Source organism: Delphinus delphis, chromosome 18, assembly GCF_949987515.2.
Source record: "Delphinus delphis chromosome 18, mDelDel1.2, whole genome shotgun sequence".
Taxonomy (NCBI): domain Eukaryota; kingdom Metazoa; phylum Chordata; class Mammalia; order Artiodactyla; family Delphinidae; genus Delphinus; species Delphinus delphis.
Window position 1 is genome coordinate 12,093,854 of NC_082700.1, and position 72,089 is coordinate 12,165,942.

General features: G+C 37.6%; 1 protein-coding gene across 7 annotated transcripts; it reads right to left on the reverse strand.

Annotated features, from left to right (window-relative positions):
- Positions 1-1,354: 1,354 nt before the first annotated feature.
- SPART (spartin) lies at positions 1,355-42,579 on the reverse strand. Of its 7 annotated transcripts, none has more exons than XM_059996040.1 (10): positions 42,073-42,224; positions 37,273-37,513; positions 31,103-31,914; positions 27,204-27,401; positions 24,824-24,979; positions 22,242-22,365; positions 17,644-17,838; positions 16,455-16,613; positions 16,287-16,377; positions 1,355-3,000 (listed from the first exon to the last, which is right to left on the reverse strand). In XM_059996040.1, the coding sequence occupies exons 3-10, from the start codon at positions 31,910-31,912 to the stop codon at positions 2,727-2,729; spliced, it is 2,007 nt and encodes a 668-aa protein (XP_059852023.1). In that variant the 5' UTR covers positions 31,913-31,914; positions 37,273-37,513; positions 42,073-42,224; the 3' UTR covers positions 1,355-2,726. The 7 variants fall into 7 exon arrangements, with proteins under 7 accessions (XP_059852023.1, XP_059852026.1, XP_059852022.1 ...); XM_059996043.1 differs by lacking the exon at positions 42,073-42,224 and adding an exon at positions 39,216-39,341; XM_059996039.1 differs by lacking the exons at positions 37,273-37,513; positions 42,073-42,224 and adding an exon at positions 42,429-42,579.
- Positions 42,580-72,089: the final 29,510 nt, after the last annotated feature.

The following is a 72,089-nucleotide window of genomic DNA, read 5'->3' on the forward strand; positions in this document are numbered from 1 at the left end:
TAGGTAGTGATGATCTATTTTGCTAATCTAGGGCTGATGATCTATTTTGCTAATATCTCAAGAAATTTTCTACCAATTATTAAGCCAATAGAATTATAACAAAAAATTAATTTGTTAAGCAGCTGGAATCAGAGGAAATAAGACCATTTGTCTTTCCCCATCTACCTCTGTTTAAGAAAGACAAGATGCCCGGCCTAACAGGCCCTCCTTTTTGAAGCATGTGTGTGACCTCTTCTTTCATACTGTTCCCTTACATCTTGGGAAGGTTACTTCACCTCTCTATACCTCAGTGTCCTATTCTGTAAAATGAAGACTGTAATGATATAACCTCATAAGAATATTGTGAGGTTAAAATGAGTTAGTCTGTGTGACAGTACTTAGAACATTTTAACACTACCTAAACATTAGCTATCATTATTTTTATACCTAGTAGGTTCCTAGAGGCAATGCCAGAAAACGACCCAGTACAGCATGGGGGAATGACAGTCTGTAGAGGCAAAGTGAGGAAAAACCCTGGTAGCAGTAGATACTGAGAACTGTTTGTCAGACACTAGACCTGTTGCATCTCAAAAAGCCAAGAAAACCTAGGAGAAAGACCTCTAGAAAATAAAAACCAGGCTAAGAAGCTGTGATGGTTAATTTTATTGTCAGCTTAACTGGGCAACGGGGTGTCCAGACATTTGGCCAAATATCATTCGGGGTGTGTCTGTGAGGGTGTTTCTGGGTGAGATTAACATTTCAATCGGTAGACTGGGTAAAGTAGATTGCCCTCCTTAAAAGATGGGTGGACATCACCCAATCAGCTGAAGACCTGAATAGAACAAAAGGGCTGAATAAGAGGGAACTCTTCCCGTTTGACTGCTTTCATTGGTATATTGGTCTTTTCTGGCCTTCAGACTCAGGCTGAAACATAAGCACTTTGGGCCTCAGGCCTGCCTACCAGCTTTCAGACTGGAATAGACATCATTGGTGCTCCTGATTCTCAGGCTTTCAGACCTGGCCTGATACAGCACATCAACTCTCCTGGGTACCCAGCTCACTGACTGCAGATCTGCGGCTTCGCAGCCTCCATAGTTGCACGAGCCAATTCCTTATAATACATATTGGTTCTGTTTCTCTGGAGAACTGGAATATAGAAGCTATACTTACCAAAATTTTGTCTAGCTGTTGATCTGAAAAAGCAACCCACAAACAAGTGAACAGAGTAGAATGAAGTGAAATGGACAACTAGGTTCCCGTTGACAAGTCCAATTTTGCTGACCTCTGCTCTAAGGTAATTTTTTAAACTTTAGGCTCCACTATGTGTCATTCCGTTTCTTAAACTTAAATAAGGCAGAGACCGACTGGAAGCTATTTACCAATTCAATTTTATTTCCATTTTAACTAGTACATTATCCTTGGCCCTAGGGAAAGGCTCCACCAATTCTGTGTCCCTGAAATACAAACCCATGAATACATTTGAGGCCAAGTAAATCAGTTTATTCACAAAGTGCATTCTTTATATAGTTTCAAATAAAGCCTAATAAACTAAATAGCAGTTGGAGTTTCAGAAATATTAAAATGGACTATACTAAGAAAACCAATACCAATCTTTTAAAATCATTAAATAAAAATAAAATGCCACTAGCTATTTTACTTACATATTTGTAGCTTATAGGTCTGTGAATATCCTCTCTTCTGCCAAAGTGGACACTGTTATGCCTAGCCACCATGGATTAAAGCCTAAAGTCTTCACATTCTTTACCTTAATTATGAGTAAAACCTTTCTAATAATTTAATTTATTGGCTTTTTAATATATAAAATTCCAATGACTGAATCCCAAAATAAAAATTATTTATCATACATAAACTCAACTGTTTATATTTTAGTTTTTACTAAATGTCAGCCTTTTGGCAAAACTTACAGAAGTAGACACGGTAAAGTGATTACATTTTTGTCCAATTAAGCTGATAATAATCACTTTGAATTTTGATACAATACCAACCATACCCCCAAATTTCCCAGGCTCCTAACAGATCAATAACAGGCTAAATCTAGAAGACTTAAAAATCTATTTGTATTCATTTAAAATCAAAAAGACCATTCCATTTCCTAACAAAGAGATAAGCTACCAAATGATTTTATAGAACCTCATTTTATTTTTCATGATTAGTCTACTCCTTGTTTTGAAAAAGTCTTTTAAATGTTATACAAGAATTCTTTTCATTTAGGGTTACAGTTTTTGTTTAGCTTACAGACTGAAAATTCTCAAAAGCACCTAAAAAAAAATCCACAATTAGTGCAAAAAGAGGAAACAATGTTTAAAGCATTCATTCCCAGTACAAACATAACTAAGGTTACTAAATGCCAAATTTTAGGTAAATATATAATTTCCTACTTTGCTTTCTGAAAGACAGCAAATACAAAAATAGTTTAACGTTAGGTTTAATGAGATTTATAGCACATCTATTATTAGTCTTATTTTAACTGCAAAAATATTTTAGCCACATTTAGAAAAAAATCAACTCACAGAGAATGTAACTGTATTTCTAAAGGCCAGATGCAAGAATACTGATTCTTTTCCTTAGAAGTAGAATACATGACATAAAGCTTATGAAATAGTCACTTTGTAGGAATGAATACATTTTAAAAATCCTGGTTAATCTGCAGGGAATTCCACATTTGCCATTTAACAAAATTGCATCCATCTGTAAGGCTTTGGTATAGACAATTCATAGCACTTCCATCATTTATCTTTCTTCTTTGCCCCATCCTTCTCTAGTGCCTCTCTCTGTTCATCTTTCGCCTCTTTCATGTTTACACTTGCTCCTCCTCCTTGATTTTCCCCCTTAGAATTATCAACAATTTTATAGTCCTCAAGCAGCGTGTGTCCTGTTTGTTTTGCAGTTTTCTTCACCATTGCTTTGATGCCAACGTTGTCAATATTATAGGCAGTTACACCAACATTGATGGCAGAATCTACTGCATTGTGTGTAGCTTCTCCTGCGGTATGCCCGTATCTTTAAAAGAAAGATTAGAGAAAATACAATGAAATTACAAATATAAATTAAGATCTTCTGAATTAGTATTAAATAGGTCACATGATTAGCATGTTATCCAAAAGCAAAATCAGAAGTTAGGTTTCAATTTAATTAATAACTTAAAACACAGTAAAGAATAAAATCACACTGTGCCAAGGCTGTTATTTTCTCCTTTAGCAAAAACACTGTGAAAATAAACTGAGGCTGAGATTAATGTAATAAAGACTGTTTATGCTGAAGAATAAAATGTAAATTATAATAAAGGTTGTTAATCAGTCAATATTTCCTTTTTTATCTTCTTCTGGAAATATAAGAGAATTCTAACTGAAACAACTATAGGTCACTATAAATGGTTTTGAGTTCTACCTTAACTAGACTTTGGTTAAGTCTTTCAAACTACTGGAATCTGAGTTTGTCTCTAAGCAGAGATTCTACAACACTCTTCCTCACTCCACTCCACCCCACTGCAGACTCACTGGCCTTCCTGCTGTTCTTTGAACCCACCAAGCACACACGCGCTGCCCTATGACTTTCGTACTGGCTGGTATCTGCCTAGACTACTCTCACCCCAGGTATGCATGTGGCTAACTGCCTCACCTTCTTCAAGTCAGCTATTATCCTCTCAGTATTTAACCTATTTTAATTGCCTTATCTCACATGTCCTACCCCACTGCCAATCAATCCCCCCCTTAAACTTCTCTTTCTTCTATAACTTAGTCTGCTACATACTATAGAACTTTTTTACACCCATTGTTTTTGTTTTGCTTATTGTTCGTCTCACTAGAATATTTTTTGTTTGGCTTGTTTGTCTCACTAGAATATAAACCCCATTAGAGAAAGATCTCTTTACTTTGTTTATTAATGTATCTTAAGTACTTAGAACAGTGCCTGACATCTAATATTTGTTGACTGAATTAAATGAGGAAGTCCTGCCCTATCCATCTAAGAGTTTCTTGAGTTCATATGTATAGCAAAGGGCTTGGGAAATTACAAAGCATTACACAAAAGTAGCTATTCCTGACCATAATCAATACCGCTGATGGTGTTTAATACCATTTCCATAAGAAAATAATACAACTTGAGGTCTTAAGCAAGGACACTAAAACTTATCCTACTTCTTGTTTTACTCTTTACCTTTTTTTTAAGTACCAGGCTTTTAAAGCTTTTCTTGTCCATACACTTCCCCAAGTAGAGGATTGCTTAAACAATATACAAGAACAAAGAGGCAAAATTTTACAATTTTCTCCAGGACACACTGAAGTTTCCTAGATGCATTGAGACCCAATATCTGGACATTTTTTCTAACACCGGATCTGTCCTCTGAATTAACAAGTACTCTATTACTATTAGCCTGGCCTAAAACAGTGGCTTGTGAGCCTATTGGCTTATTCATGCTTGTCTTTTTTTTCAACTTCAGTGTAGAAATATGAAATAATCTTATTATGCTTCTGAATGATATCTCGTTCTGTCCTTTGCCTAATGTTAATCAGAGCCAGGGCACAGCAGAGCCTACAATCTGTCAAACCTTATGTCTATACCACTCTTGATTGGGGCTATTTCAACAGTTACCCAACAGAAAAGCTTCTGACTGCTTTCTGCCTGTCCCGGTTGCTTTGCAACCCCTCAGCACTCCATAGGATTGCTGATGTTGCAGAAGACATTGGGCCTTCTCAGTCAACCAAGTCAACCAAGCCCCAGACACAAAAGCTATTGTCAGGTGGAATGCTCAGGCTCAATTAGGAGAAAGGGGTGGCAGCAGTTTCAGCAATGGAAGTGTGCCCGTAACTCCTGGTTGAGCAGGTTTCTCTCAGGGCTTCTCTCTCCAGGCCTGTGTTAGCTACAATGAAGTGACAACGATAACTTAAGAATGTGGCCGTATTAGTGTTTTCGAGCACAGGAAATCCTCCAGACTCATAAACTTCCACTTCTGAGTATTTCGCATGTTCCCTATTCTACTGATGCAGTTTGATACCTCAAATTGCACTTATGATATTTCTATATGCAATACAATTCTAAAGACTACATTTAAAAAAAAATAATATACTGAAAAAGAAGTCTGTGTTGGTCCCCTGATGATTTTTCTTGTTCTTCCATGCTGTCTCCACTTTAGCAGCAACTCCTGTTAATCTGGAGGGAAGTACCAAACTGGGAGCCAGAAAACTAGATTCTAATACCGACCATGCCAACAACCAGCTGCAGGACCCTGGTGAAGTCTCAGCCTCTTTGCATCTCATCAATTTCCTCTCCTTTATCTTATAAAATGAGATGTATATGTTAAAGCACTTTGAAAATTCCATAGTACTAAACATACAGTTATCTTCAAAGACCCTATACAATAGTTTTTCAGCAGTTGTGTTTATTTTTTAAGTACATCCTCACTTATTACCTCTGCTTCCCAATATGCCCTAAAACCAGGATTCCTGGCAGGCACCTACTCTCTTCTCTTGCTTGATAAATAACTGTTCAGTTCTTTTCTTTATTCAGATTCAAACTACACAGTTAAAGACTCCTAGAAAGCCTATCTCTAGCAAACATTTAAAAAAATAAAGCTTAATTTTTATTCTTACTTTTTAAAAAGTTAACTATAATTAGAGTTTATTAAATTACATTTTATATACTGAGTAACACTACCAATTTAAGAATAAAAATGAATATAAAGAATGCTCTAAATAAGTCAATGGGATTCAATTTTCAATTTGAATAAGACTTTTCTGAAATTTCTCCAGTGCATTCAGTAATGTATAGCAAAACAGCATACTGGCAGTGATTCCAGATTTCACTAATTATAGCAAAATTTCAGTCACAACTTTCTAATAAATCTGCCTAAAATTCAATTTACATGCAACCTTCATAACTATTCTTAGAAATATTAACCTTAAATATTTAAAATAGACATAGCTTCTTATTAGTCTATCCATCAAAGGCAGATGGGTTATGAAGGACCTTGTAGGTGAAGCTAAGGAGTTTAAACTTTATCTTGAAATCAATGGGAATGGCATGACCAAATTTATGTTTTAGAAAGATCTAATACAGGTTACACTGTGAACTGTAAGGGTTTAAGACTGAGGAACAAGTTAGGAAACAAGTTGTGAGCTGGATGAAACATGAAGAAAATCTATTCTAAGGTAGTGCTGATGAAGCTGAAGCAAAAGGGATGAATATATAAAACAACAAGACTCAGGGACTGAATGGCTGTAGTGGTATGTAGTTGGGATGTATGAGCCTGAAGATTAAAAGTTAAGAGGAAACATAGATTTGAGAGTTGCTGAAATACAGGTGGTAATTGTAGCCACAGATACAGATGATATACACAAAGAGCAGAAAAGGGAGTATAGAGTAACTCCTTAGACAGAACCAATATTTAATGAATGGGTGTGGAAGACAACCACGCTAAGAAGTATCTAATAAGACAAAACTGAAAGATGAGAAATGACAATACTGTTAGGAGATTTGTAGACAGCTGACCCACCAATCTCACTAAGCATTAGATCTTGGAGAAAGATCAGTCAGGAGGAAAGGCTACAGTAAGCATGTGAATAGATTTTATCCACAAAAAATTGTGGAAAATATCTAAGATGTAAAGAAGACATGTCTTTCAAATCTGCAGGTAACACAAAATGGAAGGCTAATATGACATACATCAAAATCTGAAGCGAAAATTATAGATTTAATGATGGGTCAAAATCAACAAAGTGCAATTAAGCAAGAATAAATGTAAACTTTTTATTTAGGTACAAATATCAATTGTCCAAAAATAAGACAAAGGTCCAGATTTTAAATAAAAGGTTCATTTTTAAAAAACCCAAGTTTGGACAGAGGTCCTGAACCAATATGGCGGAGTAGAAGGACATGCTCTCACTCCCTCTTGTGAGAACACCAGAATTACAACTAGCTGCTGGACAATCATCAACAGGAAGACACTGGAACTCACCAAAAAAGATACCTCACATCCAAAGACAAAGGAGAAGCCACAATGAGACAGTAGGAGAGGTGCAATCACAGTAAAATCAAATCCCGTAACTGCTGGGTGGGTGACTCACAGACTGGAGAACAATTATACCACAGAAGTCCACCCACTGGAGTGAAGGTTCTGAGCCCCACGTCAGGCTTCCCAACCTGGAGGTGCAGCAACGGGAGGAGAAATTTCTAGAGAATCAGACTTCGAAGGCTAGTGGGATTTGATTAAAGGACTTCGACCGGACTGGGGGAAACAGAGACTCCACCCTTGGAGGGCACACACAAAGTAGTGTGCGTGTCGGGACACAGGGGAAGGAGCAGTGACCTCAGGGGAGACTGAACCAGACCTACCTGCTAGTATTGGAGGGTCTCCTGCAGAGGCGGGGGCTGGCTCTGTTTCACTGTGGGGACAAGGACACTGGCAGCAGAAGTTATGGGAAGTACTCCTTGGTGTGAGCCCTCCCAGAGTCCTCCATTAGCCGCACCAAAGAATGGGCAGGTTCCAGTGCTGGGTCCCAGCAGGCCAAAAAACCAACAGGGAGGGAACCCAGCCCCACACATCAGCAGACAAGCAGATTAAAGTTTTACTGAGCTCTGCCCACCAGAAAAACAGTCAGCTCTACCCACCACCAGTCTCTCCCATCAGGAAACTTGCACAAGTCCCTTAGATAGCCTCATCCACCAGAGGGCAGACAGGAGAAACCAAAAGAACTACAATCCTGCAGCCTGTGGAACAAAAACCACATTCACAGAAAGATAGACAAGATGAAAAGGCAGAGGGCTATGTACCAGATGAAGGAACAAGATAAAACCCCAGAAAAAAAACTAAATGAAGTGGAGATAGGCAACCTTCCAAAAAAAGAATTCAGAACATTGATAGTGAAGATGATCCAGGACCTCGGAAAAAGAATGGAGGCAAAGATTGAGAAGATGTAAGAAATGTTTAACAAAGACCTAGAAGAATTAAAGAACAAACAAACAGAGATGAACAATACAGTAACTGAAACGAAAACTAGACTAGAAGGAATCAATAGCAGAATAACTGAGGCAGAAGAACGGATAAGTGACCTGGAAGACAGAATGGTGGAATTCACTGCTGCGAAACAGAATAAAGAAAAAAGAAAGAAAAGAAATGAAGACAGCCTAAGAGACCTCTGGGACAACATTAAACACAACAACATTCGCATTATAGGGGTCCCAGAAGGAGAAGAGAGAAAGGACCCAAGAAAATATTTGAAGAGATTATAGTCGAAAACTTCCCTAACATGGGAAAGGAAATAGCCACCCAAGTCCAGGAAACACAGAGTCCCATACAGGATAAACCCAAGGAGAAAATGCCGAGACACATACCAATCAAACCGGCAAAAATTAAAGACAAAGAAAAATTATTGAAAGCAGCAAGGGAAAAATGACAAATAATATACAAAGGAACTCCCATAAGGTTAACAGCTGATTTCTCAGCAGAAACTCTACAAGCCAGAAGGGAGTGGCATGATATACTTAAAGTGATGAAAGGGAAGAACCTACAACCAAGCTTACTCTACACAGCAAGGATCTCATTCAGATTTGATGGAGAAATTGAAAGCTTTACAGAAAAGAAAAGCTAAGAGGATTCAGCACCACCAAACCAGCTCTACAACAAATGCTAAAGGAACTTCTCTAAGTGGGAAACACAAGAGAAGAAAAGGACCTATAAAAACAAACCCAAAACAATTAAGAAAATGGTCATAGGAACATACATATCGATATTACCTAAACATGAATGGATTAAATGCTCCAACCAAAAGACACAGGCTTGCTGAATGGATACAAAAACAAGACCCAGGGGAAGCTTCCCTGGTGGCGCAGTGGTTGAGAGTCCGCCTGCCAATGCAGGGGACACGGGTTTGTGCCCCGGTCCGGGAAGATCCCACATGCCATGGAGCGGCTAGGCCCATGAGCCACGGCCGCTGAGCCTGTGCGTCCGGAGCCTGTGCTCCACAATGGGAGAGGCCACAACAGTGAGAGGCCCATGTACCTCAAAAAAGACAAAAATAAAAAAAACGAAGACCTATATACATGCTGTCTACAAGAGACCCACTTCAGACCTAGAGACACATACAGACTGAAAGTGAGGGGATAGAAAAAGATATTCCATGCAAATGGAAATCAAAAGAAAGCTGGAGTAGCAATACTCATATCAGATGAAATAGACTTTAAAATAAAGAATGTTACAAGAGACAAGGAGGGACACTACATAATGATCAAGGGATCGATCCAAGAAGAAGATATAACAATTATAAATAGATATGCACCCAACATAGGAGCACCTCAATACATAAGGCAACTGCTAACAGCTATAAAAGAGGCAATCGACAGTGACACAATAATAGTGGGGGACTTTAACACCTCAGTTTCACCAATGGACAGATAATCCAAAATGAAAATAAATAAGGAAACAGAAGCTTTAAATGACACAACAGACCAGATAGATTTAATTAGTATTTCTAGGACATTCCATCCAAAAACAGCAGATTACACTTTCTTCTCAAGGGCGCACAGTGAATATTCTCCAGGATAGATCACACCTTGGGTCACAAATCAAGCCTCAGTAAATTTAAGAAAACTGAAATTATATCAAGCATCTTTTCTGACCACAACGCTATGAGATTAGAAATGAATTACAGGGGAAAAAAACATAAAAAACACAAACACATGAAGGCTAAACAATACATTGCTAAATAACCAAGAGATCATAGAAGAAATCAAAGAGTAAATCAAAAAATACCTAGAGACAAATGACAATGAAAACATGATGATCCAAAACCTACCGGATGCAGCAAAAGCAGTTCTAAGAGAGAAGTTTATAGCTATACAAGCCTACCTCAAGAAACAAGAAAAATCTCAAATAAACCACCGAAAGGAACTAGAGGAGGAAGAACAAACAAAACCCAAAGATAAAAGAAGGAAAGAAATCATAAAGATCAGAGCAGAAATAAATGAAATAGAAACAAAGAAAACAATAGCAAAGATCAGTAACACTAAAAGCTGGTTCTTTGAGAAGATAAACAAAATTGACAAACCATTAGCCAGACTCATCAAGAAAAAGAGGGAGAGGACTCAAATCAATAAAATTAGAAATGAAAAAGGAGAAGACACAACAGACACTGCAGAAATACAAAGCATCCTAAGAGACTACTACAAGGAACTCTATGCCAATAAAATGAACAACCTGGAAGAAATGGACAAATTCTTAGAAAGGTATAACCTTCTAAGACTGAACCAGGAAGAAACAGAAAATATGAACAGACCAATCACAAGTAATGAAATAGAAACTGTGATTAAAAATCTTCCAACAAACAAAAGTCCAGGACCAGATGGCTTCACAGGTGAATTCTATCAAACATTCAGAGAAGAGCTAACAACCATCGTTCTCAAACACTTCCAAAAAATTGCAGAGGAAGGAACACTCCCTAACTCATTCTATGAGGCCACCATCACCCTGATACCAAAACCAGACAAAGATACTACAAAAAAAGAAAATTACAGACCAATATCACTGATGAATATAGATGCAAAAATCCTCAACAAAATACTAGCAAACAGAATCCAACAACATATTAAAAGGATCATACACCATGATCAAGCGGGATTTATCCCAGGGATGCAAGGATTCTTCAATATATGCAAATCAATCAATGTGATAAACCATATTAACAAATTGAAGAATAAAAACCACATGATCACCTCAACAGATGCAGAAAAAACTTTTGACAAAATTCAACACCCGTTTATGATAAAAACTCTCCAGAAAGTGGGCATAGAGGGAACCTACCTCACCACAATAAAGGCCATATACGACAAACCCACAGCAAACATCATTCTCAATGGTAAAAAACTGAAAGCATTTCTTCTAAGATCAGGAACAAGACAAGGATGCCCACTCTCACCACTCTTATTCAACATAGTTTTGGAAGTTTTAGCCACAGCAATCAGAGAAGAAAAGGAAATAAAAGGAATCCAAATTGGAAAAGAAGAAGTAAAACTGTCACTGTTTGCAGATGACATGATACTATACATAGAGAATCCTAAAGATGCCACCAGAAAACTACTAGAGCTAATCAATGAATCTGGTAAAGTTGCAGGATACAAAATTAATGCACAGAAATCTCTTGCATTCCTATACACTAATGATGAAAAATCTGAAAGAGAAATTAAGGAAACACTCCCATTTACCACTGCAACAAAAAGAATAAAATACCTAGGAATAAACCTACCTAAGGAGACAAAAGACCTGTATGCAGAAAAGTGTAAGACACTGATGAAAGAAATTAAAGATGATAAAAACAGAGGGAGAGATATACCATGTTCTTGGATTGGAAGAATCAATATTGTGAAAATGACTGTACTACCCAAAGCAATCTACAGATTCCATGAAATCCCTATCAAACTATCACTGGCATTTTTCACAAAACTAGAACAAAAAATCTTAAAATTTGTATGGAGACACAAAAGATCCCGAATAGACAAAGCAGTCTTGAGGGAAAAAAACGGAGCTGGAGAAATCAGACTCCCTGACTTCAGACTACACTACAAACCTACAGTAATCAAGACAATATGGTATGGCACAAAACCAGAAATACAGATCAATGGAACAGGATAGAAAGCCCAGAGATAAACTCATGCACCTATGGTCAACTAACCTATGACAAAGGAGGCAAGGATATACAATGGAGAAAAGACAGTCTCTTTACTAAGTAGTGCTGGGAAAACTGGATAGCTACATGTAAAAGAATGAAATAAGAACACTCCCTAACACCATACACAAAAATAAACTCAAAATGGATTAAAGACCTAATAAAGACCAGACACTATAAAACTCTTAGAGGAAAACATAGGAAGAACACTCTTTGACATAAATCACAGCAAGATCTTTTTTGATCCACCTCCTAGAGTAATGGAATAAAAACAAAAATAAACAACTGGGACCTAATGAAACTTCAAAGCCTTTTCACAGCAAAGGAAACCATAAACAACATGAAAAGACAACCCTCAGAATGGGAGAAAATATTTGCAAATGAGTCAACGGACAAAGGATTAATCTCCAAAATATATAAACAGCTCATGCAGCTTAATATCTAAAAACCAAACAACCCAATCCAAAAATGGGCAGAAGACCTAAATAGACATTTCTGCAAAGAAGACATACAGATGGCCAAGAAGCACATGAAAAGCTGCTCAACATCACTAATTATTAGAGAAATGCAAATCAAAACTACAATGAGGTATCACCTCACACAAGTTAGAATGGGCATCATCAGAAAATCTACAAACAACAAATGCTGGAGAGGGTGTGGAGAAAAGGGAACCCTCTTGCACTGTTGGTGGGAATGTAAATTGATACAGCCACTATGGAGAACAGTATGGAGGTTCCTTAAAAAACTAAAAATAGAATTACCACATGACCCAGAAATCCCACTACTGGGAATATACCCAGAGAAAACCATAATTCAAAAAGACACATGCACACCAATGTTCACTGCATCACTATTTACAATAGCCAGGTCATGGAAGCAACCTAAATGTCCATAGACAGATGAATGGATAAAGAAGATGTGGTACATATATACAATGGAATATTACTCAGCCATAAAAAGGAACGAAATTAGGTCATTCTTTGAGACGTGGATGGATCTAGAGACTGTCATACAGAGTGAAGTAAGTCAGAAAAAGAAAAACAAATATTGTATATTAACGCATATATGTGGAACCTAGAAAAATGGTACAGATGAACCGGTTTGCAGGGCAGAAATTGAGACACAGATGTAGAGAACAAACGTATGGACACCAAGGGGGGAAGGCCGCAGCGGGGTGGTGGTGGTGGGGGTGGTGTGATGAATTGGGCGATTGGGATTGACATGTATACACTAATATGTATAAAATGGATAACTAATAAGAACCTGCTGTATAAAAATAAATAAAATAAAAGTGAAAAAAACAAACCCATGTTTGATATGGGCCAATAAAGTAACAGCTACTATAAAGATATACTCTTTGTTTTCTGTGCCACGTTTATCACATGCTAAATATGACCAAAACAAGAGAGGCAACCCTACTGTATTTAATCTGGTCACAAGACCTTTGGAACATTAGATTCAATTCTGGGTTCCATATTTTGAGAACAACACTGATGAAGGAAGGATCTGGAATTCAAACTATATATGGAATTGTTAATCTGGGAGTATTTAGTAAAGAAAAAATAAGTTAAGATATAATGATTGTGTTTAAATATTTGTATAGTTACCATATTGAAAAGAGAAGACTGATCCTATATAACTCCTGAGTAGATGTTATATAGAATTCATTTTGGGTAACATGACATCTGCCAAAGGAGATACCCTCAAATGGATTTGAATTTGCCCCTTCACCCAGTGCAAATTTAAGGGGAATTTTAATTAAAATTCATTAAATAAACCAATAAAATACTATACCTTATAAGAGTAAATTCTTACAGGAAAATATTTTTACTAAGCTTATTCTTCACAAATGTGTTCTAAGATAAAATATTACTGAGGGGAAACGAAAAATGCACCTAACTTACTGAAGTTATATTATTTTCCTCTAAACAATTTAAAGTGGAAAAAAAGGAGCTTAAAGGTGAACTTTAGAAGCTATGTAGAAGAGTGATGAATTATTTAATAGATACTATACTGCAATTAAATATAGCAGGTTTAAAGTTACTTAATTGCTTTTCATTGTTCCTGTAGGTCTTCATGTTCCTAAATCTAAAATAGGACAAAAGTATTAATGTAACCAAAAAAATAAAGTCTTAATAAATATTTCTTATACACTTACCTTAAAAATTTAGGAGAGTAATTAATTATATAGATCTTTAGGTAAATCATTCATAATCAATGAACACAGTCCTGAATCATAATCAAAACCATAAAAGGCATAGAGAATATACTTCTCTAATACAAACTGCCTTTAAATAGCCTAGATTAAAAAAATAATCCTCTGCATTGGCTTATACTACCAGAAATCAGATAAAGAAGTTTATATAATACTGGGTTGGCCAAAAAGTTCGTTTGAGTTTTTCCATAAAATGTTACATGACTACTTGGGGAAATAATTTCTCACAGACAATAAGAATACACATTTTCCAAAAATAATAAGTTTTCTTTACTATACAACCATCAGTTGGATGAGAGCAGAAAAACACAAATGCTCACTCTATCAGATAATTTTCACAGTGTAAATAAATGTAAACTCATAAATGTAAATAAATGTAAATTTATGTAAATTATCGAGAACTAAATTAAATGAAAGAACAACTAGCTTTTCCAATTCTTGAGTGATAAATATCACTGAGTTATTACTGGTTTAATACTTGCAGTTTCTTCCCCTAAAAAGCAATTTCTACTTCTAAGCTAGATTATTCATAAGTGAGAAAACAGTATTACTTGGACAAAACCTGTTATTCCCCACTGTCCCTCCCATCTTTCCAAGTTTTCTAATTAAGTTACTGCTAAGACTAAAGTACCCTTATAACTGGAAATACAAACCTACTTAACTAAATTCTCACCTACTTTTTTTCACTCCATGAATCTTTGGAGGAAAGGATAAAACTAGCAATGTACACCATAACAGAAATAAATTAGCTCAGAACCACTGTTAAAATACCCTATTTATCATATTAAGTTCTCCTCACTAAGGACAGAAATACAAAATCTACACCAAAACCTGTACTTCCTCATTATGTGAATCTCAAACCTTTTAACAGGGCTCCACTTAACTGTACTTAGGTAAGCATTTTTTTTTCATTAAAGTAGGAAATGGGCAAACCCAATAAAGCACTTCCTACTTAATCATATGATTGCCTATTTATCTGTGCTAACATATGATAATCTGAAAATAACCCACTTTTGGTCTAAAAGACACTCTGACTTTCTCCTACTCTTGCAACAAAAGAAGAAACCATTTTCCTAATTATGACTCATCCATCAAAGTAACCTGAAAGGCATAACAAAAAAGAGTGTTAGAGGTCAATGCCACAAGTAGCAGGAAGTGAGCTGGCAGACTTGAGTTTTACATCTCCACCAAAATTTCAGATCTACTCTGCATTTTCTTTTCCAAATCCTTTGGTAAAATCGGCACTCCAAGATGATATGGCTGTGTTGCTTTGATTCTAAGGTATGCATGCCCCAGACTGAGCAGATAAAATCAACTCAGGCTGGAAATTAAGTTAGTATTTCCTAAACCAAAGGTAATTTATTGTGGTGGGAGGGAGTCTAAACACATGCTAGGTAGTGTTAGAAAATAACTCTAGATACTAAACTCGCAGAGATATCCCATTAAGGGCAGTGTTGGCCCAGCACTGTTCTCTGATACTGCATGACAGGGGGACCTGGCTTACATCCCAGCTCTACCACTTACTAGGGGGGTACAATCCTTAACAAGTATTTAAGGCTCAAAAGCATTTGGTTTCTTCATCTGTAAAATGGAGATAATAGTGTTAAAGATTAAATAATACACATGGAAAGCACTGAACACAATGTCTGATATATAAGTATTAACTCAAATGCTGTCAGTGAGTAAATAATTAACACAAATAACCAAGAGTTGAGAACACCATTATTTTTTTTCTTCGAAATAAAATTAAATATTAAGATCTAAACTAATTCAAAACTAAGAAAGCAACTCAGGTCCTTCATACTAAATTTAAGTTTAGCCCTCTAGTACTTATAAAGACAGAATAAAGAGCTAAAATCAGAAAATCCTGTTCTTAAGTCTTATCTTTAATACCACTTATCAGATAAGCTTGAATAAATCATTCATTTCTATGTTTGTCTATTTCTTAATGGTAGGTCTTCTCATACCATCTGTCTATTCCAATACAGATGCACAGTGGTAGATTCATAAGGTGTGAAAATTTAACATTCTTTGTATATAGAAGGGGCTAGTATTAACAAAGTATAACAGTTTAATTATAATTCAAGTTTTCCCCGTCAAAACTATAGGCAAACATCACCCATCAAGAACATGCAGTTAATAAGGCATACAGAAATTCCAGGCATTAAAAAAAAAACTTAAACCTATTCTTTCCATTAATGATGAACAAGTATTTATAATAGTAATATAAAGGCAAAGTCACAGTAATACTATTAATTTGCTAAAACTTAATTTTTCTCCCTACTTAAAAATAGCAAGTGAAAAAAACTGTTTTATCAAATATTTAATAAAAATAACTACACAATCATTTTAACTGTCCTAGAGTTTTACAAATGCTACAAGAGATTTCATCATTAAAATGATAAAATTCAACTTACTTGTATCTGACAGTTTGTACAGTTTCTACTGAAACGTTATTAACAATGCATTTAGCTGCACATTCCAATCCTTGCCAGACAGTTGAAAATCCTGCAAATACATTTAAAAGTAAGTAAAACCAGCCCTCAGCAAAAAGATCTTCCTAAAGTTTTAGACCTTTATGTTACCTTGAACACTGCTTGCTGCTACAACCATAGCACCATCCAGGGTAGACTTCCCATTTTTGTCTTTTTTAAGAGATTCTGGAACAAGTTTGCTTCCATGCTTCTTGACATGTGGAGCTAATTCCTTTCCAACACAATTTGCTACAGTACAAACTCCGTCAACTAATATAACCATAAAAAAAAAAAAAAAAAAAACTTAGCAAAAAATGTATTCTTCCCTTGATTTTACCACTCTCACTTAGCAAAAGTCTTCCATGAGCATCTGAAGTTGTTTTACTGTATAATGTTACCATTCCTATTTAAAAAAGAATGAAAACAGGGCTGGTTACTTTTTAAACAAAGGCTATTGCTTAGTTTAAGGATGTGTTTGCAGAGATTATTGACTCTTAAATATAATGTTCTTTTTGGCAATTTGCTTAGAAGAGAACCATCCACCTTTTCTATCTGCAATGCAAGACTGGTAGGTCCAACTTTCATGTTTTCCAGCTAAGCGTATTCATACTTTTTCTCCCTATCAGCAAATACTCACTGAAATAGTAATAAAGTATTTAAGTCTATGTAAAAGTAAACAAACCAAAAATCTGACTCCAAAGAATACCAAATACCAAAAAGATTATCTTACTAAATTTTATGACAATCCTCTAAGGAGCTATCTGACCATCTTAAAATACCAAACTTTAGAGCTGTGATCCTCAAAGGAGAGGGGTTTAGAGGCATATTACTAGGGAAGGCTGACACCAGAATCACTAAGTCAGCTTTATTCAAGACAGTACATCCCTCACTCTTGACTCTCAACTGCTTATGCAGTGAGTTGTCCTTAAAAGAATGTGTCATATTCAAGGATAGCAAATACATTCCTTTTCAAATGCACACACACTCCCCTCTCCAACACAACAAAACCACCCCTAACCAGTGTTTCTCAGACTTTAATATGCAAATAAGAATCACCTAGAGATCTTATAAAAATGGAGATATTGAATCAGTAGGTGTGTCAAGTGCCTGAAATATTTCTAAGGCTCTCAGGTTGATGTTGCTGGATTACTGATTCTACCCTGAGTAGAAAGGCAAAACTGCTTTGTCCTAATTCTTTACTCTTAAATTTAAAACATCTAAATGAGATTTAGATTAACCTGGACTAAGAGATTATTTTTATTTAACTGAAAAAAAGTAAAGGAATCTAAAGTTACTTTACCCAGGAACTGACTGACTTTCGCTGCTCCTCCGGTAGCCTGTTTTGCTATATAAAGTCCCTTGGTCACAGTTGGACTAACTTCCACTGGTTTTTCTTCTGGTTGAATCCGTTCTCGGAGTTTAGAAGCGCCTTTCTGGATGGCTTTGCCAGTAAACTCAGCACCTTTGACCAAACCCCAACTCACCCAGGAAGCACCTTTTTAAAGGAAATTTTTGAATTGCACAAAATTAGGATTGATTATACCTTTGAGCCCTTTAACAAATAACTGATCAACAGGAAAAAAAAAACCAAGGAGTTCAATATTCAAATCCCAAACATGCCATAAATTTTCAAGCCAACTTTGTACTTGTAGTGTTCTGCCTGTAATACATACCTTTTCTAAGTAAATTTGTCTTTCAATACTTAGGTCATGTATCACTCAACAACAGTTCTGTATTACTCTATGCTGTCACTACAACTTGTAGGCATCTCTATATATTACTTACCACAGTATACTACTGTTAGGGACTAATTTGGGGTCTTGGTGCCATTACGATGGTATTTGGCTAGAAGACCCAGTACCCTTGTTCTTTTTGCCTTAGTCCAGGCACCACTTTTCCCCCACAAAGCCTTGAAGCTGACAGATACACCAACAACCTGTATCTCAAACACCAAGGCAGAACTTTTGCTTGTTTGCTTTGGGCTAAAGACATAAGGCAGGGGGTTCTGCTCCTTCCTCAATCCCAAATCCCTTGATCTCAGCACCTTTTAATTTGCACTTTAAACCGAACGACAAAGACATGAGAACTCCCAAAAAATTCAGGAGAAGAAAAACTCTAAAAGAAAAGAAGATTGAGCTATTTCTAGCTATTTCTCATGAGACTAGGCCCTAGCCTTTTGCTTTGCTCATGCTTCTTGCAGTAAGAATGAAAGAAGCAGAGATTGTCAGAGAGAAAGCAGGGTGACAGAGACTTCTCTAGAGAAAAGAAAAGGCCTTGAGCTAGACAGCATGTGGGAAGAGGAGAAGTGGGAAGGAGATGGGAGAACCAAGAAAACAAACACAAGGGGAACAGTTCTCCGTAAGAGGGGGGAGGAAAGTGTTACCCTCCCCTGGGGAGAGTTACAATTTTAAGTATCTCCTTTTTGGCTATACCCTGAAACAATGAGCTTTTAAAAATACTTAAGTATGTTTTCCAAGATCTGTGCCATGGTTTTTACATAATTACTTCAGCCCATTAGTAAGCAGGCATCCAATGATGTGAAAATCATACCCATTTAAAAATGTGAATGAAAAGTACCAAGTAGTAACTGACTGGAAAAATTGATGTGTTTCTCTTCCTGTTTCAGACAACATGTCCACCTCCGGCTCCAACCCTATCCCCACTGTCCTACCCTTGGCAGAGGATCAGGGCTCAAACCCAGGCAAACAGCTTCCAGCCAGGAGTTCACACAACAATAAAGGGACTGAAGATGTCTAGTCAAGAAAAAAATTATATGTTTTTAGAGTTAACTTATAGATTGAAAAGTATTAGGTGAAAAACAGCTGAACTTGAAGTTAAGGAAAACTAATAAATCATAAAATGACAATGAACAAAGGAGAGCTCAAGTAGACTATAATCCTACAAAGAAACTATATCAAACAAGGGGGATGGAGTCCATCGATGACTTTCAGAAAAATAAGTGGAAGTGAGATAAATGAAAAGTCACAGGACTAATAAAGAGAAAAACTAGATGTTAATTATAAACAAGATATCACCATGGAAGAGATAATTAAAACTGTAGAGGCTGCAATAGAAGATACGGAAATACAGTATTTCATTGGTAGCTATTAAGATCTTTTAAATGGCATGTGTAATGCCAGATATATTCTATCCATGTCTGCATCCTACACACCCAGTTAATGCTGAGAGATAGCAGGCAATGAATGAATGTTGAATAAATGAGAGGTTGGCAGATGACATAAAATGACCTAATTCAAACCTAACCCAATGGGGGCTCTATTCAGTCTACTGCCACCAATCTTCTACCTCCTCCCAAATTAGCTTATTAGACTCTACTCCATCTAAAATGTTTGGCAGCTGCCTTCTTAAAGTGTAATGTAAGTCTAAGCTTCTCACACCAATTTTCTACATGTGTAAATTTTAAGCATTGTTTTTTCACCTCTTACATTCATTAAGTATAAGACTATAGCTTTTACTGATCTTTACTCATCATTGGGCTAAGGTGAATGAGCTCAGTTTAGATCCCTGGTTACTCATCTTTGTACAGAACCTACATGAGTCAGGTAGAAATAGTTTCTTGACAGATCAGATAATTTTTTCTGGAGTAAATTTTGGATATTTCTTACACTTTCTCTGTAACTCGTACCTTAAGTATTCAGTGAGCTAGTTGTTTTTCATGCTACCTATTAAAAAGTATATAAGGAGACAGGTATTCTGATTGGCAGTTAAATAGTTTTAATGTCATTATTAGGGCTATTGCTAAAACTCTAGCCCTGAGGATACAGGATGAAAAGGAAGAGAGTTACAAGCCTGAAGACTAAAGTCCCAAGTAGTAAAGAAGGTCTCTAAGTGTTACTAGAAGGTAGTTTTGGCTCATTTTCAAATGATGCACTGCTAACAGTTCTTTTGAAATCTATGAAGAGATCTCTCCTCAGCATTAGCTGGCTCTCAGGATGATCTACTCCTTCGAATAGAACCAGTGTGTGGAATCTGTATGGTACCTAGGAGTCCTAAGATTTTGTGGCCCATGGTATTTTCCAAAGATGGTCAAAAACAGTATCTCCTGTTCCACATGTTCTTTCAACATGACCTTGACATTCTTCCCATTGAGAAGTGGGGTCTATGTCATATTCCCTTGAATCTGGGCAGGCTTGTTACTTGCTTATAACTAATGATGCTGGAAATTTCCAAGAGTATGTCAGAAATGGTAATGCAGCTTCTGCCTATTTGGTGGACCATTCACACTTGAACCCTGAGCTACTACACAGATGCCAGATGAGCTTAAGGCTACCCTGCTGTGAGGAAGTCAAGAGGCATGGAGAGGTCATGTGTAGGCAGTCCTAGATCTTGAGCTCTCCTAACCCAGATGCCAACTTCAGTGTGACTGAAGGAGCCTTCAAATGATTCCAGCCCCCAGCTACTGAGTCACTAGTTGGCCTTTGAGTCTTCCTAGTTGAGGCCCTGACATTATGAGGCAGATACAAGCCATCCCTGATATGACCTTTTGGAATACCTGGCCCACAGAATTCCTAAGCGTAAACAAATTGTTGTTTCACATCATTAAGTTTGGCATGGTTTGTTACACATGGATACTATACAGTCTTACAGCAGTATAAACTCAAAAACTTAATTACCTTTGAATTTAGTTATCTACATATGTGTGGATAAGGGCTAATTTTCTGAACACTGACCTAATTAACAACTTAGCAGCCTGTAAAGTTAGGGTGCAAGGTAGTAAGAGCGAAGGTTTTTCTTTACAACTTTTGTTTTTTTGATGTGCACTATTTTTAAAGTCTTTATTGAATTTGTTACAATATTGCTTCTGTTTTACATTTTTATTTGTTTGGCCGGGAGCCATGTGGGATCTTTGCTCTCCAACCAGGGATTGAACTTGCACCCCCTGCATTGGAAGGCAAAGTCTTAACCACTGGACCACCAGGGAAGTCCCTTTACAACTTCTTTAAAAATCTCTTTCAAGGATAAATTTTAACTGTTACACATATATTTGAAAATTTGGCTTTATCTTTTCTACTTGTCTCAAGCAGCTCTTTGACATTGGGCAAAATATTTTGTTTGCTCCTAGCTACTTAATCATTTTTCACTTATTTTAGTTTGTTGGTTTTTCATGTTAAAGATTTCCTCTGCTTTAGACACCTCCATTATTTTAATGAGTTTAAACCTATAAACCAGAGATGGAAACCTATATTGATAGTCTATTAAATAACTAGTCAAGATCCCCTTACTGGGTCATGAATTTGACTTACTGAATAATAATGACTGGCAATGTTTTTTAAAAAACAAAATATAAGGTCTCAATCTGAGAGCTACTGCAGTTAAACTGTTAACCAATTAAAGTATAAACACATGTGTCAGTAATGATTATTTTGTTTTTAAAATAAATGATCTGAAGCCCTTTCTATCCATAATTAAACAGTAGGGTCTACTTCCCAAACAGCTTGGCTATAATTCTCAGGTCTCCTCATGCCTGTATTGCCATAAAGTTAGGCGAGTGCTACTTTGCTTCCAAAGATGGATGAATGTCATTTTTTTTGGTGGAGAAGGAGGAAGGAGAGGGGAGAAAAAAAGATTAAGGGGGAATTTCAAAGGGGAAAAGAAAATAACTAATTTTATGTTCAGAGCTATTCTGAAAGTTTGGAGATTCTTGAAGCTTTCCATTACCAATTTTCCCAAGAGTAAAACAGAGAATAATATATCAAGAAGAACTTACACCAATATGACAATATGTGATATTCAAAGAGACTAGTTCCTTCTATTTTTAAATATTTATAAACTGACCATTTAAAACCAAAACATAAAATAGTATCTTTCCAAGTATTCTCTAATGGGATTCAAAGGTTTCACATTATGCAGGCAAAAAAGTTAACATTACTATAATACCTGACAAAATGTTTTGAGCCACTTTCTCACTCCATTCAGGTAATTCCTTTGCTTTTTCTTCTGAAACTGGCTCATAAGGTACAATGTGACTCAGATTAACTTCTTCACTTGAAGTACCTTTGGTCTAAACAGTAAAAATATTTCAAAATGTGAAATAAATACTAAGAGGAGGAAAAATCATAAGCATTTTGTAATAAAATATTAAGCCAACAAATACTAATTAATGAAAATATTTCCAGGCAACCTAGTTATAAGTACATTTTATTACATAAAGTGCAATACCATAACCACCGTGAAGGTGAAAACTGTTCTGGTCTTATGTTAGGTACCATTGGTAAGATTTAAATACCAACATACCTCCAATACAGCATTTATCAAATTATATTTAAATTGATTAATTTTTTTCTTTCTTTGACCACTCTGAGTTCCTTCATAGAGCTATCACCCCCTAGATATCGGTATGTATGCATACAGTACTCAGTAAGGTTAAAAGATTTCTGTTAAATGACTCAGTCAGTAAGGAAGAATGTATCCAAATAAACTGGTTTTGACAGAAATCAAGTAAAAGTAAATAAAAGTATATAAACACAGAATCTACCATTCCATTTGAATGGAAATGGGAAACAGAAATACTTGTACTTTGCTAATTTAACAGCTAGGGCCAACATTCAAAATCTCAAAGCTAAATTTGTTTTCATTCTAAAAACTCAGGAGTAGGCTAACTCAGACCTCATTATAATTTGCAACTTCTATCTTTGACAATGTGCCAATGTCCCTAATATATAAAGAGCTCCTAGAAATTGTGAAGAAAAGGACTAACAACCCAGTAATAAAAATGGACAAAGAACATAACTAGACATCACACAGAAAACAAAATTCAAGTTACCCTTATGCATTTGCTCAACTCACTCATAATAAAATCGACGCAAATTAATATATTCCAATATATTTCTCTCATCATCGGATTGCCAAAAAATAGACCACCCACTCTGTTGAGCAGGCTGTGGGGAGACAGGTATGCTCCAACAGCTACTGGTGCAGTGCTGAATAGTATACTCCTTAGGGAGGGCAATGTAGCAAAATCTATCAGAATTACAAATGCATTTACCTGTTGACACAGTAACCCCATCTCTAAGAATTTATTTGATGAATTACCTGCAGATGTATGAATCAATGGCTCTACAAAGTCATTCATTGAAGCACTGCTTGTAATACCAAACAATCACACCAAACACCCCTCAATAAGAGACTGATTAAAGAAACTATGATATATTCATACAATGAAATATAAGGTAAAAAAGACTGAGGAAGTTCTCTATTTACCCCAGACTTTATTATCAAAAATATATATATATAGGACACTCTATATGATGTTCCCTTATGTATAAGAAAGGGAGAGAAATAATTACAGATTTTGTTTGCTTTTATTTGCCTCAAAAAACCCAGGAAAGAAACACAAGATCCTAATAAAAGTAATTACCGACAGTGGCAGGAGGAATGGTGTAGACAGGGACAAAGGTGGGAGTAAAGGTTTCCAAAAGTATATATATATTTTAATATAATTGGATTTTTTTTAAACCAAGGAATTAAATTTTTAAAAATGAAGTTCTAACTTCCATTTTGGACTCCCAATGTCCTCATAAAGCTGGTCTAAGATGCTCAACATAACCCACAGTGACGGTTGGCAAGTAAAAGTAGAATATTCATGTGATATTCATTAATTCCAAAGACAATTACTGAGCACTTATAATATGGAATACAACAAAGAACAGTACGAAACTGTTTACAATTCAATACTCACACAGCGTTACTTTCTTTCACCATAGGTTTGCTTATTTCACCTTCGGGACTCATCTTAGCCATAGTGCCTTCCAGGAGGAGCCTCCTTAACTGCTTCCCACACCACTCATCTACGTGGAAGGTATAACCTAGCGTTCTAGACAACTTATGTACTTTCATCTAATGATCACATTGGGTAGAAATTATCTCTTTGCTAATCTGTACTCCCCACTAGATGGGAAGTATTTTGAGATAAGAAATTAAAAATTTTTCCCACTATGCTCATCTTTCTAGTACTCAATAAATATTTCCTAAACTCTAATCCAAATTTACCATTTGGAACATATCACAAAATCTAAGAAATGAAAGGAGAAACTACTAAGTGTATTTTTTTAAAAGCCCATTTTCTCTGTTCTGTTGACTATTAATGAAGAAATAAGGAACTGAATACAAATGGTAGTGTAAGGAAAAGCATACCTAGCCCCAAGATCTTGGTGTATATAGGAAGGTGGAGAATAACACAAAACAAAAAAGCATACACATCATTAACGTAATTATAAAAATCTTTCAAATAGTTGCAAAAAACTATCCCCCCAAACATAGATTACCTTTTAAAACAGTTTAAATAACAAAGGGAAATATTAAAGCTGATTATAATTATTTTACCAGTGATAACTTTGTGAATCTGCAAGTTGCTCTGCTTCAGTAAATGGGGATCTTATAAATAATTTAAACTGGTGAAAGGTACCATTAGAATAGAACACACACTCATACCTTGTTGATCTTTCACTTACTCTACTAACCTTTTTCCCCCGTTTTCCCTTATGACGCACATCCTTACTGCCTGGGTCCAACTGTCTCACTTCAGTGCCACTGGCTTCCTTCAATTGGTTAGAGGGGCATCTTGATCTTCCAGGGATTTGGAATTCATTTTCTCCTTCTGCCCGGTCCCAGTTGGCCTAGGGAGTAAAGGCCTAAGCTTAGCTCAAATTCAAATTTCCTCTAAGCTACAGTACACCATGCTCCAATAATATACCTATTCAAATGACAGTGTTTTACAACTACTTTTACTAATTTTTCTCTATACTTTTATCTCATCACCAAACCTCAAACGTTTGAGTTCTTTGGCTCACAGGATATGGCCTAAAGCAAATTTCAAAAAAACAAAGTACAAGAGATAAACTTATAGCAGTAGTTGGTACAAGTGATCGTTAAATCAGATGCAGCTACATTTGAATTTAGTTAAACAATAAATTATAAGTTTTAGAAAACACATACAAGACTAAATGAGTTTAAAGGCAATTAACAATTGGGAGATTGGGATTGACATATATATATTAATATGTATAAAATGGATAACTAATAAGAACCTAATGTATAAAAAAATAAATTAAATTCAAAATTTCAAAAATAAATAAATAAAGGCAATTAACAAACCTCATGTCCAGTTTAACTACTCTGCATTGTTGGAAGGCTGATTTTGTTTTTCCATTTTTGCACTCAACACTAAAGATAATCTGCTTGCGTACACTTTGCTGAATGAATGCTTAAGAGTAAAGGCAAATCAAAAGTATAGCTAGTAACTAGCTTTTGTTTACTGTTGGAGTTCTAGGACAATACAGAAAACTAAAAATAACATTCAACCAAAAAAATAAAACTGAACAGAGGAAGTAAATATATAACCTAAAGGTCAGTTTAATTTATTTCCTAGAGTCCAGTAATACAGGCCAAATGAATGTAGGGGTAAAGGGAGAAACAGCTCCATAAAAGGTCTGGAATACTTAAGGAATGTCACTTCATTCAGCTAGTAAACAGCAAAGCTTATTAGACTTAAATCCATATCCATTTGACCATGTTGCTGCTTTTGTAAACTCCTCTCCTAAGCACATCGAGGCTACACAGACTTCTGAATGGGGGTCATGGGTTTTGTTAACGCAGCTTAAATATCTAGTATTTAAGAACATGTTGATCACCAGGTCATTCTCATATATAGTTCTTACAACGTAATGCTGAGATGACTCTCCGACCTTTCACTTAGCTGGTGATCTGCTCCCACCACCTCTGATCTTAATTTTTTAATACAGGTATGGATTAAAAGTGTATTCTATTTCCTCAGAAAAAAGGAACCAATCTTTCATGACTGAACTCAAAGGAAACTATTTTGTGAAATCCTCCCAGACCTCCTTTCACTTTCATTTCCATCACCTCTCATACTGTACTGTGGTTATTCAACAGACTGTAAGGTGCTCAAGAATAAGAGCTGTTATATATGTATCTTTATAGCCTCCTCTGTTCTTTCTTCCCACCCCATCATTTAACATAGAACCAGGTTAAATAATGAATTCTAAGTATCTGCTGACTGAAAGAGAAAATAAAAGATTACACTACCATGCTGTCAATCTCCTTCAACCTCAGATAACTGTCAGTATTCACAATCAAACATATTTTCCCCCTCTTGTCCTACATTAGGATGGGCAAGAACACTTAAAGAAAATATCTCCATTATACTCTATTTCAACTCCCTATAACAGATCAGCATGTGGGCAGAGGAAATGGGCTAAATAAGGCAAGTTCACAGGATGACCAACCGTATTTTAAATCACATTTTATTTTGCCTTCGTTCATCATGAGAACAAAGACAATTCCCTCAAACAAAACCTGTTCCTCAAGTCATACCCCTAAAATGTCCAATATTACCCAGATACTAATGCTGAAATTACCGTCACTTCACCATTTAGTCCCATTGGCCCACTTTCCCAACTGAGAAGTAAGACAGTGTTCATAACAAAAGCAAATATTCACAGAACATTACTACTTGCTAGCACTGATGTAAGTGCCTTAATGTATTAACTTTTAATCTTCATCACAGCCCAATGAAGTGGATGTTACCATTATCCTGACTTTATGATAAAGAAACTAAACTATAGAGAAGATCAACAGCTTGAGTTAAACAGCTATTAAGCAGAAGAGTTCAAATTCAAACAGAGGCAATCTGACTCCAGAGACCACAATCTTAATCACTATTTACAGCCAATTCCCAACTTGTATTTGTGAATACACAAGCAAATTATATACTCTCAGTTTCCTAACTCTGATCACATTAGAGCTTATTACAGTTTCTTTAAAAGCAGAAGTGCTTATGTTACAGTAGGTTTACATCCTGAAGGTGATCGCACAAGTTACCTGGAGTCGAAGGTCAGACATTTGTCTTAATAGATCCTCAAAGAGTTCTCTATCATCTTCTGGTAATTCAGAAGACAAGACGACCCCCACAAAGCATCCTGATGCTTGTAACATTGTATCAGGAAACATGTAGGCTCCTATAGTACATTTAAGAACTGGAGATCTATCAGGAACTAGAGGATACAACCAGTCACAAACCTGAAAAGGTTAATTTAAAACAAATCAATTAATAGAACTACGTTTTCACCGAGGTTTTAAATATTGTTATACTAGCAAACACACATTTTAAAGTTTGAAATGCATTTTACAAGGCTTTCTAGAACCATTAGCATTGACAAACCCCCAATAAAAATCAGCCATTTGCTAGTCTGATCTCCCTGCAAAACACTCACAGGAACTGTGCTAAAAATGTTATTGCTCCACTAATTATACAGTCTTAAAACTGGTGCCCTTAAACAGCCCACTGTTAACCAATAATGAGTCTAGCTTTAAATAAATGGTCAAAGTAAATTAAGATTTTCTTTATTATTCAAATTAGACATCCCTTTGTGGAAAAAAATAAAATCAAACTGTTTCCAAGTACTCCAAATGTATTTACTGATTTAATCATCTTGGTTAGTGTTGTCATTTTAACTACAAGAAAACTGAGGCACAGAGAGGTTAACTTGCTCAGAGTCAACAACCAAAAAGTGGGGCTAGGGTTTAAGCACATGCTATCTGCCATGGGAGAAACTAAACAATTATTTTAATTAGAAACCCAGCATTCAAAATGTTGAATTTTCTTTTAACTAAACCCAACCTGATCTGACAGAGCAAGAAGATTAAGTTACATTTATGGGTTCACTATCTATTGTGAAGTTAAATCAAAATGGCACAAAGCTGCCCTGCAACGTCATCTGGCGACGTCAGATTATCACAATAAGACTTAATTAAGCTCACCTCCTAGAGATCTAAATTCAGAAGAAACTAAGTTTAAATCAGAATACCCAAATTATTCATTTCCATTATTCTTTGAGTGACCAGAATATAACTTCACCCCTCACCCAGGACACTCTCTTCCTAATATTAAGAAACTTGGGAGAACAATAGATTATCAAAATACTGTGCAATAAACATGAGTCAATGGGATTAAATATTTCATATAAACGATGGAAAATCCCGGTATACTATCATCATCTCTGACCAACAGAATACGAATGTGCAGGGATCAAGCACTCAAGTCTGACTCTTTCCTAGAAAGTGCTTAACAAACATTTTCAAATTCTTTTTTTTTTAATGGATTCTCTCTTTTTTTAGTCATCTCAAAAGCCACTCTACAACTTTTATAAAAGTCAAACTTCAGACAAGTTACAATAAAACTGATTACTGTATTTTCCAAAGTATGATATATAACCATCTGTGGAATACAAAATGACTTCAAGTAATGTACAAACTAAAGTTGAGTAGCAACATATTTTAAAATGTATTAGGGAAAAATACGGTATCTTTCCCTCAATTTCACAGTTGTTATTGTTTAGGAAAAAATTAACAAATGAGACATTTAAATAAAAATATGAATAACAAGTGTTGGATTTAACAAAAAAAAATCATAATGGTTATACTTAAATGACTAAAGATTGGGAAAGGTTTCTTTTACTATGCCATGATTTCTCTAAGATTAACTACAATTCTGGTCACCTTGACTGAAATGGAGTATCCTCTAATCTTCTCAAATAAAACTTTATAGACCTTTCTCAGGGTAGATTATTACAGATTGGTGAGCTCATCCACCATAGGCTGACTTCTCCCAGTTTCACTTTCAGAGGGCAATCTCATGTCCAAGTTCCCTATGAACTGACTATAAATTTAACAGGTTTAAAAAGTATATTAAAACTAAAGTCAAGAGAAAAATAGTTTTTAGAAGCCACAGAATTCTAGTCTGCCTATTTAAAACCAAATTAATTTCTAATTTCCTAAATAAAGCAACAGTGATTTTTTTGCAGCATAAAAAATTACATCTAGGGCTTCCCTGGTGGCGCAGTGGTTGAGAGTCCGCCTGCCGATGCAGGGCACACGGGTTCGTGCCCCGGTCTGGGAAGATCCCATATGCCGCGGAGCGGCTGGGCCGGTGAGCCATGGCCGCTGAGCCTGCCCATCCGGAGCCTGTGCTCCGCAACGGGAGAGGCCACAACAGTGAAAGGTCCGCGTACCGCAAACAAAAACAAAAACAAAAACAAAAAACAACAACAACAAAAAAATTACATCTAACTTCTAATACTTAGCTGTTTCAATGTTTGTTTTTTAGAACAAAAAAATTCAGTAAACACCTGGTTACTCTCTTTAAGGACACTGCTACAAATATCCGAATACATGTAAATGAGAGCCCCTTAAAAAGACTCAAACTTTGGGTACAATTTTACGTTTTATTTAGGACTCAAAATAGGAGATGTTGGAAAGGTTAAAAACAAAATTAAAAGAACTAAGAATAAATTTTTACTAGAGAACAAGTCATTTTAATGGTTGAGCTCATGAGCTCATTCTACATGTGGTAGAATGTTTCTGATGTTCACTCCCTGCACCTCCAGTAGCCCAGGCCCCAAAGGTTTTTTAAATTCCACTTTTACTCTATTACCAGATCAGCAGAAAGTATTATATCTTTTATCAGCCCCCTCCCAATGCCAGTCAAAAAGCCTACTCTTTTTAACCTCAAGGCTTCTTTTTTAAAATAACTTATGGGATGCACACTATTCTTCCTGTCCATTAATGAAGTTTTCCTTTCAACAATGCCCCAAAATATCTCCTTCATACATCCCTAGTAAGTCTCCAACTATCTTTAAACAACCTTCAAGTTGACTCCATGTATAAGCTGCATAAGAACTGAAAATAGAATATACCAAGAGAGAAAATAAATCTGGATAACTAGTACTGTAACTAAACCACATCATCTGGACTCTGGATAAAAGCACCTGCCTTGCTCAAATAGTCATCTCCCTTACATGCAAACCCTTTTGTTATACCCAATGTATACTGAATCCTTACTTCTAGAACCCCACCTCCCTGTGCCAATGTCCACTCTTTTAAAAACAGATTGATATTGGACCATCACCTTCAGAATACCTTACAAATTCCACAAGTTTCCTAACAACAACTTTTACTTAGCACCAGTCTTTGTTCTTGGACCAAGGGCATCCTGGTAAATTTATGTGCTTGGAAAGTTAGAACTGCATCTTAGATGATCCTCACAGTCTCTACTTGTAGACCAGGGTTTCTCAACCTTGGCATGACTGAAATTTTCAGTTAATTTTTTTATTGATGAGAGCGATCCTGTTTAGATGTTTAGCAGTACACCTGGCCTCTACCCACCATATATGCCAGTGGCAATAGCACACTCCCCAGTCCCAGTTGTGACGACCAAAAATGTCCCCAACTACTGCCAAAATATCCCATGATGGGGTGACTGGGGGTGGCAGGTATTCCTACTAGTTGAGAACCACTATTCCAGACACTGGATCTAGCCCAGTTCAGCCCCTCAGCTGGGGCTTGACATGTACAGAAATTTACAGTTATACATTCACACATGAGTTACATAAATCCCTTATGAAATCAAAGTTATTACGTTTCTTCTTCAGATAAAAAATTACAAGTTAAGGATGAATATTCTGATTTCCCTCAGGTCCTGTATTCACAAATTCAGTACTAAAACAAGAGTTTACATCTAAAGAAAAGGAAAAAGAAAGGCTATCAAACACAAACATAGATGCTCAAGGCTCATAAATTTCATGAAATATATTTAAAAAGGAACTAGAATTTATAATAATCTTTTTGCACTTACTGTCTTGGACACATTATAAATATTTACAAATAAAAATTATATATTCTACACATATTTCAAATTATGTTTACATTTTTCTTTGGCTTACCTGAAGAAACCCAGGAGGACGGTTTAGAACTGTATCAAGAGAATTATCCAAGAACCTCACGATTCGAAGGTAGCCAGGATATGAAGGTGCACTAACCTCCCCCGCAGGATTTACAAAAAAAATCTGTACTCCATTTGGTATCAAAATCAACTCATCTGCATCTAGCCCTAAGGTCTCAAGAGGAGGTGGCTGAGAATGATTCCTATAAAAGTTTTCCCCAACTGATGAGAACTCCCCAGATTCTGTTCCATAGGATACAGTGTAGTGACCCTCAGCAGCCTGAGGAGTATAAGCAGGAGGTGCTTCTGATGGATGACTTTGAGATGGTAAGGAAAAAGTACTAGGTGTAGAAACTGATTCTGTACTTGTAGTTGAAGTGTTTCCATTTACTTCATTGTGCTGAGGAAGTGAATTAAAGGACTGAGGCTCCAGTGACTTTTCGGACATATCTTTAGGCGGAAATTCTGGATATAACTTGGGCACCTCCTGAAGATCATTCCGTAGAGAAGTGGCAAGACCCTTCTCTAGAATTTCCAACCTGGTACGTACATTCTGTAGTGTTTCTTTCATTTTCTGTTGCATCTGTCTAGCAGATTCCCACCCAGGACCTATGTGTTCGGGATCTGCTGATGAAATGCTGATTCCTCTGAGCAAGTGCCCTATTCCTTGCTTATAGTAGTTCTTTGCTTCTTCTTTCTGACCTAATTCATCTGTATTCAGTCCTTTATTAACAAATAAAAAGGCCTTCTTGTATGCTTCCTTGATGATCTTAATTTCAGCAGGTTCTCCGTCTTGTGGCTCTTGTTCCATTTCTGCAAAACAGGAAATACATCTTTAATTACCTTATTTAGCTCTTTGTTTACTTATTATCAGTTTCTCCTACCCGAATATATTTCAGAGGATTGGAGCCTTGCTTGTCTGTCCTGTTCACTGATGTATTCCCTAAGCCTATTATTAGATCTGACAATAGAGAAAGCACTCAATATGTATTTGTTGAATGGATAAATAAATAATACTCTTGGTCCTAAATATCTTTTTTTTTAAACATCTTTATTGGAGTATAACTGTTTTACAATGGTGTTAGTTTCTGATAAATATCTTTTTAATTAAAAAACATAAGAGAATAAGCCAGAACACATCTGTTGAATAATTTTCTTGTTCTAGTTTCTTACAAGAAATAAAAGTTCCCTGTACCTTTAAGGTCGGAACAAAAAAGTCTTACTCTAAAATTCATTATAATTCCAGATTATAGTAGCTAATTAAAAATGAGGTTGAATCGTACATTGGAGAGGACAGAAATGAGAAAAAAAAATGATCTAAGTGAAGCTTTAAAGTACCCAAATTCCACTTAAAGGCGGCAGGTTACTCACATGCAGTTAGCCCTGTTCCCTCCCAAAACTCCATTAAAATGACTTACAAGGTTATGAAAAAAGCATAAGCATTCTTTTCAATGAGAAAAAGGCATGAACAGGTACTTCACGAAAGAGGATATTTAAATGACATGTGAAAAGGTGTTCAACACATGATCCCCTCAGGGAAATGAAACTAAAATCCATAATATGACTACAGCTGACCCTTGAACAGTAGGGGTCCACTTATACAAGGATTTTTTCAGTAAATACAGTACTGTATTTTCATTTTACAGCTCTTTAAATTAACTAAGTATGGGGGAAAGTGTGTTTGATTAGAGATCACATTACATGGAATCAAAAGAACTGGGGTCTGCATCCTGCTTCTATCCAAACTGTTTCAGCTTCCTGCCCTTGGATGAGTCATGTATCGATTCCTTTGTGTTTGAGGCAGAGACAGCAGCAGAGGGACTGCTGATCGTGTGGGGACTGGTGCCCCTTATCCCCTGTTGTTCAAGGGTCAGCTATATATACTTATCAGGAAGCTGAAACTGAAGACTGACGAGCGTTAGAGAAGATGGCAGCTGGAACTCTCATATACTTTGCTGGTGGAAGTGAAAAATGCTACAGCCACTATGGAAATTTGGCATTTCTACCAAAGCTACATTCACCCACTCTATGACCCAGCAATTCCGTTTAGAGGTATATAACCAAGAGAAATGAATGAATATACACACCAAAAACATGTACAATCATATTCACAGCAGCTTTATTCACAAAAGCCAAAAAATCGAAACAACCCAAATGCCCACCCATAGGAGAAGGGATAAATAGTGGCATATTTATATTATGCGGTAATACGTAGGATTTTTTTTTTAATTGATGCTTGTAACACTGATGAATCTCACCAACTGCACAAAAGAAGCCACATACTAAAGACTTCATATTGAGACTACTATACTATACTATATGATTTTACAGGTAAAGTTGAGGAACAAGCAAAACTAGTCTATTATGATAGAAACAAAAATAATGATTACAGGTGTTGGTATAGACTTGGAAGGGACACGAGGGGACCTTACAGCGTATGAAAATGCTCTCTATCTTGATCTGAGTGATTACATGGGTGTATACATACATAAAAAAATCTGTAAATCTAATTAAGATTAGTGCACTATATTGCACCTTATTATATCCTTTTATAAAACAAATAACAAAGCCGTAACTCACAAAGAGGGAGGATGAAGAGTCAACAGGGCTTTGTTTCTGAAAAAGGAGGAAGACAAGTAGTAACTCACAAAACAGATTTGAGAAAGCTGAAGCCTACACTGTCAATCGGGAAACCAGAGAAACAGCCCCATTTATATCTCATCACAGAACCTCCGAAAGGCACAGGAACTGATGGGATTCAATCTTCCTCTGGAAGAGGGAGTAGAGGTAGAGCTGAAAAAAGGACTGATTCAAAGCTAATTTACAAAGTAGACCTTTAGATCTCTCCTATACCAAGCACCCCAAAACACTATTTCTCTTCAGCCCTGAAAGAAGACTGGATATTTTAATTCAAAAGAGCATAAAATAAAATGTCTCAGGACAGGAACTATCAGACATGATTAAGGGTAAGTATCAAAAGCAGGACGATGAAAAATTAGATACTGAATACTGAGACCTTCAACCTTTTCTCCCCAACTTGGGTCTTAGAGTTCAGGCAGATAGGTACCACTCCAGAAAAAAGATTATAGTGTCTTCTCTGAGAAATCTGACCACCACCAAGAGGAAAAACCTAAAGAAAGTGACACTGAGAGTTCCCCCAGGAACTGTCCAAGCAACTAACTCTTCAGAGAAGCCATGGCTGATAGGCTCTACCCCAGAGTCTCCAATTAACATTTTAGTGCCCCAATCTTATACATAAGCAGAGAGCTAAGAATCAGAAAACTGGTGAGGAAAACATCTAATATGAAAGAAAAGAAAAATAAGAACAATGCAATTTGGTTGAAATGGATAATATGCAGGGAGAAGAACACTTCCAAAAACCTTTGTATCAACATAAAGAAAAAGAAAATACTGCATCCATGAAATAAAAACAGGATATACACATACAAAAAAGGACAAAGAACTAAAGGAGCTTTTAAAAATTGCATACAAAATAGCTGGAAAGAAAAACTCAGTAGAGGGATGAGAATATAAGGTTAAAAATTATAGAAAATTTCTGCAAAGCAGAGCAAAAAGACAAAGAGATGAAAAATAGGAAAGAACAGACAAGAAAATTAGAGAGAACTCAGTCTAGAAGGTCTGACATCTGAATAACAAAATTTCCAGAAATAGAGAATAGATTAAAAAAAATATCAGGGATAGAAGAGCTGAAGAAACAATTCAAAGAATTTCCCAGAACTGGAAAGCACAAAATCCCAGATTAAAAAGACCCATGAACAAAGGATGAAAAAAACCCCACAACCATGAAATTTCAGAACATTAGGCTCAAAGGTACCATCTTAAAAGGGCTTATCCATAAAAATAAATAAATAAATAGAGAAATAAGATTGCTAAGGAACTTCTTAAACCCAACAGAAGTTAGAAGAAAATAGTATAATTAATTCATGACTCTGAGTGAAAATAACTTCCAAACCCAGCCAAGTGATTGCTCAGATATTACGCCTTCTTTTTCTTGGATTCTCTGTTTGATGAAAGGAATCACAAGTCTGATGACAGCAGTTCACAGATGACAATTGCGCAACCAGTTCTTACTGGAGTAGAAGACAGAACTCCAGAGATGTCTTCAAGCAACTAAAATTGATAGAATACCTAATGTGTTCTTAAGTTTTGAGAAGAGATCTATTAGGTTGGCCAAAAAATGCCTCTGGTTTTTAAGTAAAAATAAAACACACATTTTTCATTTTCACCAAGAACTTTATTGAACAACATATTCACCCTTTTGTTCCACTACCTTCTGCCATTTTTCAGGCAACTTCGTAATTACATCTTCCCAAAACTTTTTATCCTTTTGAGCAAAGAACTGTTCCAGGTGTCTTTTACAGTCTTCCAGGGAACTGAAGTTTTTTCCATTATGAGATAAAGACAGAAATGAATGGAAATCCGAAGGTGCAATGTCTGGTGAATATGGTAGATGAATCAGAACTTCCCAGCCAAGCTGTGACAGTTTTTGCCTGGTCATCAAAGAAACATGCAGTCTTGTGTTATCCTGATAGAAGATTATGTGTTTTCTGTTGACTAATTCTGGACACTTTTCTTCGAGTGCTGCTTTCAGTTGGTCTAATTAGGAGCGGTACTTGTTGGAATTAATCATTTGGTTTTCCAGAAGGAGCTCATAATAGAGGGCTCCCTTCCAATCCCACCATATACACAACATCACCTTCTTTGGATGAAGACCAGCCTTTGGTGTGGGTGGTGGTGGTTCGTTTTGTCTGCCCCATGATCTCTTCCTTTCCACATTATTGTACAGTATCCACTTTTTATCACCTGTCACAATTTGTTTTTTAAAAAGGAATGTTTTCATTACGTTTAAGTAGAGAATCTCATGCGGAAATACGATCAAGGAGGTTTTTTTCGCTTAACTTATGTGGAACCCAAACATCAAAATGATGAACGTAACCAAGCTGGTGCAAATGATTTTCAATGCTTGATTTGGATATTTTGAGTATGTCAGCTATCTCCTGCGTGGTATAACGTTGATTGTTCTCCATTAATGTCTCGATTTTATCGTTATGAACTTCAACTGGTCTACCCGACTGTGGAGCGTTGTCCAGCGAGAAATCTCCAGCATGAAACTTCGCAAACCACTTTTGACACGTTCGATCAGTCACAGCACCTTCTCCATACACTGCACAAATCTTTTTGTGGGTTTCCATTGCGTTTTTACCTTTCTTAAAGTAATAACCATAATATGCCAAAAATGTTGCTTTTTTTCTCCCATCTTCAATATTAAAATTCACCAATTTTGATAAGTCTTTTTTAAAATGCATGCTGATATGACAGCTGTCACACACAATCTAACAAAATTGTTTTGAATGAAGTTAAAGACAACTAAGTGCTACTAGAGCCATCTTACTGAAAAAACCAAACTAAGCTTTTGGCCAACCCAATAAATAACTGTGGGAGGACTCAGGGTTTAATCAGTGATAAGTACATGGTAAACTAAGGAAATAAAAATCAAGACAATTATTAACTGCAGGGAAAACAAGATGCTGAGCTAGAAAGAAAAGTAATCATGTATATCATGTTTCAGTTTTGATTAATGTCATAATAATGTAAATAATGAATCTTGATACAAGCAAAATTATAATACAACCATACTGAGAAGATGGGAAGATGGATGGATAGAAAGTTTCTGTGCCTGTGGTACAGGATGGAAGACCTGAAATTTCATCTTTCCTACTAGGAAATTAATGGACAATGCCTAAAACTGAAAAATAAAATAAAGTAGCAATATAAGCGTCCTGTTCACAGATTTAGACAGAAAGACCAAAAGAATTGGTAAGAAAATTGAAACATGCTGCCTTTGGGAGTAAGGGATGAGGCTGGGAGGGTGGGACCTCTGATTTTCACTGCAAGTCTTGTAAAAATATCTAATTCTTAATAATATGTACAGGATAAAAAATTAATTACTAATTTTTAAAAAGTAAACTGAAGCTTTAGAGCAGATTGTCTAACAGAATTATAATGTTAACTGCATATGTAATTTAAAATATTCTAACAGCCACATTTAAAAAGTAAAAAGAAATCTCAATGATGCTATTTATTTATCCAAATACAGCCAAAATATTATTCCAACATATACCCAATATGCAAATTAATGAGATAGTTTACCTTATTTTTTGGCATTAAGTCTTTGAAACTTAGTGTGTATTTTATGCTTGAAGCAGATCTCAATTCCAGGTACCTTCATCTCAAGCGCTCAATACCCACATGTGCCTACTGTGGATACTGCAGTTTTAGAGACTGTCTTCCTGTGATCTCATTAAAAATTATAATAACAGAATAAGGCTGTTTTTGCAACAATTTACATTATAAAGGCATCACCAAAACTGGCCTAACCATACTTTCTAACCTGAAAAAGAAACAAACCATTGGTTAGCTTTATCATGCAGTGACTTCATAGTAGTCGAGAGAATATATATATTCAGTCTCCAATTTAGAAAACATCATATACAATTGACCATAATCAGACCTCACTTGCCCTACCTTGAATCCCCTATCAAAATCAAATTTCCTTTCCCTGGAATTCCGTCTTTAGAATAGAATGTCAGTAGATCTTCCCTTAGAAACCAGGGGACAGGAATTCTGCACTCCACGTCCCTTAGGGTACAAGGAGGCTCAGAGTTCAGAAAGCAAGACAGCAGAGGTTAAACAGGCTTTTGTGAGCTGATCTGGGAATTTAACCAGCATTTTAAGTTTGTCAAATTGATTTGAATAGGGTCTTGAACAACACTGTGACCTGGCACCCACTTTTTTGCTACTTGCTACAGGATACCACTACCACCAATGCACAATTTATTGAGCGTTTAATGTGTGCTGGAGACTATGCTAGATGTTTATCTCATTTAATCCTTACAAACAACTCCTGAGGCATTGTTACTATCACTAGTACTTTGCAGAGGGAAAAAAATTGAGGTTTGAAGGCAGTAACTGCCTTAGATCACATGTTCCTGAAAGACCTTGGAGCTAATAATTATATTCACATTTTTAAAGGGTTATAAAAACAAGGATATGCAACAGAGATCATATGTGTCCCACAAGCCTAAAATATTTTACTATCTACTGTCTGGCACTTTACAAAAAAAGTTTACTAACCCACTGCCCTAGGTTATAGAGTTAAATAGTCTGATTCCAAAACTAATCCTCTAAACCAGGGCTTCTCAACCTCGGTTTGATTGACATTTTGGGCTGGAAAATTCTTTGTTATGGGAGGCTGTCCTGATCACTGTAGGATGTTTAATCACACTCTGATCTCTATCTACTAGCTGCCAGAAGCAGCACACCCTCCACCCGCCATGTGACAGATCAAAAATGTGTCCAGACATTGCCAAATGTACCCTGGCAGCAAAATCATCCCCCGTTGATAACCACTGCTCAAATGGTCTTTAAATTAGGGAATGTGTACCCCTAGGGCACGTGAAGATTTGTCAAGGAACATGTTGCAACAACATATATAATCCTAAGAAAAAGGCTTGCAGATCCCTGTACTTCCATTTAGTACTCCTCACTAAAACTGACCTCCCTGGGAATATGCCTGCAGTTCAGCTATCATACTGTTGTTTTTCCTCTTCCAAGCTCCTTTCAATCTTCCCACTTTACAAAACTTTACCAAAAATACCTCTCACTCATTCCTATTTTTACTATGGTGTATTCCCCAGAATGGAAAGGCATGGTACTATGAAACAGCCCAAAAAAGTCAGAGGTGTCAATTTCAACTGAGGCACCACTCCAACTATCAATCTCGTTAAGATATAAATTTCCACTAAACTTCCATTTTTCATATTTATTCTTTGTCAAAATCCATCAGGTATTACACTGTTCTGACCAACTATTACTACTTGTAATAATTCAATCCAGAAGAAAAATAACTCCTAGAGTTACAGTTAAAGGAAATTTTTAAAATTTAGTTTCAACTTACACAAATATTTTTATTAAAGACATGTACGACAGAATAAAAAGCTGTCAGGCATAAATAAATTACATTAAGATAATATCCAGTGGGGGTGGGTAAAAATCAAAGTACAATTTCAAGAAAAAGGAACTGTGTAAAATACCACGTATTGGGCTTCCCTGGTGGCGCAGTGGTTGAGAGTCCACCTGCCGATGCAGGGGACACGGGTTCGTGCCCCGGTCTGGGAAGATCCCACATGCCGCGGAGCGGCTGGGCCCGTGAGCCATGGCCGCTGAGCCTGCGCACCCGGAGCCTGTGCTCCGCAACGGGAGAGGCCACATCAGTGAGAGGCCCGCGTACTGGAAAAAAAAAAAACCATGTATTTTTAAAACTGATGGTGATGGCTATAAAAGTGCAATATGATACTCCTTGAGATACAGTTGAGTGATGTATCAATTTTATATTGAAATGTCAGTATCTATACCACGTGGGAAACTGCGTCCTTTCCAACTACCTGAAAGTATGATGTAAAACATTATAAAACAACCTATCATGTGCAAGGGGGATAGTTTTACAAAAATTATTTTGGGGGTTCGCAAGCAAATTAAAAACACTGTTCTAAAGCCACTCACTATTATATTGCAAACACAAAATAAACATGGTCTGTGGCGCTTAGAAGCACCGTAATTCACTACCTCTTATTAAGCTCTTAGGATGTGCTTGGCACTGTTCTACGCTCCATTTACTCCTCATATCCTTGGAGGTTTGATCTGATTTAGAAAATCATTTACAAATATTGAGCAGCTTGCTCAAGAACTAGTAAATGAACTAGTAAATGGAAGAGACAGATTCAAGGAGACAGGCTCAATAGATATTTGTCAAGAAAATGAAATGAAATGTCTGATTCCAAAGCTAAACCTCCTGCTATGCTTACAAGTTAGCAGAGTGAGGGAGGTGTGAAAGGTACTTGGAGTGCTTCATGGTAGACTTACCTCTTAAGCCTTAAAAAAACAGATAACATTTAAAGGTAGAAAGAAGGCACAATAAAGGAACCCTAGGTAGAAGCAGTATGACCTTGCATATATCTTTATTTCAAAGCTTATTTCACATAGTGTGCTGAAAGATTTCCTAAATAATGTGTCACTGAAGGAAATGGGAGAGCTATTCAAAGGGAAGGCAGGCATGTGTGTGCACACACGTGTGTGCATGGGGGTGGGGGTGTGTGATTCCATGGGTCAGCTGCTGCTGAACAGCCTTCCTTGCTGGGCATCTCTACTCTGAAGAGAAAAAAATTTAGCAGGGAGAAGAGCCTGTGTATCTTTCCCGTGAAATGCAGTTGGGAATCTCAACACAGAAAGAAAAAAGTCTGTACTAAAATATTATATTTTTATTTTGTCGTTGTTCTGGGATTTGCTTTATTATCAGTAGCCTCTGAGAAAATGCATTTCACTGGACTAGGACTATACGATGGTGACTTTAGAAAAAAACAATGTCTATCATATCCTTAACCATAGTTAAGTGTTTATCAAGTGTCTTGAAAAGATAAAATCTATTATTACATGATTTGACGCTTGAATTTTGAAAGTTGGGGACAGAAAAAGTCTTTGAAATGTCAATCTGAAGTATTAAATAAAACAGTACCTACACCACTATAACCATCTTCAATCACAACCAAAAGCTGTCTCCAGATACCAATGGCATATTTAAGTTATTTTTTAAACGTTCTAATAAAAGAAGTAAAATATATTTGTTTCAAATATAACCGTGTGTGCGTGCGCGCTTTAAAAAAAATACTGAGGAGCAAAGGTTAAATTCTGAACCAAACCCTTGGACTTAGTTCAATCCCATAAACACTGAAAGTAATAACAATCATGTTAACGGTCAACATCACTAGTAGTCTTTAATAATACTGCTACTCATCTCCCTAGAAGGAGCATCAGAAGTTGCTCTAATGCCCGCCCATCTGGCCCTTTACAAAACAAAACAAAAAAAAAAAGGAGCAGGAATTTCTTCCAAAGACCTGTCTGTAACTGCCTCCTGTAGCATCCCACCCTACTCTGGCTTGCTAGAGGAACTACACACAATGACGTTTCAGAAAGCCCCACAGGTTAAGAGACGACGCACATAAAAGCTTCCTATTTCAAACACGTTTCATATAAAGTCACCAAATGAGGTCCTTTAATGTGAACGAGAGCGAATAAAAAAATAGTTCCATTTATAATGGGGGGGCTTTCTTATATTACCTTTTTTTGACTTGCTTTTGGAAATTTCAAAGAAAACTGCTGAATCCCTATATATTTAAGGCAACGTAATTTCACAGGCAACAACAATCTTGAAGGCAAATCCGTTAAATTACAATACACTAAGGCAAATCTCGAGCATTCTCAAGAGTCAGAGTAAAGCAATTCATTACAATTAGAGACTGCAGAACTGTGCCAGGCCTACGGGAACGCAATAATGCCGTGTCACGAACCTGCGCATTCCAAGAGAAACTTCTTCCAGACACAGAAATGAAGTCGGAGGGACCTGCTGCAGTGCTCAATCCCTAATAAACACGAACAATCGTATTCGAAGGAGTAAAATCGCGCGAGCTATCCGTTCCTAATGTTGACCTTTGTGGAAAGAAAGACTATCGAACTTTCACGAAGCTGTAAGCGCTGGGTGACGGTGAATAATCGATTCTCAGAGCCAACATAAACACCGGGGGTGGGGCAGCAAAAACTGATCAATAGAGATGCAGCGAGAAAGGCGGCGCTCTGCGACAGAACAGTAAATAGAGGAGAGGAAGTAGGGAGTGCGAAGGTTCCATAAACCTATGCGATGGGGGCTAACTAAGAACAACTTCTCAGACTATTCTCTCCCAAAATTGCTCCCTTCCCGGAAAGTTTCATCTCCCAGACTTGGATTGGGGGCCGCGGCCTTCTCGCCCGGCCAGCCCGCGGGCTCGGGACGCTCGCACAAACCCGCCCGCCTTGGGGGCCCGCGCAGGGGCGACTCCCTCCCGCCGGCCGCAGCCCCACCTGTGCCTTCCAGACCTCGGGCGCTTCGGCACCGGCCGAAGAGCTCCCCGGCCGCAGCCCAGCGCCCGCTCCCTCAGACGCGGCGCAGCCGCCGCCGAGCGCTCAGCCGGGACCAGCCCGCCGTTCCGCGGTTCCCTGCGCCCCGCACACTGGCGCCCGCACGCCGGAACTGACAAAGCCTCCGGAGCCGCGCGCCACGTCACGCTGCCGCGCCGCCCGGCCCGCCAGCCCGGCTCCCGCGTGACCCGAGCGCGAGCGCGCAGCCCGCGCAACTCGGCTTTCACGGGAGGCCCACTCGGGCTTTTGCCCGGGGGACTCGTCCCCGCCTGCCCAGCCTAAATTCTGTCCACTCTGACCTTCTCAATGGTCTCTGGGGAGACGTCAGTCCACTTCGAACCCCTGAGTCCCGTAAAACTCTAGGGCGAGAAAAGGCTGGAGGGCGGAAGGCCCGGAGACAACCACTTGAGCCAGCGGCTCAGCGCGGACCCCCAACCATGGTCTCCCGGCCACGTCGACGGCCCCGCGCTTGCGCAGTCTCTTGCTCTCCGCGGACCCCAGGCGGCTGGGGGGAGTGGGCGAGAGCGGTGGGCCGTGAGCGCTCTGACGGCTAGGGGGAGCCGTGTGCGCCAGAAGTCTGTAGCAGCACGGCAAAAAATGTTAAATTCTTGATTCCTAAGGTTAAATAGCAAGTGTGCCGATACCATTTATGATTATGGAAAGCTAACAGGGGAAGATCAGAGTAAACATACTCTACTTTTCTTCAGAAGTTCTTTAAAATTAGTAAGATAGCATAGCTGTGTGGACACGGAATGCTACCTGCTTTTCCGGTCCTACAAGGATCAAGCCAAAGCAACAGCCCCTGCCCCCGCCCATAAGCCCTGAGGGGAGTTTAGGATGGAGAAAAATCGAAAGCGGTCTATGCTTTGGATACTGGCCCTAGATAGTAAAGATGCATATCTATGGAATAATGAGCCCAGACTCTTGCATCTTCCCATATAGAGAGAAGCACTAAGATCATGAACTTTAGACGTCTGTTCTTTGTGATTAGCGGTAATCTTTTGATGTTCTACCACATTTTTAAAGCAAAAAAAAAAAAACAAAAAACCCAAAACCAAAACCAGAAAGCCCCACAGAACTCCTGTGTCCCAGGCAACTGTCCTTAGTAAGAGCCCTGAATAAAACTTAATCTTGAAACTTTTAGGTTGTATGTTTTTCTTCAGTCAAAAGATGTCAGATTTTATACTCTTGAATAGACCTGCCTTAAAAAACTATATACATATGTATACATACATATATATGATGTGCCCTGAGCTCTTAAGACTAAGTGACTTTTTTAAGGATGGCAGAGACTTAATTCCAGATGAATTGTTACTCCCCTCAATCAAAATTAATTAATGATGGGGAATATTGGATGACTACTGGGGGGGAGGCTTTTAAATTTAAAATCTGGCAGTGCCACTTGGTAGTTCTCTGGAGTCTCAGAAAGATAACAGCCAGCCATCCCAAAGAGAAAAACCTCTAAGGGTTGTATACTTTAACACACTGGTTTTAGATGATTTTGCTCTTACACACCTTAAAAAGAATTCTGAAAAACTGTGACTCTGTACCTTCTCCCTCATTTTTAGATGGAGCATCAAAATTTTTCATCTCACTTAGAGAGTTGCAAGGGATGCAAATTGTTTTATTGTAAATTGACATTCTAAAATGAAACAGTTACGTAACTTTGAATTGTAGCCAGTGGAACCTAAATACCAGATAATTTTATATCCATCATCAGTTTTTAAAACTATATTAACAAGCTTTTCTTTAATAGGAGGAAATTTTACATCATTCCTTTTCTTCTTAAACTCATATCTCCATATCACTTGATGAAATTTTATCCCAATATTTATTTATTCTGGTTAGATATGGCCCCCCCAAATATAATCAATAAAAGAAAAAAAATGGTAAATTGTACATCATCAGAATTAAAACCATTTTCTCTTCAAAAGACACCATCAAGAAATTGAAAATACAACCTATAAACTATGAGAATATATTTTCAAATCATCATATTTTACATGTATTTCAAACATACAAAGAACACTTATAACCTAATAATTAACAAGGTAAGTAATATAATTTTAAGTGGGCAAAAGATTTGAATAGGCAATTCTCTGAAGACATACAAATATCCAGAAAGCACATGAAAAGATTCTCAGTGTCATTAGTCTTTAGGGAAATGCAAATCAAAAACACAGTGAGATGTCATTACTTACCCACTAGAATGTTTGTAATAAACAAGATAGATACTAACTGGTGTTGTACAAAGATGTGGAGAAATTCAAACCCTCATGCATTACTGGTAGCAATGTAAAATGATGCAGTCACTTTTTGATAAACAATTTGTTTCTTGAAAAGTTATACGTAGACTTGCTATATGACCTAGCAACTCCTCTCATAGGTGGGACTGTGTAGACATATGTTTTCATTTTACTTGGTTCAAAACATCAAGTGATGATGCTGTTATAAAACTCTTTTCACTCCTATTTATTTAGTTTGTTTAGGTGGATAGAGTTTCTCAGTTTTCACATCTATAAATATTAAAATTGAAATAGAATGGATGCTGAATTCTGTCTTGTTCTGGAAATAGAGTACATATAATACAAACAATAATACAAATACTTGTATACACAAAGTGCACAAGTGTACTTGATAGAGATGTTCATAGCAACATCATTTAAAACAGGCAAAAAGTGAAAATAATCCAAATATCAATCAACCAATGAAAGGATCTTTGAAAATGTGGTATGTCCATACAATGGAATATTGCTCTATCCCCAAAATGAATGAAATAGTGATATATACCACAACATGGATGAACCTCAAAAACACTATGCTCGGTGAAAGAAGCCAGACAAAGACATATATTTCTGTTTCAATGATTTTTTTTTTAAAGAGACAGAAAGTAGATTATTGGTTGCCTAGGTCTGGAGTTAGTAATGGAATCGACTGTAAATGGGCACAAGGTTTTCTTTTTAGGGTGATGAAAATGTTCTAAAATTAGATTGTGATGATGGTTGTACAGCTCTGTAAGTATAATAAAATTCATTGAATTGCACACTTAAAATGAGTGAATTTTATGATATATAAATTATATTTTAAACAGTTTAAAAAATATCTCCCGCATTGACTATGATAATTATTTATATTATATGTATTCTACATTTGGATAAATATTTATTGAAGAAAGAGTACATATTTATTGGAAATATATCTTGATGAGGTGAAAGCAACTCTTTTTCTCAATTAATTCATCTATTTGCAGATGATTATCATTTATTTCTAGAATGGGACAGAATTCAGCATCAATTCTATTCTATTTTTAATATTTAAAAATGTAAAGCCTGAGGAACTCTGTCCACATTAAAAAAAAACAGAAGTAACAGAAGGAATTTTATAAGTGCATTGTCACTCAATTCTTCGAACTACTTCCAAATCATATGCCCTGAATCACTTTACAATATATCATTCAAATTTGTTTTTTAATCCAATAGATCCTTCTTCCATTCTTTTTTAAATTAAAGAATTGGAAATCACTTGATTGCAAAAATATCTGTCACCAAGTGGGTATAGTTATTTACTTCCTCAGTTTCTGGGAAGAACACCAAAAAGACTTTACTAAGATTGACCATCTGGTACCACTGAGGCCCCAGCATCCTTAGTGGTGCCACACTCAAGGTAGTGACTGCATCCCGCTAGTGGTGGCTGGGCACAAGAAGGGAGCCTCCACCTCTCTGCCACACACCCAGAACTTAGCTTCAGCAATAGGTCGCTGGAGGCAGGAGGAGATATGCTGGTGCCCTGCCCCTCCCAGGCGAACAGCCCTCCCACTGCTAGCTGTGGCACAAGGGAGCCCTGTGCTCTGTGCTGTACCAGTCTGGAGAGGAGTTTCTGCCTCGCTGAGCTGGGAGGGTAGAGGGAGGGAATGGCTCTTGCTAATACCACAGACTCTCACTGTTCTTACGGAGTTTTAGATCTTTTGAGGAGTGGTCTGCAGAGCGCGTCATGCTGTTATGCCAGAATTGGAATTCTCAATAAGCTGTTTTAATCGTCTTACTGAAAATGCACAAAAATCTAAAATCATGTTGAAGTTTTCATCTCTGTGTTTTATCCTCTATAACTTGATTAATTTGGCACCCCCTGGAAAACATTACCCCTGTATTTTAAATGATCACCATAATGTGTGTTACTTGGTTAATTGTCAGGCTCCTTTACTTGCGTAGGCTCCTTCCAAGGCAGCCCTTGAAATGTGCTCACTTATATGTTTCAGTAAAACTCACAGAAAGAAAAAAGATTTTATCAACAATCAGTTAAGACTGCTGACTCTTTCACTTGAACTCCCTTCCTGTCCTTGGTGTTGACATCGCTGTAGCACTTCTGGGATGTGGGTAAGGAGAAGTTGAGTTGGTTGTACATATAATTATGAGATATGTTTATAGTCAATTCTGTGTATGATTAAGTTATCGCTAGCCATCCTGTTGTAGTACTGACTTCCAGGAAAATTCCTGCTCTGCTGGCTTACCTGTTGCCCTAACATAAAGATGCCAGCTCAGGGTCATATTGCTCTGTGAATGTATCCTACAGCACACTGCATCAAAAGACAGGTGGAGGAGAAACAACGTTTGAAATACATGGGGCCAGAAGCTAATCTATTTAAAATTATTCCAGTCATCAGACTTGTAAAAGTATAAGCAAATAATTTCGGTCTCATCAATGACTAGTCAGAAACCTATATTAGTAGCTCTTATAAACTTGACAATTGTAAAAAATTATGACAGTATCAATATTGAATTGTGAAGATGAAATAAACTTTCCTGTACTATATTTTTAAAACTTATCCTAATAAACCATGCCCGAGGAAAAAAACGAATTCTCTATTTTTTTAATGGAACGTATTACAAAATCATTTTCATATGAAGAAGTAATGAGTATAGAGCCAAGAAAAGAAAAAAAGAATCACGAGATATGTTAAATACTTAATAAAAGATTTATATTATTTTTCCGGATTTTGTGATGTCTGGACAATTTGTCAGCTTTTTCAAATTTGTAATTTTGGTGTAAAATTTGTAATTTGGTGATTTATTTTTCATATTCTTAATAAATACTCACTTTTGTTCCTAATTTTGTTTTTTCTTACAGAAGTCCACCCAAATTATAAAAACAGCAAACATCACATAACTGGATCTTCCCCTGCTCCTAAGGCTGAAGAGGTACTTGAGATTAGCAGAAAATAATTGTTTTTATTTTATTATATCTTGCTGAGATAAAAATAAAAAGGGTCAGAGAGTCAAAACAGACTGATGAGAATCAGAGCTTTTATCTAGTATTAAACTTTACTATTATAATAATTTAAAAGAATACAAGTGACTATGAGACCCAAGCAAATAATGGAGATTTCCGAAACCACCAACCCAGTCCCCCGGGTTTTCCCACATCACCTAGGAACACACCCCGGGGTCCAGATCTACCCTTTGAGATCACCAAGTAAGGTATGCCAGGTATCACATAAAGGGAACTATTTCCGTTATGAACTATCTCCAGTTTATACTTAGATAATTATATGGCTGACACTGACATTGCCCAGTGGGCCATTCCATGGACAGCCATAAATTCCAGGTTTACTTACCTTAAACCATCTGCACGTACCATTTCATAGACGGGACTTTCCACTGTCTTTGCACCACTGTATACCTTGGCCCAATTAGCATGTTTGCGTGATTTGATTTGGTCATTTTCACCTGGGCATCCAAAGTTAGCAACAATTGGTTGTAGACCAGCTGCTAATACATAACTTCCAATTGATTTCCCCTGTCTTTTGTTCTCACCAGATTCTTCTCAAAAGTCATGCATTCTCGGGGGATTTCCCTGGTGGTGCAGTGGTTAAGACTCCATGTTCCTGATGCAGGGGGCCTGGGTTGGATTCCTGGTCAGGGAACTAGATCCCACATGCACACTGCAGCCGAGCGTTCTCATGCCGCAACTAAGAGTTTGCATGCCGCAACTAAGGAGCCCACCTGTCACAACTAAGACCCAGCACAACCAAAATAAATAAATAAATGTTAAAAAAAAAAAGTCATTCATTCTCTAAAAATAGTGAAGAATTGGAAGAGGCAGGTGAGGTCTTTAAATGAAACTACCATTTTTTTCACACACTCTACACTATATCTGATTTAATAACATCCCCCCCGCCCCCGCCAAATACTCCTCCTTTTCTAAGGCCTTTACTTGAAATATGGATGTCTAAGACAGGGAAAGATGGGAAGCCCTAAGGTTGGTTTAGGATGGTTTAAAGGCGATTTCTCCTCAAAGAGTATTTTGACTTGTCCTTTTATTTGGCATTTTTGAGATTTTTACACCCTGGGCAATGCCGGAATAAGATCTGGGGAGGTGAGAGCTGTGTGTTTTTTTATGCAAAGTAGGAGGAGTTTGTTTTGTTTTGTTGAGAAGTTCTAATATGAAAGTTTGATATGAAAGTAGGAAAAGAGATGTTAGGAAATAACACATAAGAAATTAAAATCTGGAAATTGATTATCTGGAGACTCCTTTATCCTTGTAAAGTCTTTGTGTGCCTCGAGTGGTGTGCCTGCCCCACTTTAAAGATGGTGATACATATCATGTACTTGTAGCTGAGTGCCTAGGACCACTAGTTCTGGAATCCGAGTGCCTGGGCTGAAAGCAACCTTCATGTCACAGTTGCTATTACTTAATCACTCTGAGCCTGTTTTCTCATCTGTAATATGGAGGTTTGATAATAGGACCTACCTCAGAGGGTAGTTATCTAAAGTAACTGAAATAACTTATTTATAGTTGTGCTCAATAAATATATATATATATATATATTTTCTTTTTGCGGTACGCGGGCCTCTCACTGTTGTGGCCTCTCCCGTTGTGGAGCACAGGCTCTGGACGCACAGGCTCAGCGGCCATGGCTCACGGGCCCAGCCGCTCCGCGGCATGTGGGATCCTCCCGGACCGGGGCACGAACCCGTGTCCCCTGCATCGGCAGGCGGACTCTCAACCACTGCGCCACCAGGGAAGCCCTGAATAATTTTTTAAAATGTAATTTTATCTTCATTAAGAGTGAAGTTATTTTCTTTCAATCAAGAATTTGTTTCAGAGGGAAGGAAGGAAGGAAGGAAGGAAGACCTGGAGGGAAAGAGAGGCAGGGAAGGAAAAGAGGGAGAATAGGGATCGGGGAAGGTAGTGTTGAAAAGGGGGAAAGTTAAATAGAATTTTAGGAAAATCACTTTGGTATAAATTCTAAAAAAAAAAAAAAAAAGGAAATGTGAATACTATTTTAACTCTGTCACAGTGCCACTAATAAAAACAATAATATTACATAGAATTATTTTGATAACACAAGTGTTCTCAGAAGGAAAATCTATCGATACTTGTTAGTGAATTTTAGGAATGATATATGTCTATTTAAGTATTTAGGCATGTCATAGCCACTATAATTACAATTCCTGGGTGATAATGTAAAAGACTTAAGTAGAAGCCAGCATTTTAGTTAGATGAATGTGCTAAAAGTTTTATAAATTATAATAGATTCAGTTTCATCCAGGTTGTCCAGCTTGTTTTATCCACATGCTGAAAATATATTGTATTTTTCTCTTCATCTATTATATGATATTGTCAAGGGGGTTAGAAAACCCAAAGAGTGTATCACATAATTATGAATATCATTAAAAGGAAAAGTGTCCAAATTACTTTAGACATGAAGTGAGTTAGTTATTAGTGCATCCTTCTCATGAACTGATCTAGCTTATCACTGGTGATATAACCTAATTGGTCCAAGCTCATGTTGAAATCAATAGGATGACTCAGTATAAAATAAAACTCCTGGTAAGTGCATTATGTTGAGGACTAATGTGATAATATTCTAAAAGTTCTACATGAGGCTAGGTCTATGATATTATATTTTCCTTTGTTAAACTGTTCATCTATGAAAAGCATGCATTTGATGAAAGATCAATAACTGTGATGTTCTTAGTACAGTATAATTTTCCTCTTGCAGACCAAATAGTGGGTGATGGACAAATGCATCATTTTAAAAATTGAATAATAAGTAAATAAAAGTAATTTCTTACCATAGAGTTAGAGATACATATGTAGTCTTTGTAAATTCCATATTTCCATATAAAGTATACAGTCTGTTCTTTAGCAAATACATAAATATCCTTTAAAAAATCTATTAATTAAACTAGGGAAAACAATTCCTTTAACATTTCTTACTAACCTGATTTGGCTTAGTTCTGGTCAAATTGATACTTTTTATATTATAAAGAGGCTAATGACTTGCTCAGTAAACTACCTTATTTCCTATATACTTGTACGCATATTAGGTGGAGTTTAACACCAGACACGAAAGGTCTTATTCTGCCTGGCTTCAGGAAACATAAGCCACTTATAGTCAAGGTGAGTCCCAGAGGACACAGGCAAATGAGACGAATAAATGAAAGAATACTCACAGCATTTTGTAATACTGTTACTGTATTAGAAATGAGCAAAGACTGGCAACAAGTGGAGTGAGGAATGAGAAGCAGTGCACACTGAGAAGAGAGAAGACAGGCAACCTGGTAGATTGACAAAAAACTCAGAAGAAAAAAGTTGCCTCCTTTTGCATTTGAAGCTGGTTTTGCTATTGTGATGTATAAAGCCTAAATTTCCTGAATCCTTTAGTGCAGTTTGCCCAAAAATCCATTGTGTTTTGTTTTTGTTTAATTTTGGCTAGAAATTTTGGAAAGAGCCTCAGTATGTCTTGCTTACATGGTCCAGAAGAAGACAAATATGCGAATGACGCTGAACTGAACTAAATTAGGGAAAGCAAAGGCTCAGAAACAGGGTGTCCTTAAGACTGTAACCCCCTTGAGAATGTCTGGACATTTGGATGAGAACATCAGATTTTCTACAAGAGGTGGAGATGGAGACTCAAAGAAAATGGCAATGCCCTTCAATCAAAGACTAGCAAGAATACACCTGAAATCTGAACTTCTGTTTCAACACTGCTTGACTTTTTAGTCAAGTCTTTTTAGGAGAAACCTGTAAGTGGAATGTGAAAGAACCCCTTGATAAAACAGCAAAGCAGTTTCATTTTCTGCATTATTAAAATGGTGATTATATTTACGTATCCCATGTATACTTGTAAAGGTTTTCCAAGTTCTGTGTAATTAGGGATTACAAGCATCAAGGGAAGAGGATATCTTTAGTGCTGGTTGGCTAGTTAGACGTGGCTCCCTTCCCCTTCTTGAGTATATCACCTATGGGGAAGCTAAGAAGAAAAATATGTGATGAATTGCTGGTAGAAACCACTGAACACCAGGAATTCATTGTTGGACAGCCTCGATTGTCTTGGGGGGATTCCCCTTCCAGAACAGCTAATTCTTTTCTGGCATATTCAGGCAATTTGGATAGAAAGATCTAGGTCCAGAAATTCCATTCTCAGCACTCTCCGTACTTGGGGCTGACGCATCCCAGCCTGATGGTCCCCAAAACTGATGTTACAGCAGATGACACAATACTTGACACAGATCTGAATGCATCAGTTCATAGAGAGTTCAGAAGCAGAGATGCTATTCATGGAAAAAAAAAGAAAAGTCTGCTATTTTATGAAACTTTGCAAAAATACACCAAGGGTGACATTTTACAGTTAAAAATTTCAAACAGTTCTCTCCAGAAATTCTTTCTTTGTTGTTCGGTCATATTTATTTCCTGAACAGTCTGTGTTTCTTAGTCTTTTTTGCATGTTTGGATTGCTAACTGATGATGTTGCTTTAAAAATAAAGTCTCTTTTCCTAAAGTAATACAAACTTTAAGCAATATTATTTTCCTAATAGAGCTGCAAATACTTGGTGCCATAACTAATATATGAAGATGAGAAATCTAATAAATTTGAATTTATTTTTTTCTAGAGTCCCAGTTTGTCTGGAACACCTAAGTATTGTTATTGCCAACAAAAAAAGTTATTGGCTATTAAAAAAATCACATTCAGGACAGAAGTAGATCTTGAGAATGCCTATTTCTTTTAAAAGAGCCAGTTCTGCCATCCAAAAAATTTATTTATTTTAATTTACATATAGACAAGTCCCGTGGTGTCAGAACACAGCATAACTAAGCATCACTGAACTTTATTTAGTCGCAAGGCTTGATTGTAACAGTGGGGTGCTTCTTATGCAGTTCTGAAGTGACAGAAATTAAAATGCTAACAAAATCAAGTTTAAAACAGCTCACAGAAAACTGTGTATATATTAAGCCTACTCTCAGAGTCTCTAAATTACTCCATCAGAGTAAGTTAAGTAAGGACTTTTGGAATTTGTTTAATTCTTTTAGATAAAAACAGTTTGTATTAAATTTTTTGAAAAAATAAATTTGGGGCGATAGTAATAAATAGCATTTTTGTGAAGCCCCACTCTGTGGAAGGTCCTCTGCTGGCCATTTTATTTCAACCCCACCTCCCCAACAATGAATCAACAAGGAGGCAATTGTCAGATGAAGAAATGAAAGCTCAGAAGGTTTATGTAATATATTCTAAACCACACAGCAAGTATCTGACAAAGTCAAGATTCCCAAAGATTTTCAGAATTATTTTGTTGAAATTAACATTTTGCTGAATAACTACTACTGTATGTCCAGTATGAGTAGTTTCCATATAATATCTTTGAATTCCTCCAAAAGCCATATGGAATGAGGTTTATTTACATTCAGTAACATGATCAAAATCTCATGGCTAGTAAGTGGTAAAGCTATAATTTTTTTTTCTTTTTTTTTTTTTTTTTGCGGTACGCGGGCCTCTCACTGTTGTGGCCTCTCCCGTTGTGGAGCACAGGCTCAGCGGCCATGGCTCATGGGCCCAGCCGCTCCACAGCATGTGGGATCTTCCCGGACCGGGGCACGAACCCGCGTCCCCTGCATCGGCAGGTGGACTCTCAACCACTGCGCCACCAGAGAAGCCTTAGACCTATAATTTAAACTGGAATCTTTGACTTTAAAACGTCAGCATTTCCTACTATAACACAGCGTCCTGTTGGTTATCTAGTTCTCAAGAGGTGATATCCTTTGGAAGAATCTGAAACATCCTACTAAAGAAAATTTTACCAAGACTAGAAATTTGGTGGTTTCTTCGATTTAGTTCCAAAAATAAACATATACTTGAATCATGAACTCTCAAATGGGCTCATGTTAGAATCCTTACCACTGTTACCTACTACCTACATAAACTTGGGCAATTTACCCTCAAAGCTTCAGTTCTCACCTTTATATAATTGGGATAACAATAACTACTTTGGAGGACTGTGCTAGCCATTAAATAAGATAATGTACGCAACACTCTGTACCCTACAAAGAGGCAGCAGTTTGGAGTGGTTAAGAGCAGAGACCCTAAAACCAGCTGCCTGAGTTCAAGTTCTGAGTCTGTCATGTCGGCTCTGTGATCTTAGGCAAATGTACTTTACCCATCTGTATCACCATTTCCTCACTGGTAAAACGAGGTAATGATAATAACTGCTTCATGGGTTAGTATGTGTAAAGTGCTTAGGAAAAATTGTTCCATTAAATTAAATGTGCCTGGCATACTGTAAGCACTATTTAAGACGCTGTTAAATTTTAAGAATACTTTGAACATAGTAGATGCTGAATATGTAGATGCAGAGTAGCTACTTTGCAGTTACTTGGGTGATTTGAATATTGTATAAATATAAAATATTATAATGGGACTTCTCTGGTGGTCCAGTGGTTAAGAATCTGCCTTCTAATGCAGGGGACTCAGGTTCAATCCCTGGTCAGGGAACTAAGATCCCACATGCTGCAGGGCAACTAAGCCCCTGTGCCACAACTACTGAGCATGTGAGCCACAACTAGAGAGGCTGAACCACAGCTAGAGAGAGAAGTCCGCACACCGCAATGAAAGATCCCGCATGCCATGACAAAGATCCCGCGTGCCGCAACTGAGACCCAATGCAGCCAAAAATAAATAAGTAAATAAATAAATATTAGAAAAAACAAATTTTAAAATGTTACAATATATAATACATATTATAATATTACATATATATTATAATATTACATATATTATATATTTAATATATATATTAAACTGGAATTAACATTTTTGATCTTTGGAGAAGATTCCTTTATTGCTATTAAAGGAACATGTAAAACTAAACCAGCAGCCCCAGAATGATTAGTCTTGTAGCTACCTTAATAAGTTCCCTGGAGTTGGGGAGTGGGGAAGTGAGGTGGAGAGGACGGGATTAAGCATATTTTTCAGATTTGGGGGTTAAGCAACTGATTGTGCCTCTAAGTGCTATTTACTGAGATGGGAGACACTGGAGAAGGACTGCACACAAGAGAACGAACAACTGTTTAGTGTCTCCCAGGTACCGAGCATTGTGCTAGGCACTTTGTACACATATTGCATCATTTCACTCTCAGCATCACCCTATGGGTATTACTCTCTCCATTTTATAGATCTGTGAAAATCTTTGAAGAAGTGAGTTGTGCCATACAGGCAAGTGAATCAACTTGTCAAATAAAAGAGTTTTTTACGTGAAGTGGTAAGAATCCCCCACCCCACCCCCCAACCTCCTCCCCTGCCCTTAAGTTCTGAAATTTACATTTATATTTATTTTGTTGTGTTGGAATAGTCACTACTGAAACCCAAAGAAACCCTTTCCTATTATCCCTGTAGTCCTTTATTTAATACCTCCATAGACAAAGAAACTTTTGAGATGTGATGCAGGCTATAAAACTTCAGTAATAACTTGGAAATCTGTAGTTAGATTACTCTGCCCAGAAATGTCATGGGAGTTGCTGTATTTCTCTAATACTTGCTTTAGGCACAGACATACTAACATGGAGCTAAAATTCACCGTGTAATAATATTGCACATTCACTTAGTAATGTTACCTGTATCAATTTCAACATTAATATAATGTAATTGGTTGCAGCTGAAAGCAAATCAAAGTATATGTCTCTACTCCAATCTTCTGAATAATGCATGCCATCTGCATTACCTCAGACATTTGGGAACAAAATGCATTAAAGTAAGCAGAACCTCAAATGGTCAAAAGAATTTGTCTTTCTAAGGGTGATACTTCTTAACTTTCTAACAAAAAAGACATCCTGAATCAGAACCCTTGATGTTTTCAAACAAAAGCACCACTAGAGGAAATTGTCCCTCGTTTTAAAAATTTACTATAGTGCAAATATTAGGTAGAACCACACGAAGCACTGATACAAGCACTTTCATATGGTTCCACCTAATAGATCATAAAGAGTATAGTTCATAAATCTCAGGGAACATTAACTACCATAGTTATTTTTTAAATCCTTGCATCCTTCAAAAGTCCTCTTTCATTCTGATGGAAAACAAAAACTGAAAGCTTTCTAAACTTTACTAAGTATTTATTGCTACTATTTACTTTTTAAATTATATTACAATATTCTTATAATCAAGCTATACTGATTACAATAGATATATTTACAATCAATATATTTGTTCTTTGATTTTAAGATCAATTCTTGGTATCATGAATATCAATAATAACTATATTTTATGCTGTGTGATGCTCCACGGTGTCAGCATGCTTGGGCAGATATCACCTTGTGCGGTCCCTACGACCCTTCATTTTAGGTGGCTGTTATTATCACTCCAGCCCTCACAGCAGACGTGTGGCAAATACTACCCACATCTTATGGAAGAGGAAACAGAGGCTCAGTGAGGTGACCTGCCATGAAGGGGCTTGGCTAACCCAGATCTCAGGAGTCATAGCTCCTGAGTGCAATATATTTGCTACTTCTCTGTTAAACAACCTGTCCAGCAGTGACTCAGTTATTGGGGGAAAAAAATGGATTCCAACACCACAGTCTGAAGGAGGCACTGCTGTCAGACAGGACACATCCCAGGATGTAGAATCCCTGACTCCTCTCTCCCCTCTGGGCTCTTTCTGTGCTCCAGCCCCCTTCGGGCAGCTTCCCCACCAAAGTCAAGAGGAAGCTCATGGCCATGGCAGGTGGAAGCTGCAGGGGCCATAGCGGGAGCCCTTCCCTCGCCCACAGGGGTTGCCTGGTGCCTGACAAAGCTCCAGAGCCTGCTGCCTCTCAGCTGCTAACCCAAAATCAGCAGCAGGAAAGCAGACCATAATGTGGAAGAGGAAGACTTTTTTTGAAAATGTGATTTTGTTCCTGGGGAATTTAAAAATTAATTTTATTCCCACTGCTCTTTTTGTGTATGGGAGGTTATTTTCCCATGTGCTGGCACGAAGTGACCTCTTTATTAATTTTCTGTTGATGATTATGAAGGTGGTAGAAGGGCAGGATTGGCTGGACCAGGGCTCTGCATTCTTCAATGTGCATACACGTCCTCTGAAGGCTTTAAAAAACAGATTCAGATTCCATAGGTCTGGGGTGGGGCCTGAGATTCTGCATTTCTGGCAAGCCCAGAGGGAATGCCAGTGGTTCTGGTCCACAGACCACATTTTGAGTAGCACGGCACTAAATCACTTCAAACGATCCTTATATCCTGAAGGATCTATGAGAATAGGCTACATCTAAAGATTATTAATGATTTTTATGTTTTCTGGAAGCAACAACAACCAAAAAGAAAAACTAGCTGATTTTACTTTTCCTTTGTTAATTTTTCTATGGAAGTGTCTGAATGCAATAGAATTCTTTTTCCTAGTGTCTGGGAATAAACCAGATGTTGGGTCGAACAGGTGTTTCTCTCAGATAGCCAGAGCCACAGAGAAATGCAGGGGCTACTTCCTCTTGTTTCACCCCCTCCTAGAATTTTCCCTTCTAGTCTTCTCTGCCTCTGCCTGATTCTTTTCTTTGTTCCTGTAAAGATTTAGGGTTGTTATTTGCTGGAGACCGACTGTAGCAGGAATGTCACAGTTGTTTTAGCTTGTGCAGTTGGTTGCATTCTTTTGAAATTGGCCTGAAATTAGATCGCTGCTCAAGAGAAGCATGAAATAGCAGCACACAATATCTTACTCCAAGTTATCCAGCAACTTTGGATCAGCCCTGTCTAGATGGGCATGTCCAAGGCTATCCACAGTGATTCTGCTGCAGCCTCGTTTTTAAAAAATAAAAAACTTTTTTATTTTGAAATAAAGACAAAGATGCAAAAATACTGGTTTGTGGACTCTTCACCCAGCTTTCCCCCAAAATAACATCTTACATAACCATAGTACTTTATCAAAAATGAAATTTATACCAGTACAGTACTATGAACTCAACTACAGACCTTACTTGGATTTCACCAGTTTTTACATGCACTCTTATGGGGGGAAGGGCAGTGTACAGTACTATGAAATTATATAGATTCATGTAACCACCATCACAATCTGACTCATTGTTAAATATTGGTATCCCCCAGAATTTTGTTCCCAGCCCTTTCCAGTTTTCATTTTTCACATGCTCCCTGGACCTTCTCATCCATAATTGTGACGTTAACTGTCTTTTGTATTTGGATAATTTTCAAATTGATAACCCTAACCTCTCTCTTGAGCTCTCTACCTAACCATTTCATGGCCTACTTCTGGACTCTCACTCAATATTTTATCTGCACTTTAAACTTCACCATATCCAAAACTGAACCAGTATTCCTTCATTTTAAAATGAAATAGTCCCTATATGGGCAGATAGCACCCTGTAGCCCAAGCCAGAATACCCAGGGATCAGGCTAGATGCAGCCATCATCCATGTTCCACCTCCACATAATAAAAGCAGTTGACACTCCTATGGCAGGTACCAAACAAAACTGATTAGCTTATTTCATCCTGAGAGCGATCCTAAGCCTTGTCGGAAATGGCTCCAAGCTTCCTGAGGCCTGAAACTTGTACGGTTTTAGGGGTTCTTGTAAAGTAAAAGGACAAAAAAGTGTAAGCATCAAGAAACGCTGCAATATGGTACAACATGGATGAACCCTGAAGAAAGACATTATTATGCTAAGTGGAATGAGCCAGTCACAGAAGGACAAATACTGCATGATTCCACTGATACGAGATATCTGAGATAGTCAAACTCATAGAATCAGAGAGTAGAATGACGGTTACAAGGGACTGGCAGGAGGGGGAAATGGGGAGGTGCTAATCAACAGGTATAAAGTTTCAATTATGCAAGATGAGTAAATTCTAAAGATCTGCTGTAGAACATTGTGCCTATATGGTTAACAGTACTGTATTGTACACTTAAAATTTTGTTAAGAGGATAGATCTCATGTTAAGTGTACTTACCACAAGAAAATGAAATTTAAAAAAAAGAAAGAAAATTACAAATACCAAAATTAGTACTTACAAAGTAAATACTTGGACTGGTGCAAGTGAGGGGTCCTGAAAACTGACCTTCATTAGTTGTTTCATGATGAATCCCCCTTTGAGGCAGTTGCTATTATTATTTGCACTTTACAGACAAAAGCTGAGGCACGGAAAGGCTGCACACTTAACTTGACCAGGGTCCTCATGTCGTGGGAAGTCTCATCACCTCTTGGCCTCCTACGTGATCTCCCAGCCACTAACCAAGCCCCTTCAGTGCATTTTCCATGCTGACCCTAAGTGGACCTGTGCATGGTCCAGGTCTCTCTCCTGACTGGAAGCTGTACCTAGTTCCCTATTACCTTTAGGCTTAGTGCTAAACTCTTCCGGGCTGTCTTGCACTTGATGTTTTGTGATGCTGAACTGATAGTGACTCGCTCCATACTCCAAGCTTCCAACTCCTTTCCACTTGCCCTTCCCTCTCCCATGCCCTCTACTATCTATCAATGCTCTTTATCATTTTTTCCAAAGTAGAAATGATAGCATTATTAGTTATTTTTAGCCTATAGGAGTAATACATAGTTTAAAAAAATTTTAAATTATACAGTACAGGGACTTCCCTGGTGGCACAGTGGTTAAGAATCCTCCTGCCAAAGCAGGGGACATGGGTTTGAGCCCTGGTCCGGGAAGATCCCACATGCCACGGAGCAACTAAGCCCGAGCGCCACAATTACTGAGCCTGCACTCTAGAGCCCATGAGCCACAACAACTACTGAGCCCTCGTGTCACCACTACTGAAGCCCACGCCTAGAGCCCGTGCTCCACAACAAGAGAAGCCACTGCGATGAGAAGCCCGCTCACCATGACAAAGAGTAGCCCCCGCTCACCACAACTAGAGAAAGCCCGCGCACAGCTATGATGATCCAACGCAGGCAAAAAAAAAAAAAAATTTTTTTAAATTAAAAAAAATTTAACGAAATCTAAAAAAATAAATAAAATTATACAGTACAAAAAAAGCACAAGGAATTAAATAAAAGCCACCAGACCATAACCTCATTATCTGAGAAGAACCACTATAAACAAGTATAGTGTATACACTTTTCATATTTCCTACACGTTAGTGTGTGAGTGTGTGTGTGTGTGTGTGTGTGTGTGTGTGTGTGCACTAGTCTATAAAACTGGGATATGTTACTGTGGTATTATTATTCTTTTCTATTTTTATCAATCTGCCAGACTCTCCCCCCAAATGTTTTTGTTGTTGTTTTAATGGACATCTCATTAATCACTAAGAAAGCCAAGCATCTCTTCACGTGTTTCTTCTCCTGAGAATTGCCTGTTAATATCTACCTACTTTTTATCTCTGCAGCACCAGAATCTAGTACAATGCCTGCAATAGAATAGGTGGTTGATGAATATTTGTGGAATGAATGAGTGCACTAAAGACACATCCCTTGCTTTTGAGTGCCCATTGTGTTGGGGTAAGGTCTCATCCTCTGATTTCCTTACTCCTTGCACAGAGCCAACAGCCAAATCCTGTGAATTCTACCTTTGAAATGTCTTTAAACCTCCCACAACTGCTGCCCTAGTTCAGACTGTTGTCATTTCTTACCAGGATTTTTGCAATAGCCTCCTCTCTCCAGTCTCTCTAACCTAATTCTTTCTCTACCTATGACCAGAGTTTTCTAAAACGCAATTTGTTCATTTCACTCTCCTGCTTAAAACCTTTAATATTGCCTGGAGAATAAATCTAAACTCTTGACAAAGACACCCAAGACCTTCCATAAAATGTGGTCTGACTTTCCAACTCATCCTCAGCCCTCTTCCTTCCCTCTTTTTACATCTGTGCTCCAGCCACACCACACTTTCAGCTGTTCTGGAACAGACTCTGCATTCCACAATTCTTTGCTTCTTAGATCTATTTCAAATGCCACAAGTACCATGGAAGCTCATCCTATCCTTTCAACAAATTTATCACACTACTATCACAGCCATCAGGACTACCACCACCACTAACACCCTTGTCTTATGCCCCACCCTGGAAGCCTCTACACTTCTTCATTATTTCAAAGATAATTTTATAGTTCTCTTCTCAATCCAACTTCTTGCCTGCATAGGAATTCTGGATCAGCAATTTTAAAGCATCAGTCAAATATTTGAGTATCTGTTACATGTAAAGTACTGACTCCATTTATGATATGCAACTCAGTTTCCAGCTGAAATTTTGAATGCAGCTGAGTTCTGAAAATATATTATTTATAAAAGGCTGAGAACTTACATGCACTTTTTTTGCTGTTTTAAAATAGTGTAATTTGAGTTCCTCTTAGATCATGGGATCTGAGAGCAAAGGGGAAGTTAGATGTCAGTGTTTGCTCAGCCTTGTTAGCTAAGCAGGCAAAGGAGAAGCTTCTGGTTCCCTGGTGACATCTTCTGACTCACAGTGTGATGGTATAGTCATTAGGTGTAGCGGTCTATTCCAATTAAATATATACTAAAGAATTTTTGGTTCAAACAGAATAGACACAAATATAAAAATTATTTTAAGATTAACAAAAATACATTTTCTGAATAAGCATGAATAATCATATGCCTCTGCAAATTTACAGTGCATAAATTGTTAGTGCATTCCCTATTCTTGTTGCAACATGGTTTAAGTTTAAACATCATAAACAAGAAAAAGATTCAATATATTATACATATATTACTATTTGTAAACCCTGACCACTAGTCAATGACTGTGGCTGTAAAACTTTAAGGCTTATTGCTTTTCTTTCAAGCAAATGACCAGTCAAGGATATTTTAAACATGTCAACAGAAAGTATTCTTTCTTTTATCCCTTTCTTTTTCCAATTTGCATTGTACTGACATGCATCAGGAACTACATTAGCTGCTGAGGATACAGGAATAAACAACACAGACATATCCCCTGCCCTCACTGGGCTTATATGAGCTTCCAAATAAACAAAAACCAATCTGGAAATCAAAGAGGAAGAAGGGCCATCAGAAAAAGGAACAGAGAGAATTTCAGCATTCAGATCATGTTTATCAATCCCTGCCTGAAACAGAATGCTACCAAGCAAGGGCTCGTGTGCCCACGGTGCAGAAAGCCAAACTCTGACAGTGGGTGTTTGCAGCAAAGTAAGGGCTTATTTGCAGGGTGTCAAGCAAGGAGAACAGGCAACTCATGTTCAAAACACCCAAGCTCCCCTATAGCTTTCAGGCAAGGGTTTTTAAAGACAGTGAAAGGGGAGAGGGTTGTAGGATGTGTGACCAGCTCATGGACCCTCTTCTGATTGGTTGGTAACAGGGTCATGTTTCCAGAATCTCGATCATCAACCTTCTGGTTCCAACCAGTCTGGGGTCTACAGGCTTGTGATCAGCACGTAGTCACCATCCTCCACCTGGATGGGGGTCTTAGTTTCTCCAGAACAACTCAAAGTATGCATCAGATTGTTATCTATATTCCTTTAGGACAAACTAGGACGTCTTGTGACTCTATTTTTCTAGTCATTAACAGTGTGAGTCTGCTCTTTGGAACTAGGGGAAGGCCTAGGAAACTAAAGCCTTTTTTCTACAAACAGGAAACGGGGGACATGGAGAAGCTTTTGTACTGGGAAAGCCCCAGAGGGTCCTGCTTGGTTTCAATCCCCCCTGCCCCCATCCTTTGATACTTCAGTCCTGAGGGGAACAAGGGCAGGACAAGAAAGAGAATACAGTTTTGGATTAAGAGGTTACTCATAAACTCAGTTTTAGGAGGACTCAGTTTCAAGAAAATTACCTCCCCACAATCTCCATGATTCCCAGCCAAGATATTTTTATTTGTCCTTACTTTAAAAAATTTGCCGACAGGAAGTTATTTCTAATGTCATTTATATGGCTTTCCTAATAGATTTGCAAACCAAAGTGTTAGAACTTAAAATATCTTGTCAGGGGGCTTCCCTGGTGGCGCAGTGGTTGAGAGTCCGTCTGCTGATGCAGGGGACACAGGTTCGTGCCCCGGTCTGGGAAGATCCCACATGCCATGGAGCAGCTGGGCCCGTAAGCCATGGCCGCAACACCTTGTCAAGATAATCAGTTGGTTACTATGTGTCACATGTAATATTTAGAGAAGTCCAAGCTATTAATATATTAAAGATATTTGTTTTACATTTTCTAATCAGTTATTACTGAAGCTAACATATAAAATCTTGACATATTGCACTGTAAGTTTTTTGAGCACAAGTATAATGATTAAAAAAATAAATTGCAGTACAGTGGAGAAAGGACAGCCTCTTCAATAAGTGGTGCTGGGAAAACTGGACAGCTACATGTAGAAGTGTGAGATTAGATCACTCCCTAACACCATACACAAAAATAAGCTCAAAATGGATTAAAGAGCTAAATGTAAGGCCAGACACTATCAAACTCTTAGAGGAAAACATAGGCAGAACACTCTATGACATAAATCACAGCAAGATCCTTTTTGACCCACCTCCTAGAGAAATGGAAATAAAAACAAAAATAAACAAATGGGACCTAATGAAACTTCAAACCTTTTGCACAGCAAAGGAAACCATAAACAAGACCAAAAGACAACCCTCAGAATGGGAGAAAATATTTGCAAATGAAGCAACTGACAAAGGATTAATCTCCAAAATATACATACAGTTCATGGAGCTCAATATCAAAAAAACAAACAAACTGGTTAAAAAATGGGCAGATGACCCAAACAGACATTTCACCAAGGAAGACATACAGATGGCCAAGAGGCACATGAAAAGATGCTCAACGTCACTAATTATCAGAGAAATGCAAATCAAAACTACAATGAGGTATCACCTCAGGCCGGTCAGAATGGCCATCATCAAAAAATCTAGAAACAGTAAATGCTGGAGAGGGTGTGGAGAAAAGGGAATTCTCTTGCACTGCCGGTGGGAATGTGAATTGGTACAGCCTCTATGGAGAACAGTATGGAGGTTCCTTAAAAAAACTACAAATAGAACTACCATATGACCCAGCAATCCCACTCCTGGGCATATACCCTGAGAAAACCATAATTCAAAAAGAGTCATGTACCAAAATGTTCATTGCAGCTCTATTTACAATAGGCAGGAGATGGAAACAACCTAAGTGTCCATCATTGGATGAATGGATAAAGAAGATGCGGCACATATATACAATGCAATATTACTCAGCCATAAAAAGAAACGAAATTGAGCTATTTGTAATGAGGTGGATGGACCTGGAGTCTGTCATACAGAGTGAAGTAAGTCAGAAAGAGAAAGGCAAATACCGTATGCTAACACATATACATGGAATTTAAGAAAAAAAAAATGTCATGAAGAACCTAAGGGTAAGACAGGAATAAAGACACAGACCTACTAGAGAATGGACTTGAGGATATGGGGAGGGGGAAGGGTAAGCTGTGACACAGTGAGAGAGTGGCATGGACATATATACACCACCAAATGTAAAATAGATAGCTAGTGGGAAGCAGCCGCATAGCACAGGGAGATCAGCTCAGTGCTTTGTGACCACCTAGAGGTGTGGGATAGGGAGGGTGGGAGGGAGGGAGACGCAAGAGGGAAGAGATATGGGAACATATGTATATGTATAACTGATTCACTTTGTTATAAAGCAGAAACTAACACACCATTGTAAAGCAATTATACTCCAATAAAGATGTAAAAAAATATAAATAAATTGCAGATTTTTTAATTTAAATAGTTGTATTTTTTTCTAAATTAAATCAGCTATTGATTTGCTTCCAAAGTCATTTGCCTCCCATCTTTTTTTTCTCCCAACGATCAACATCTTGTCTACTTCACTGTTTATTAAGACTTTAAATAGCAAGAGGCCCAGGTAGAATGAAAAAAAAATTATATTAATTCATTTAGTCACTTGAAAGCTATCATAGAAGTTGTAGTAGGAAAAATAACACAATTATCAGGAGTGCTGCAATGGACAGTTTATCTGACACTTGAGTTTTATACTCCTCAGTATAATAGGTATTGAGCTTTCATACTATTAGCAGATGCCTTATATGTTATATGATGGCATATAACATAATTTGTCTCCAAATGTTATTGTGATCTCACCATTGCTTTTTTTGTTAGCTCTGAGTTTTCATTTTCAATTGGAACCATAACTCATCCCAATTGTGAAGATTGCCTGGACTCTGGCTTGGAACATTTCCAAACCCAAAGTACCTTCCTCCCTGAAAATGTGGAAGATCTCTTCACCCAGATGCAGAGACACGTAAGGATCTGGTTTGTCATGCTTTACTTCAGGGTGATCCTAACATGACTTTATGTACTCTTATTATCTTTACTCCTAAAGGTAAAAAACAACGGATTCAACTCTTAGGAACTATCCCTGTCTTCTGACAAATGGGAAAATTTCTGTATGCTTTCCACTGCCAAGTTACCTCATTCCTCTCTCACATTCACTCAGTAATTCACCAAATATTCATGGATCCCTTATTCTGTGCAAGGCAGTGAACTCATCACTGTAGGAAGGACTGAGACATGGGTCCAGGTCTGACTCTCCATCCCCTTGGTTTGTGAAGATGTTGAGGTCTGGTAGCGGACGGGACAGATACCCAGCCCTTAAAAACAAAGTCCCCCCTTAAATACCTTATGAAAGAAGGAGGGATATCGTGCATAAATAAAATAATAATGGTTAATAATTATAATAAAGTTTATTCCTTTACTCACTCAAGAGCAATCCTCTCTGGGCAAGTTCCTTGAGATTTCCTTCCGGATTTGAAGCGTGCATTTACAGAAGGGAGGTGAGGGCTGTTGCTGGTGCTCTGCCTGTCATGGAGGAGGGAAGAAGCAGGGAGTGAAAAGGCTCTTCCATTCCCTTGGCAAAGGCAGCGTTGCAACTGGGGCCACGGTCTGCTCTGCTGATCGATGGCCTCCCGAGAGAGCATGTGTTCCTCTGAAGATCTCCGTCTTAGCCACCAGCCTCTGGCAGCAGCCAGGAGATGGGGAAGACAGTTAAATGAACCACTTAATTTCATAGAATGAGGGTAAATATTTTATTTTTCTTCCAAATCAAGAATGTCTACTCAATTTAAACTTTTACCTGCCGTCTCTCTTCCTCAGAACCTGGATTGTGAATTTCTGTTTAACAAGTGTGTCAGAAACTCCTTACCCCATCAGGTTCCTCAGCTGTAAAATGAGAAGGTAACAGATGTTCCTAAGGTTCTTTCCAACTGAAAATAAATATGATTTTTAAATCAATAGAATTTCAAGGGACTCACAATTGACTGTTAAGAAAATGAATATAAAAAAAGCAGTTTGCATATTTTCCTATTGATCTTTTTTCTATCATTTTAAGGTTATTTATTGTTATTTTTATTATTATTTATTTTTTAATTTTTTTTGCGGTACGTGGGCCTCTCACTGCCGTGGCCTCTCCCGTTGCAGAGCACAGGCTCCAGACACGCAGGCTCAGCGTCCATGGCTCACAGGCCCAGCCGCTCCGCGGCATGTGGGATCTTTGCGGACCAGAGCACGAACCCGTGTCCCCTGCATCAGCAGGCGGACTCTCAACCACTGCACCACCAGGGAAGCCCTGTTATTTACTGATCCCACTTTTTAGTTTATTACTCCCGCCACTGGCATCCCTGGATTAAAACAAGCAAAAATTTAGAGGTTAATATCCTCTTCTAAAGTTTAAACACACACACACACACACACACACACACACAAACTATGGGTGATACAATATGGAAATGAAAGCCCTACCAAAACGTAACTCCAGTGTTTCTCAAACTTTAGCAAGTATTAGAATCATCTACCTAGGTAGGTAAAGCAGAGCCCTAGAATGAATGTTTCTAAGAAGTTCCAGGTGATACGGATGCTACTGGTCTGGGACCACACTTTGAGAACCACTGCTGTTTAGCACAATTCCCTTGGAGACACAGCCCCAGTGTCTGTTCTCTTCAAATCTCTTAAAGTCATGATGTATCTCAGGCAATCGTTTCTCCCTCTATTTGTCAATTGTCAGTGAGTCCTGAGGATGATGGTGTTTTTTTTTTTTTTTCATGTCAAAGCACTTTCCATCTATTCCTAATCAATTGTGGGCTGATTTCTCTGTTCCCTTGAGTATTTCCTTGAAAGGATTTCAAGTCACTGTAAAGCTTGCATTTTAATATCTAGCATGAAACTTTCCCTTTGTTTTTTCTTTGCAGCATATTAAGAACTGCCACTAGCAAGCATACCCATTTTTAATCCCTCAGCCATCGTGGTCCAAAACTTTTAACTCCTGCGCTTCCCAGAACAGGAAATAAATGGAAGGATGAGAGGCCACTCAAACCAGGGTAGTGAGGCAGAGTGTTTTAGTGCATTTAGCTCATGTTCCTAGAGGTACAGTGTCTCTTGTATCAAGTTTCCACCTTTGCTTTAAGCAGGATAGGAGCCCAAGATTGTAGAAGGAAGGATTCTGTTTAAAAAATTTATTTTGTGGTATTTGGGTAGATAGTCCTTACTAACATAGAAGCAGTTTTATACCTACAGGACTAACTAAAGGAAAAGCTCTTCAATTAATCCTTCTTTGTAATGAATGTTCTCAGTCCCTGTCTTCTAAGAGGGATCTAGAGAATAAATTACCCTGGGAAGTTTGTGGTATAGCACAGAAGGAGGAAGAAAGGGTGCTTATTTGCATGAAATAAAACCCATAATTTTTTTAAAAAGTACTTAGATGACTTAATTTCTTAAAAAGCTGATACCGTATGCTAGAGATATGGGTACATATCCTATTCTCTTTTCATCTGCCAATATAAGGAATCAAGGCTGATGTCTTGTTAGAGTGCAAGCATTTCAACAAAACGAAACAAGACAATTCTAGGGGCTTATTTAGCAGCCCTCTTTCAAGATGATAAAGCAAGGTCCACTCCTCTGTTATATGCCCCTTTCCCCACTTCCCTTCCTGCCCATAAGAGGGTCTTGGCAGGAAGAGGAGTGACTCAGGAGGAGGCCAATGGGAACAGAGAGAGCAGAGGGCTGCTGGTGCTGATTGCATGGGCTGGGATGATTTCACCCTAGTTCTAAAAAGAGCCAAGCTTTATTTGCAAACAAGCTTGCTGAAGCCAGCCGCTCATCACAGGCTTTCCAAGTTCAGGCCACCCAGTGGGTCTCCCAGGCACTAAAACATTTCTCTCCCATTCATGGTTGTCAATGACATATTTAAAAACCTGCATGTATATTCGCAGTACGTGGTGGTGGTGGTGGTGGTGGTGGTGGTGGTGGTGTGTCCGGGTAAGGGTGACTATGCTTCAGGATTCACTATCTTCTGTTGCCCTCTATCTTAGGCTTCCAAAATTCTTTTCCTCTAATGCTTCTGATTAGAACTTTCTGTCAAATTTAATCTATTCAACAGAACTTGAAGCCTCCCTTTAAAATGACTTAAATATGTCAAATAATTGTTTTTTAAAGCCACTCACTTCATGACATCCTTGACATTTCACATTTCCAGAAACATTTATCGTATCTTACTAAAGAGATTCCAATGTCACACAAAACTTATTCAACACATTGTCTTGGCTCTAGTGGCTGTGTTGTGAATTATTGCTGTGGTCAGAAGGTATAGTATGTCTCCATGACTTTTATCAGTATAGATTGACCAAAACATTAATTTTTCTACATTTCTTATATTTTATTTTATTCTTTAATTAGAATGAGGTACTAGAGTGGCCACTCCTTTTGTAAGTGTGAATATCCTCATTTCTATTGCCATTTATAATGCAAAGATAGATGTTTCCTATTTATTTACTCCGGCCAGGGGCATTATTTATTTATAGAGCTGATAATGTTACATGACTCTTGTGAACTGATCTGTATCAGGGTTTTGCTGTTGTTCTAAATTTTGCTTTCCATTTAATTGCAACCTTGAGCTAATACAGATGTCGTTTGCTTTTAGCTTTTCATTAGGTATTCAGGTCAAGAAGATAACAGATCTCCTGTTTGTTTGAACCCTGTGTGAAAGCAGAACTCCTCTGAGGAGTTTCTAAGAATTGTATCTCTTCGAGGCTGAAGCTGCTGTTCTCATCAGTTTGATTTGATTTTTTGATCTAGATTTGATTTTTTTGCGATTTGTGATGTAGTTGTGTACACATACTGAGGAGTTGCTGAGACAGTGAACATAAAGGATTGGCCTCTATGATATGACTACCAGAGGGCCAGGAAGGGGGCTGGGGAGAGAACAGCTGTCAAGGGCTTGTTTTGCCTTTGCTGCTCGCGAAAAACTATAGCCTTCTCTTGTTGCCTCCCTTCTCCCCAAAGATTCTGTGAGTCTCATCACCGGTAGTTGTGGCACATGGGCTCGGTAGCTGTGGTGCATGGGGTTAATTATAACCAATTAAATGGTTATAATTGTCTCTTTAAATGGTTAAATTGTATGTATTAAAACATCATTTAATTTTTTTATCAATCATTATTGCATGAGCCAGAATCATGCTTGAGCCGATAACAGCCTGACCATCAGACTCCCTCTCTTTTAATCTGGCTTCATCTAAGTGCCTGAAATGGTACCTTGCCTAATACTTGCACCCTCCAATTATGTCCCTAACTTTTCCTCTGCTTGTGATTGGGGGATTGTATATCATGCTCTATTCTCTCCCTCTGGCTTAGCTCTCCTTCCTATAGGGGCTCAACTTTGCTGCCCTGTTTGTTCACCGTCAACAGTGAGGGCTGACAGAACAGATGAGAGTGCAACACACATCCTCTGCCTCATTACTATCCCCAGATCCCAGCACACATTTGTTGCATCTGTGAAGTCTGGCTGGGGCGGTTCTTGAAATAGCATTCTCTTCTTTTTCAATAGATTGAGACTTTTATAGAAATATTGATACTTAAAATTTAGAAGGAAGTTATATATTTACCATATTCTTCATCTCTTAAAAATCTCAACTCATTTATGATAAAGAACACTACATGACATATATTGGTTGGAAATAACTATATCCCCATTGTGGTGACACATCTCTACTGCAAGGAAACTGCTGGATCCAGATACTCTCCTCTTTCCCCTCCTAGACCATTGAGTCTGCAATGCAGTCTGAAAAATAACTGGCTATTATGAAACATACCAAGCCACAATGTGACTCTTCATTACTAAAGAACAACAAATTATTATATGCTCAGCTGGAGAAGGCATTGCTTTGAGAGGAAAATCTTTTGATAATGAAAGTATTCGTGACTTGATAATATATCCTGACAACTCAAAAATGTTTTTAGAGTGATTGTGACTCCACAAGGAGTAAATAAGCTTGGTGCCATTTGGACATGTCATTAGTTATTAGAAAACTATTCAAGGAAGCAACCCCTTTCGTATTCATGCACCCATGCACTCATGCATGCGTTCCACAAACACTACTGAGTGTCTACCACCAGTCAAGCACTGTTCTAGGACCTATGGGTATAGTGACAAACATATGAGGGTAAGTATGAGGTTCTCTTCCTTTCCTTTCTATTCTTGGAATTTATATTTGATTTTCATTTGAGTTCTTTTTGACCCCAGGCTCTCCAAAATCTTTAATTTTCTGGAAGTTGTTTGAGGATGGCCACCAAGGCCAGACACAATGGAACCTCCTCCACCCTCAGTCCAAACAGCCCTATTTCTCTTTCTTAGGAGGTTTCTCTGACTCCTGAGACAACTTCCCACATCCATCCTGAACAATGTCCATAGGTAAAGTCTTGTGAAAAAAATCACCTTCTTTAAACTGTAACACAAAGTTGTCTGCCCCCTAAAATAGAATTGGCTGCTCTTTTCACTTTCTGAAACTCTATCAGGAAACCCAAGTAATCACTGGAATTCTGGAATTTGAATATATTCAAATTTAATATTTAATTTAATATTTTTAACTTTGGCTTATGTGACTCATAAAGCATTAGAGATATTAGCTTTACAATCTTCCATGCAGAAAAAAGTTCAATTTTCTTCTGGTCTCAGCTGTATAAATCGGAAATTGGCTGAAGGGATTTTAGCAAAAGGCAAATCTATCATTATCACATTAGGATGTATTAGAGGCAAAAATGGGACCATTAGTAAGAAACTACAACATAGACTATATTTTGGTTGTTTATACTTTCGGTGAAACTGTGTAAAACAAGATAATCCCTCCTGGAAATAAGATTTTAGAGAACCAGGATAATTTCAGGATCTATCGAGTCCATCCCACTTGAGGTCTTTTAAAAAATAATTTTTATGAAATTCAATCATCATTAATACAGGAATGCTAATTTGTCAAGGAGTAATTAAAAATTTGTCCAAGCCTAAAGAGATTGCCTATTCAGTAACTGAAAACTGAGAAATTTCCCTTTGTGGCTATGAATTTGGAAAGAAAATTTCTAAACCATTTAGTTTGCAAAGACGTCTTGCGTTCTCTTCAGGAAAAGACTGGGACTTGATATAAGATCTACCTGATGATGTAAAAACTTTGAGATTTTTCAGCAAGACGACAATAGTACAAGCTCCATAAAGCGCTGAGTAGCAGGCATACCAATCCTACCCTGGCACTGAAAACACCAGACAGGAAGATTTCCTAAGTATATTCGTTATCTTGTTGCTACTATAACAACAAATTACCACAAATTGTGTGGCTTGAAATAGCACACATTTATCCTCTCACAGTTCTGGAGCTCAAAAGCCCCAAAGGAGGCTTACAGGGCTCAAATCAAGGTGTCCACAGGGCTGGTTCCTTCCGGATCCTCCAGGGGAAAATCCATTCCTTGCCTCTCCAGCTTTTAGAGGCTCCCCACATTCCTTGGTTCATAACCATTTCCTCCCAGTCACTCCAGTCTCTTACAACCCTCATCATCTTCTGATCTCTCTTGTAAGGGCCCCTGTGATTCCATCAGGCCCACCCAGATAATCCAGGATAATCTCTCCATCTCAAGATCTTTACCTTAATCACATCCATGAAGTCCCTTTTACCATGTAAGGTCCCTTTGACTATTCACAGGTTCCAGGGATTAGGGTGTGGACATCTTTGGTGCATCACAATTTGGCCTACCACAACCTCAGGTCAGTTGTTTAACTTCTGCAAACCTCTCAAGTGGAGAAAAAGATGAAATAAAGAAGATATTGGATTGGCCAAAAAGTTCGTTCGGGTCTTCCATAACATAAGATGTATTGGCCAGCCCAGTATTTTGTAAACTCTAGAAGGATGATACCCATGTTAGTAGTTAATGCCATTTCTGCTCTGTAGATCTCTGAAAATCTCACCCCAATCAGAAGAGCTGCATTACTCTTTAGTTTTTTCAACTTTACTGAGGTATAATTGTCAATAAATTATACATATTTAAAATGTACAACATGATTATTTGACATACATATACTTTGTGAAATGATTACCACAATCAGGTTAATTTACACATCTATTTCCTCATATAGCTACAGTTTTTCCTTTCTTTCTTTCTTTTTTTCTTTTTGGTGAGAATGCTTAAGGTATATTCTCTTAGCAAAGTTCAAAACACAGTATCATTAATTATTGTCACATGCTGTACATTCAATCCCCAGAGCTCATTCACTTTGTAACTGAAGGCTTGTACCTTTGACCAGCATTTCCCCATCTCCCCAACTCCTCAGCAACTAGTAACCACCATCCTACTGTCTGTTTCTGTGAGTTCGACTTTGTTTTTTTAAGATTCCACATATAAGTGAGGTCATACGGTATTTGTCTTTCTCTGCCTGGCTAATTTCACTTAGCCTAATGCCCTCTAGATTCATTCATGTTGTTGC

Excerpts from the sequence above, each read along its gene's own strand:
- SPART (XM_059996039.1), bottom strand. The coding sequence starts at position 31,912 with ATGGAACAAGAGCCACAAGACGGAGAACCTGCTGAAATTAAGATCATC. Across the intron at positions 16,614-17,643 it reads GAAAGTCAGTCAGTTCCTGG|TTGACGGAGTTTGTACTGTA; the intron begins GTAAAGTAACTT and ends TGGTTATATTAG. Across the intron at positions 3,001-16,286 it reads GTACAAACTGTCAGATACAA|ATACGGGCATACCGCAGGAG; the intron begins GTAAGTTGAATT and ends TTTCTTTTAAAG.